Raw genomic sequence first — 72089 nt, 5'->3', positions numbered from 1 at the left:
ACATTTACAACCTTAGAACTTTAACATTTAACAAGTAAACCATCAACAATTTCAACCAAGGACCTGTAGCTGGGGATTCCATTCCCCACAATATTAGCCCAAAACACCTTGGAAACCGGGCTGAGCTGAGCCCTTAGAAATAGCCCCAGAGAGGCAGCCCCGCCTGCTCTCACTGCTCAGGAGCTGGCGCTTCTGTGCTCGTCTGTTTTAAATCAGAATGTGGTCAGTTGGTGACCACAGCACAGCATCAGATAAGTGACATCAAGAGAATCACCACAATTCTGTTCCCCCTCTCCCACCGTCCTTAGTTCCTGCGTTTGGCCATAGGAATGGGGTGGACCACAGCCACGTCCTGCTCGGTGCCTCCAGGCCGGCGTCAGAGCCAAAAGCCAGAGGTGGACCAGGGGAAGACACAGATGGGCAAGGATGATGCCCGGGGCCAGCTGCTGAATCAGCCCTGCCAGGGTCTCAGCAAGCCCCCCCTAGAGATCCTGTTACAGGTTCAGTCACAATACCACCCCCACAATCATTATCACAGACCAAAAGAGGCTTACCGTCCATTTCTCAGCCCTACAGATCCTGCGCCATGCTCAGGCATAAGAAACAGCCCCACCATCAATAGCCCAAGCCTACACTGACTTCAGCACACCAATCCCCCAGTGTCAATATCAGCCCTACAGCATCTCCCCCACTTGTGGCTTTTATCCTAGCCCCAGTGATTTCAGAGTCCCCTTTTTCCCAGTCCCAGTGATTTCTGCTCTTTCTCAACCCACAAGTTTTATTTCACTGCCAGCTCTGCTCTTCCAGCTCCAGCTGCACCTTTCTCCATCTCTGCCAGAGGAATCTTCCGCAGCTTCAAAGGGCAACATCTCTGTCTTGGCTCCAGCTCTGCAACAGTTCTGCCCTAGAGCCTCGAAACCCACTCCATGGTCAATATCCCAGTCCCCGAGTGATTTCACCTCCAGCCCTACAGTCCCCATCCCAGGTCCAGAGCCACTATGCCAGCCCACAGTTGTTTCAGCTTCCCTCACATAGTCCCTTTCTCAGCTCCACAGTTTCTTTCCTGTTCCCACTCACAATCCCAGCCCCACTTTCCATTCCCAGCCACACACATTGGTTTCCAACTCTACAGTGGCTCTCACACACCTGGGCAATGTGTTGGCATGGCTGGGATTTCAGGTGCAAGCAATCCTAAAGTCCCTTTTCAGCCCTAAACATCCCTTCCCATGCTCAGACACAAGACCCAGCCCCAACATCAATAGCTTAAGCCTACACTGACTTCAGCACACCAATCCCCAGTGTCAATATCAGCCCTACAGCATCTCCCCCACTTGTGGCTCCTATCCTAGCCCCAGTGATTTCAGAGTCCCCTTTTCCCCAGTCCCAACGATTTCTGCTCTTTCTCAACCCACAAACTTTACTGCACTGTCAGGTCTTCTGTTTCACTTCTGGATCAGTGTAGTCCCAGCCATGCCACGCAACACTGTTTCTGGTTCCCAGGGCAGGATCTTTGCTTTAGCTCTGTCTCTGTGTGGTTTCTCTCAGATCCTGAACCCATATTCCAGCCCCAGTCTGACAATCCTTACTCCACCAGCAGCTCTAGACTCCCTATCCCATCCCTTAGTGAGTTCAGCTCCAGCCACCCACTTCACATTCTGACTCCATATTCCCTATCCCACCCCAAAGTGGTTTCTCCTCAAACCCTACCAATATTTCTGTCTCCTCCAGCTCTGCTTCCTGAGCTCCAGCTCCTCAGCTTCTCACTGCCAGTAGCTAAAAGCTGCTCCTGCTTCTCACTGCAGACTGGGGCTGTTGATAAAGCCCAAATCAGTTATTGTCATCACTTCAGCATCTCTAGGAGTTGTCCCACCCGTCCTGATGGGATCCCAACTGTGGGGATACTTGAGGCCTGAAGCCCAACATGTACCTTTTCCCCCCCCAGGCATCAGCCCAGTACTCTCCCAAAGGCCCCCTCACTCACCTCCCCCAGGCAGCCCGTGTTTCAGCCCCAGCCCTACAGCCTTTACTAAGTTAACATCAGACACCTAGTAAAAAAACCTTACTAAAACACTGTAATTAAAGGAGCAAAATATTGAAGGAGTTTAATAAAGAAGAAAACCGTGATTATTGCAGATAAAAGCAAAATAAAATAGCAAAAATGGAAAAAGCCAGCTTTATTCCCAGCATTTCACATATTCCTTTCAATCCAGAAACCACAAAACGGCTGCTCCCCGGCCCCCATTAGCAGCAGCTGGTCCCCCTGCGGCGCTCCAGGAGCCCCACCGTCCGCCCAAGCCGCGCAGGGCTCGATGGAAAGAACTGGACACTGCCGGCCCCGGCAGACGCTGAAGCTGCTCCTGCGCCCACCGGCGCTCCCTGGATCGGCATCCGCGCGGGTCCCATCCTGGCGCTGCGGCGCTCATCGGATCACGCACCTGCGGCTCCCGCCGCCCCTCGCCGCCGCACCACCTAGCTAAGGTCCGCACACCCCAAGCGCACCTATTTAAGCCCAAGGGCCGGCCAGCCCCGCCAATCCCAGACCGCCCGTTCCCGCCGCGCTCTGTTCCGCGACCTCCCCCCGCAGTCCCGTTAAGCCCCGCTGCCCGCCGTCTCCCCGTTTCCTTGGCAGAGCTCCCCCCGCCCTTTCCAAGCCCCAACAGCACCTGCCGAGGCTGCGACAGCGGGGGCACGGCTTCGCCAGCTCCCAAAGCGGCGGTAGGATCAGCACCTCAGACAAACGCGGGAGCAGGGCCGCGACTGAGCGAACTGAGTTTGGCGGGGCGGCTCCTGGATTGAAAGGGCGGCTGTGATTGGACAGGGCGGAGAAAGGCGGGCCAGGAGTGGTGGGGCTTGGAACCTGCGGGGCTGCAGCCCATGGGAGCGCGGGGCGCTCAGCCGGGCGGAGCCAGGGCTGCTCCAAGGGTCTGTGGTCGCTCTGGGTCCCGCTCCTGAGATCCCCCTCCCCTTCAAAGACCCTCTATTGTGCCCATGTCCCAGTGAAAAGGGCTGCCCGGGAGGGGTTCCGGGTGACAAAGGCGGGCTCTGCGATAGCAGCCCAGACCAGGGAGCGGTGGTGACTTGGTGGGGAGAGGGTCGGCGGCGGGGAGGCGGTGGAGGAGCGGGGAGGGTGTGTAGAATCTGCTGCGGGCTCTGGGCGCCTCTTCCCCCGCAGCGGTTCCGCTTCTGAGGGGACTTGGACTGCCCCGACTGGGTGCTAGCCGAGGTCAGCTCTCTGGCCAAAATACTGAAATGCCCGTCCCCCGCCTGCTGCTGGCCCGCTGCCCCTCCTCCTTCTCCTCCGCAGTTCTTGGTGAAGCCGAAGCTGACCTTCGCCCCGGTGCTGCGGGACCTCCTGGGGGAGGCCATCAAGGTAAGTGTGGGTCTACTGCAGTGGAGGCCAAGTGTTTCAACACTACAAGGGCATAATCAACAACATTAATTAGTCTCGTGTTCTTCATGCAGGCCTCAGTGTTAAGAACGCTACTGGCCTCTACTAATACAAATAACATGCATAGTAAGTGTTATTGGTATTAATATTTAGGTAAGAATTATTAGTGTTAACACTGGTAGTGTGTTAGCTGGTGTTTATCATGATGCTCTGCTCCCCCACATTATGACAAGATTCTGAAGCTGACCTCAGATGCAAAGTTAGGTGAGCACTGCTGTCCTTATCACCATCCCCTGATGGAGCATTGCTCCAGGAATGAGCAGCAATGCATGTGGGAATACCTTGCCAGAGTGACAGAGTTCACCCTCCCTCCCTCCCATCTGCAGAATCAGGAATGTGAAGGTGACCATTGCTGTCCTTGGGTTTTATCCTCTCCAGTGCAGCCAAGCACAATGTAGGCAGTGAGTCTCTGTCAAGTGAGCTGCAGCAGCTGGGACTGCCCAGAGGTAAGGGAAGCCCTCGGGGTGGTACTGTGAACCAGAACTGGTGGGATGTTGCTGACAGTTTGCAGCCGTGCCTCCTTCACACAGAGATGTCTGTGAAGATATCAGAAATAATTTCTGTATAACTAGAAATTTCAGAAAAATACAGCTAAAAATCTCACTTCTGTCTCCTTTAAGTTTCCCCAGTTTTTCCCAGCTAAGAGCTGCACAGAAGTCAGGAAGGGGAAATGACATCAGGGAACAGCTGTAAATTCAAAGGCACAAAGAGAAGATGTACCAGCAAAGGGCAGGAAAGAGAAAAGTTTTCAGAAAGCATTTCTGTGGTTTAATTAATAATAATTTCTGATTGCCCAATGAGAAGAACAAGAACTCACAGCCATTCAGATGTGAGTGTCCCCTGCAGCGAGAGCTCAGCACACAGAGGCAAGTCCAGCATGTGAAAGAAGAAAAAAGGCATTTTCTTTTGCTTCAAAGGTATTTCAAATTCTTAAAGCTCAGCCAACATTTGCTTTTGATTTTGGGTGAGTGAATCATGAGCAGTGGGCACAAGTCATGCCATTCATTACGCTGAAAATCCGGGGTCATTTAGAGGGGACACAAGGACTGTTTGTGTAGAAAAATGTGAGGGGATGTCAAGGCGAGTGAGGTGGCGTTTTTGAGGGGATTGCTGAGGTAATTCAAGGGAGCCCAGCAGACAATTTGTCTGGGAAGTCTGAGGCCCCTGGGAAGCGCAGCCAGGGCTCTCCAGGGGTAGCAGGGAGGGCTCAGCACTCAGGGCTCTGTGTCCTCCTTCCTTGGCAGCAGCCATCAAGGAAGGGTGGAGAGGCTCCATGTGGGATGAGGCCAGAGAGAGTGAGCTGAGTAGCAGCCTCAGGCTGGAGAGGGACAGGAGAAAGGCAAAGGGACCTCCCTGGGGTCACCAGGGGAACAGAATAGACATTTGGATGACCAATGGAGGTGAGGAATGGATCTGAGTTCATCTACAGGGAAATAAAGAGGGGATCTTCTGGAGGGAAAAGCTGAGGTGATGAGTTCACTCACCTTGTCACAAGTTGTGTTTGCACAAAGTGGGACCACAGGTGAAGGTCAATCCAAAGCCAACCCTGCTTGACCTTTGAATTCCAGGATAGTCTGTTAGCACACCAAGCTAGGAACTTCTGGGAAAAATAAAGCAGCATTACCATTCTGGACCTCTGAATGATATTCACCCAGAACTTGCCTTTCAAGAATTAAAATGGAAGAGAAGGTATAAAAGAAATGTAATTCCAAGAGGGAAAATAGTCTGCAAAAAACAAGTTCACGTGGGCCTGTATGCTGATCCCTATTGCTGGTCCATGATAGCGTCTGACAGGTCAGATTTCAAACTGTTTGATTTAACAAGAAACTGGTTTGTTCCTTCTCGTGAATAGGATCATTGGCTTGGCATGGACCAAGGCGCTCAACATTTTCCATCTAGAAAAAGAGTTAGGGAATTTTTTGAAAACCTGATCCTAGGGATAAACAGCTTGGCTCGGTATTTCTGTGTAGAAATAGAAGAATGTCTCTTCTGATTTTTTCTCTCATCTTTCTTGCACAGCTGTTTTGGTATTCCTGACTTTCATTTACATTGGCAACGTGTGGCTTGGAGCTCAGGAGCTGGATCTGTTACTTACCCACATCAGATTGGTTTGCATGAGTGTAGGAGATGAACTACAGGATGGCTTGGGAACTCGGAAAGAAAGAGAAGAAACCCTTATGTCTCTCTGCAAAAAGATTTGGCTACATCAGGGCATTAACTCAGGGAACTAACACTTCATCTTTAACATTCTGTGCTCTGCCGTCATCGCTGTGAGCCCTGAAAGCCTCCTGAGCTGTTCTCATACAGACCTAACTTGTTTGGTCAAAAAATCTTATTTTTGTCTGGTGAAAAAAAATTTATTACTGTGTTCATACTCATGGGGAAGATTTTATTCAACATCTCTCAGTGGGACATTAAAGCTCCAATTTCCCTTTTCTTGAACAGCCTGAGAAACAATATTACTTTGTATCATTTTTATGACAGACCTTTTTTACTTTTTGTAGAACCAGAAAATCTGTGCATATGTGTGTCCCTAATATCCATTCTCTCGCCAATGCAAGATTGCAAAAAAAGCTGCAGAACTTCCTACAACAGGCTGTAAGTGCAAATAACAAGGAGCCAGAGGTTTAGTCACGATGATTTACTCTTTCTTAAAAGAACCTGATGGATTTCATGGTACCAAAACCAGTATGAATAGAAGACTGAACTCGGGCATCATGGTGGTCTTCTTGGGCTTAAAGAACTTTAATGGCTTTTAAAGACATCTATATCAGATCTGGTTTATTTTTATTACCCTTCTATTAGATTAAAAAAAACCAAAAACAAACAAACCCTGGTCCATCACTGCTGCTGTAATGTGTGACTAAAGCCCATCTTCCCTCTGTAATAAAAACAACATAAGAATTGTTCATTAAAATAAAAGGACTACCAGGAGTTCAATAAAATAACAGAAAATAGAACCGGATCTGAGAGGGCACAAGTCATGCACCCGTAGTCCACAAGAATGCCTTGATTAGTTTTAGCTGAGTTAATTAACCATACTTAAGTATCCATTGTTCAACGTGTAAAAAGGATCTACTGATAAGGCAGAGGTTCATAGGTCAAGATACGTCTGCCGGGAAGAGGAGTCTTCTTCATTCCAACGACCACCGGAGGGCAAAGTACGACCCCTATCAACAGGCAGTGCAAGCGCAGACACGATTGCAAAAGGGACACGTATACCAGAAACAAGGGGTATAAAACCCAAAGGACTGAGAGAGGAAAGTGCGTGCCGTTTGTGGAGTGCTAACTCCCGGCCGCCCAGTGCTGCTTTTGCTTGTTACCGCTTGCTTAATAAATTCCACTTGTTGATGTACAATTGGCTCTGAGTCAGTGTGTGTGACAAACACTTATAACACCTCCACTTGGAACAGTTGAGAGATGGAACTAAACCCCAAAGGATTTTTTGCTCACCGATTGTATGTGAGTTTTATTGGGAATTCTCTACAAAATCTGATCAATTGTTCTTGAATGTGGCCATGAGGGGAGTTGAACTTCAAACCTTCTGGGGGCTGCCCCTCCTTTTTTGCGCCAGCAGAGTCCCTTTTTGGGGGATGTACACGTGGAAAGAATTCCAATAAAGGGCCTTGCTGCTGTCCAGGGCAGTTGGGGTTGTTCTGTGCTGTGAGAGATTGAAGGCCTTTTTGGTTCGTTGTGATAGATAGATAGATAGCCTTGAAACCCGATGCAGTCTAGTTACTATGTAAACAGATAGGTAGGTGGTTACTGATTGTTTAAGCTTGACTCAATAACCAGACGTCTCAGTAATTCCCAGGGAAACAAAGAGTACTGCGAGGTCAGCAAAGACGACGGAAGACATGCGAGGTCAGCAAAGACGACGGAAGACATGCGAGGTCAGCAAAGACGACGGAAGACACCATAACAACCGGAAGAACGTGTGCAAGGCCTATCACGTACCCGGAGACCGGAGGACTTAAGAGAGACGAACTCTAGGAAGGAGTGTGGCAGTTTTTCGGAGCACGGACTCCCTGCCACCCAGCACTGACATTTGCCTTTGTCTTTTATAATTAATAAATTCTCTAAAATTGAACCGGAATATGGCCCCTTGTGCTCATTCATAACAATTTGGTGCCGTGACTCGGATCGAGACTGGGGGGGTGGGGGGGGGTTTCCCCTTGCGGGAAGGCGCGCCCCACCTTTGTTGGTGGTCCCGGGGAGACGGGAGCTCACTCTCTCGCCTCGACCGATGAACCTAAAACCCTAAAAGGCAAAGGGAAGAGGGCCCGGTAGACCCCTTAAAATTTGTGCACAAAGTCCGGACGAAGACGCAGGACGCGTAAGTATACGGGATCCGTTCGGGCGGGGTCGGGATCCCGGAGTACGGTGACTCGATGTGTGTGTGAGAGGGGAACTGGCAGCCGGATTCCCCAAGCGAGTGCGGACCCTTAGTAGTGCGGTTCCCACTGACCAGCGAGGGCTTGGGCCACGAAACAGGGGAAGCGAAAGCGATATTTTGTGTGTGAGTGAAGGTACTCTGGAAGAAATGGGGCAGGGGAAGAGTAAGGTTCCTGCAGAGATTAAACTTCCACCCGTACCAAGAGATAGTCCCTTAGGGTTTTTATTAGATAATTGGGAACATTTTCCAAATACGGAAGGAAAAGATAAGGCTAGGATGATACATTATTGTGTGGAGGTGTGGGGTGGAAAGGAAATTTCAAAAAAATGTGTTTTGGCCAATATTTGGGTCCTCTGAGGACTGGGTGAAACAAAAACTAAATATTTGGGTGAATACAAAGAAACCTTTTTGTATAGAGGAGAGTGAGTACACAAAGGTGTGGGTAGGACGCCCAGAAGTATTTATTTTTAAGCTAACTGAGAAATCCAAGAAAAATAAAGAAAAGAGAAAGGGAAGTCAGGCCGAGGAGACGATTATAGCCCCTCCCCCATATGTGCCTCCTCCCCAAGCGCAGGAAGCAGCGGGTCCTAATGCACCCCCAGGGGAGGAATCTGATTCAGACCAATCAGACTACACCGGGCCGACAACTCGGAGCAGGGCTCGGAAAGGGTTGTATCCTCTGAGGGAGATGCCAAGGGGGGGTCCACAGGCAGGAATAGGATTTATATCAGTACCCCTTAGTTCGGGAGATGTTAGAGACTTTAAAAAGGAGATGGGACACTTATTAGAGGATCCACTGGGAGTGGCCGAGAGAGTGGATCAATTTTTAGGCCCAAACATGTACACATGGGAAGAGTTACAGTCCATTCTAAACATTTTATTTACCGCAGAGGAAAAGAATATGATTAGGAGGGAGGGAATGCGTATTTGGGACATTACTTAAAAAAAAAAAAAAAGGAAGGAGAAAAGAAAATAGACCCTGAAAGGATCCAAGCAATTGTGTCACTACCAATACCAAAGAATAAGAGACAAATTCGTCAGATTTTGGGACTCACTGGATACTGTAGGCAGTGGATTGAAAATTACAGTAGCAAAGCCAGATTCCTGTATCAGAAATTAGCACAGGAAGGGCTGATGAAATGGAACCCAGAAGACGCGGACAAGTTCCAAGAATTAAAGGAAAATTTGATCCATGCCCCAGTCCTGAGCCTTCCGGATCTAAAAAGACCATTCTCTTTGTTTGTGAATATAGAAGAGGGGGTCGCATTCGGGGTGCTTACTCAGGATTGGGCGGGGAAAAAGAAGCCAGTTGCTTATTTGTCAAAAATTTTAGATCCGGTAAGCAGGGGGTGGCCCACATGTTTGCAAATTGTAGCAGGATGTGCTCTATTAGTGGAAGAAGCTAGAAAAATCACCTTTAACGGTAGTCTCAGAGTAATGTCTCCCCATAACATTCGGAGTGTACTGCAGCAGAAGGCAGACAAATAGATCTCTGACGCAAGGCTTTTAAAATATGAAGGAATTTTAATAGAGGCACCCAATTTTACCCTAGAGACTACCACATTACAAAACCCAGCTGCCTTTTTATACGGGGAACCGGAGTATGAGCCTTTAACCCACGACTGTATAGTTACCATAGAAGAACAAACAAAAATTAGGCCTGATCTGGAGGAGAAGGAATTAGAGGATGGCGAAAGGTTATTCGTAAATGGATCCTCTAGAGTAATAGAAGGAAAAAGAAGATCAGGATATGCAATCGTAGGAGGTCCAGACCTGCAAGTAATAGAAGCAGGCACTTTGGATAAGTCCTGGTCTGCACAAGCATGTGAGCTATATGCTATATTAAGAGCCTTAAAACTCCTCAAGGGAAAAGAGGGAACGATATACACTGATTCCAGATACGGATTTGGGGTAGTTCATACCTTTGGAAAATTATGGGAAGAAAGAGGTTTGATCAATTCGCAGGGAAAAGACCTAGAGCACCAAAAACTAATAATTGAAATACTACAAGCTTTAAGGGGACCTAAGAAGGTGGCTGTGGTTCATCTCAAAGGACACCAACGGAGCATAGACCTCAGAAGTAGAGGAAATAACGCTGCAGACCAAGAAGCAAAACGGGCAGCGATGAAGGAAATGGTCCTAAAAGAAAAAGGGGGGCAAGAGAACAAGAGAGTACACAATAAGGAAGAGACTAACCTAATTTTCACCAACAGAGAAAAAGAAAAGTTGAGGAAAATGGGAGTTAAAGAGGAGTCAGGAAAATGGGTATTAGAGGATGGACAGGAAGTGTTACCCAGGGCAGTGGCCCAACGAATATTATACAAACTACATCAGAAAACACATTGGGGAGCCCAAGGGTTAGTGGATCATTTTGCCACTAGGTTTATAAGTATCGGGCTCCACGATATGGCCAAGCATATTACTAAAGGATGCCCCATCTGTTTACGAGTGAACCGGAGTAACCTTAGGAAGCTACCTCATGGGGGAAGACCATTGGCAAAAAGACCCTTTGCAAATCTACAAATAGACTTTACTGAATTGCCAAAAGTAGGAAGGATCAAATACCTTTTAGTAATAGTAGATCACCTCACCCACTATGTGGAAGCCTTTCCAACGGCAAGGGAAACGGCACGGACGGTTGTAAAGACCCTGTTGGAGGAAATAGTCCCTAGATATGGGGTACCTGAAACCATTGACTCTGATAAAGGGCCCCACTTCACATCCAAAATAACACAAGAATTGGCAGATGCATTAGGAATAAAATGGGAACAGCATACCCCTTGGCATCCCCAAAGTTCAGGTAGAGTAGAGAGAATGAATGGAGAAATAAAGAAACAACTTACTAAACTAGTATTAGAAACTAAGTTATCATGGGTAAAATGCATCCCACTGGCCTTGTTAAATATCCGAACTCAACCACGAGCAGACGTGGGGCTTTCCCCATATGAAATGTTATATGGTATGCCATATAATTTACAAGGGGTACAGACTAACCCAAACCTTAGTGAACAATACATTAACAAGTACCTAGTAACCCTGATGAAGTTTAAGAAACAACTGTGGGAAAAAGGAATGTGGGCCCAGAAACCACCACTGGATCTTGCATTACACCAGGTGCAGCCTGGAGATTGGATATTGATCCGGAATTGGAAAGAAAATCCAATAACACCCAAGTGGGAAGGGCCTTACCTGGTGTTGCTCACAACAGATACAGCAGTACGAACCGCGGAAAGAGGGTGGACCCACACGAGCCGAATAAAAGGACCAGTGGACCCATCCAAGTTCGCTAAAGACTCTGGTTGGGAAGTAAAGGGCACAGCTGGGGATTTGAAGTTGACTCTAAAGAGAAAAACACAATCCTAAGGAATACTGGGATACCTAAACTTCAAGATATTGCCGAATGGACTCAGGAGACATTTGGGTGGGGGAAAACTGGGTGTTGCAAAAAGAATTAATCGGACACTCAGAGCCCCCTGGATACTGTAAATATTTAGAAGATTTTGCTCAACAACCCTATTATTGACCTATTAGACTAGAATATAAATCTCAATTGTGGAATGGAAAAGGGCACGTAGATCATAGGGACATAAGAGTAAAGTGTAGCTGGTTAGATTGTAACTGTTATCCGTTTGTGTGTTTTTCTTGTAAAATTTGTAAAGAACTGTGGTGGGTTCACTGCCAGAGAGGGAGGGCTCCTAGGAGTGTGTGTCAACCCTGTTGGGAAGAACAACGGGAGCTGACTACCTGGGTCTTGAACCAGAAGGTAGCAGCGCGGGAGTTGAAAGTAGGATCTGCGTCTTGGTGGCAGGTATATTCAAAGGGAGTAAACCCTGACCTTTATTGTTGCCATCCTAACGAGCCCTTTGTTCCATTTGTTGTGGACATCCTAGAGGTAAAGTGCCAAAAAAGAGAAAAGAAACTCAGGTGCGATATTCCACCATTAAAGGGAATAAATTGGAACTCCAAAAGGAGAAAGTGGGAAAGAAGAGCCTATCCTGCCCCTGAAGAACATCCTTGCTGCTGAGAAGATGGCTTACCCCGTGGCTCGTAGCAACCGAGTCGACGGGCGAGGCAGAGGGATGAGTTGTGGGGAAAGAGGGATCCGCCAGAATAAAAGAAGCATGAATACAGCACTCAAAACCTCAAAGGAACAGGGTTTGAGAGGAGGTAACAAAGGAAAAACAGTAGGAGCAAAGATAAAAAAGAAATATTTATTCTGGCAGTGAATATCACCTAGTTCTAAGGGGATGTATAATATGGATGAATGTAATGTTAACATATGGGGCAGAACCATCGCATGAACCCTTTAAGTGGTCCTTAGCAAAATGGGAGAGACCAGACCCACCGATTCAAACACAGATTACCTCAGGGGCTCCCAGTTTCAATATAACTCTAGAACCATTGTTGGACAGATGGGGTGCCAGGGGTGCTTGGTCAATACCAAGAGGAGTAATCTACATGTGCCCAGCATCGAATCCAGGAAAAGGATACTGTAATTATCCCGGAGAATTCTATTGTGGATATTGGGGTTGCGAAACTATTTCCCTGGGATGGAAAGTTGAGAATCCAGATAAATACTTAAAGGTAGAGAGGGGTCCACATGGATGTAAAAAACCCTGGACAGATCCATCAGGGGTAGTAACATATGCAGGAGATTGTAAATGGATTTACCTCAACATCACCCAACCCCAAGATCCTGCTTGGTTAACAGGGAAGTTCTGGGGAGTGAGGCTATGGGAACCCGGAAAAGGCAGAGGGGGGCATATTCTGATAAAGAAGGAATCCATCCCACATGACCCAATAGCCATAGGACCCAACCCAGTAATCGGAGAAAAAGGAGTAGGGTGGAACAATACAAATGAGATAACCAACGAAACTTCTAGAGAAGAGAATCAGCCTCTGAGCTGGCCCATAACCCAACCTACCCCGAAATATAATTCTCTCTGGAAAATAATGCAGGCCACGTTTGGGATCTTAAATAACACCTATCCGAATTTAACCAAGGGTTGTTGGTTGTGTTATATAGTAAATCCACCGTTCTATGAGGCTTTGGGATCTGCTGCAAAATCAAAATGTATTAATGGGACAAACCCTAGGGAATGCTTGTGGAAAAAGGGGAGGGACAATACTCCCGGAATATCAATGGCACAAGTAAGAGGAAAAGGCAGGTGCATAGGCAATGTACCCAGGGACAAGGACCACCTTTGTCAAGTAAAAATGTCCATAACTGAACCCCGAAAACCAGCCTCATGGATAATTCCAGCTGCAAATACTAAATGGGTTTGCAATACTCTGGGAGTTACCCCGTGTCTAGCGATTAACAACTTTAACAAGACACATGAGTATTGCATACAAGTTCTAATTATCCCCCGAATCTCATATCACCCAAAGGAGTATGTGTATGAACAGCATATCACCCCGGAACATCATTTAGTCAAGAGAGAGCCATTCACAGCCCTCACTGTAGCAATACTGTTAAGCATCGGGGGAGCTGGGGTTGGAACTGGAGTAGCATCCCTAGTAAATCAACAACAGGGGATGAAGGATCTAAGAATGTCAGTAGATGAAGATCTAAGTAGAATTGAAAAGGCTATCGATGGTTTAGTATAATCAGTAAGATCTCTGTCAGAAGTAGTATTACAAAACCGTAGGGGGTTAGACCTTCTATTCTTACAACAAGGAGGATTATGTGTGGCCCTACGGGAAGAGTGTTGTACATATGCGGATCAGACTGGTATAGTTATAGATACCATGGCTGAGCTTCAAAAACAACTGGAACAACGTAAGAGAGAAAGAGAAGCTCAACAAAGCTGGTATGAATCCTGGTTCAATCACTCCCCTTGGCTAACTACTCTTTTATCAACCATAGCGGGACCCCTAATTTTACTGATAACTGGGTTAACGTTTGGTCCTTGCATTTTTAACAAATTAATCAATATAGTAAAAGGAAGATTGGAAGCTGCCCACCTTATGCTGGTACGGGCAAAATATGAGCCCCTAAATAGCGTAAGAACTGAGGACCACCTAGAGCTCAGCCGAAGGGAACTCCAAAGATACAACGAACAAAAATAAGAAAATAGAAAAAGGGGGGATTGTGAGAGATTGAAGGCCTTTTTGGTTCGTTGTGATAGATAGATAGATAGCCTTGAAACCCGATGCAGTCTAGTTACTATGTAAACAGATAGGTAGGTGGTTACTGATTGTTTAAGCTTGACTCAATAACCAGACGTCTCAGTAATTCCCAGGGAAACAAAGAGTACTGCGAGGTCAGCAAAGACAACGGAAGACATGCGAGGTCAGCAAAGATGACGGAAGACACCATAACAACCGGAAGAACGTGTGCAAGGCCTATCACGTACCCGGAGAACGGAGGACTTAAGAGAGACGAACTCTAGGAAGGAGTGTGGCAGTTTTTCGGAGCACGGACTCCCTGCCACCCAGCACTGACATTTGCCTTTGTCTTTTATAATTAATAAATTCTCTAAAATTGAACCGGAATATGGCCCCTTGTGCTCATTCATAACATGTGCCTTCTTTGGCCGTGAGGAAAAAGGCTGGGGGGAATGGGGTGGAGACTCGGGGACTCCGATGTTGTTTGCATCCCAAGGTCCCTGGAGAGGCAGCCACGCTTCGGTGGAGGAGCACGTGAGTGGGGAATGGGGGCGTCATGCTGCGCGTCCTACCCCCGAGGGACCCACGGGTGCCAGAGCATTCACAGGGAAGAGTGGGTGTAGAATACATGAAAAATAGAGATATAAGAATATCTAAATGTAGTTTAAAATAAAGGTTTTATTGAGTTTGTTTTTTTGGTTAGGGTTTCTTTGGGACATTCATTTAAGAGTATTTTTGAAGGGAAGTACCTCGTTGCTTCTTGCTCCTCCTCCCCCGCCCCCCTCTGTCTTTCCCCAAAGCACCGAAGCCTGGGGCTGAGCTCGGGTGCTGCCTTGTGGACAGAGCGCGGTACTGCAGGCATTCCTCGAGGCAGTACTGCTGATGGGTGATGGCGGGGCGGAGAGACGGTGACGACGACGAGGTGTGGGGAAGGTCCGCGGCTGCTGAGCGTGGGAAGGGAGAGAGGGGCAGTGATTGTAAAGAGAGAGAGCAGGGGTGAAGGAGAGTTTGGGGTGGAAAGGGACGCTAGGGTTGAGAAGGATGCCAGCGGTGGGGCCGCCCGGCGGGGCTGGTTTCGGCGGAGAGGCGGAAGCTCAGTCGCAGCGTAGCACGGCTGGGGGCAGGGCGCTGGCGAGCAGGGTCGAAATAAAGCTACTCCGCCGCCTGTGTCCCTCTCAAGACGGCCGCAGCGACAGCGTGCTGTGACCCTGTCGGAGCCAGGTGGGTCTTATCCCACGCTCAAGATGGCGGCGGTGGCAGGAACCCAGGGGAGAGTGAAGCATGTCTGTCAATGCCCAACGGCACTCGCGCGGCCGCCGCCCGGCTCACCCCACCACCCGCTTCCTAGCACCGGCAATGGCGGCGGAATAATATGCCGGGAGCACGGGATCGGTCAGCACCGGGTTCAGGTAACAGACTTAGAAAGACGCCATTGTGAGAGGCGGGGGGCCCGCTGGGTGCCACAACAAAGATGGCGGGCGACCGCAAGTGGCTTCGGCCACAACACAGAGGGCAGTGAGGAAGGGCGGAAGTCTCTCGATACCACTCCTATGATGGCAGCCTGGCCATTAGTGGACCGACCTTCCAAAGATGGCGGAAGAAAGGGCGGGAAAGCAAGTGCCCTGGTCCGTTTCTTTCAACTGCCTGCCTTCGACCCCGACCCCCCACCCGGGCGCGATTTTCCGCAGCGTTTCCAGGCGTGCGGACGAGGCCTGTGGACTCAGCGGCGCCTCTCTCTGCCGGGGTCCTGCCGCGTCCCGTCCCGGCTGGCCTCGTCCTGCTTCGCTTCCTCTCCGCGCTCGCTCCCCGCTCCCCTCTGGCCTGGGGAATGCATTGAGGAAGAAAGAACAGTCGGCAGAAATCCCTGAGCCATCGCCCTACCCGCAGCCGGGAGCAGCCAGCAGCAGGAGGCAGCGGCTCTCTCTGCGAGAAAGGTGAGAGATGCGGAAGGATTGGGGGTGGGACGGGGCTGAGGGCTCGGTTTGCCAGGCATAGCTTCCCAGAGAGAATTCCAGCTCCCTGCTTTCAGCTCTCCCTCAGTGCTACTTGGAGTCCGGGCTGAGACAGCTGGGAGCGGTCCCGGGGGGCTGCTGCTGCTGCCCAAAGGACAACTGGCAGCAGCCTGGCGTCCTGTGCGTGAGGGAGCAGCTGCAGCGCTGACAGCCGAGTGCAATATTGGATCGGATATGTAGCAAAGGTGCTGTTTCAAGCTGGGAGCGGTGGGTTCCCTGGCTGGGAAAATCCTTGATGTAGCGAAACTGAGCAGCTGCTGAGGGTTCTGAGCCTGGTGTCCCTGTGATTCTTGATACAATATTTAAATAGTTACTATAGAGTTGAGACAGTATCAAGTGGATTTTTGTTAGAGTGGCAGAAACAGTGTTTTGCCTGGAAGTGTGTTGGGATAAGCAGTCCTCATTTGTATCAGAACGAATTTGTCTTCCTTCCTTTCCCTTTTCTTCTTTCTAGACTGCGGAGCACTGGGGAGAATATTAGGCATAAAGAAATGAAATGCACGAGGGAAGCTCCACATTTAGGCACATGCACCTTCTGAAGAGATGAATTTGACTCATTTATTGTAGAAGTTAGCAGAAAATGTGGAACTCAAACTGATTCTAAAATGCAGGGGTTCTGTATTTTGTTATTGCTGTTCATTATTGTCCAAAATATTTGAGATGATACAGTTTTTTGTTGAATTATTTTGAACTTTTTGTTTAGGTTATTACTAAACTCAGGATTTTAATACCACTATATATATTGATGTCCAACACTGCTTGTGATGCAGGGAATACAACAAAATTGTTCACTATGAACATTTCAAGGTAGGATTTACATTTCATTCAGTGTTTTAGGGTTTTTGTTGATCATTTGTACAATGGCTGATTTGAGAGTTTCACACAACTTTTAAGATCTTAAGTGCAGATGATTTTGTTTTCTATGATTTCCTGGTCTAATATTAGAATGGTAGTGAATAAATGAAATGCGGCTCCCATGCTGCTACTTCCAGTGATAATTACAGTGATAGGCATATTGCTGATGAAAGCTGAAAAGTTTGAATTTGTGGCATTGTGTAATTTGAGTAATAGCGAACGGAGGAAAGATAACAAAATTTAAAAATCAAGCATTCTCCTTTGCTTCTCCCTTGTTCTCTCAGCCTGATGAATCAGTGGGGCTGATCTATCATAGAATAGGAGAAAGTGCACTGTCAGGGTAAAAGAGGATGAGATGTACTGGTATAAGTAATTGATGAGTATGACAGCCTCAGAATCTTTAAAAAAAACTATTAATTGCTACCTGAATTGCTTCATGCCTACAGAGCTGATGGCTTCTTCCTGAGTGCTCTTCTACTTTATGACCTCTCTTTTTTTCTCACATGTGCATCAAATCACTTGTGCATCACACCCTTGCAGTGACAGTGACCTGCTTGTGCTAGTAAGCTGGAATGAATACTTCTATGAGGACAAGTCACAGATAGATTTCTTGGAAACACGTGTCACTAGAAAAATACAGAAGTCTTTCTGATGTAACTTTTAAACCTGTTTGCTTTCAAGCCCATCTTCACAGAATGTGACTCTTATACCCGTCCAGAGAAAATATTTCAATGAAACAAAGAGTTTGGAGTAAATGGAACAATTGTGTGCATCTGAATTTAGCACCATTTTCATGGAAGTCCAGTCAAGGTATATTTGAATAAGGAAGAGCATACTGTGTCCAGGTAAGTTTTTAACAAAATCATTTGATGTACTCGTAACAAGCCTGTCATATTGCAAAAGTTAGAAAATCATAGCAGAGCTGTCTTTTTATTTTGCCCACTGGTGTTTCTGATAGATCTAGAAATGTAAATAGAAAGCCTGTTACATGATTGGGTGTTTTTTTGGGTTTTCACACTTTCTTTTTCATTCTTTCCATAAAGATATCTTTCAGGAGCTATGATTGCCTTTCTTACTGGCCTCAGCAAGCATTTTCTATGTATCAAAAATTTTAAGTGTTGCTACTTGGTGTACAGGGTCTTCAAGTCACCTGTGTCTATAGTGACAATACCAGTGACACAGTATAGGCTGTGGAGTGTACAGAGACTCAAAACATTTATGAATATTTGATTTGCATCGATATATGTTCACTAGACACGGCTTTGTGCATATTTGAAATATACTGCTTTTCTAGTGCTCTCAGTCACAGGAGTTTTGCCAAACCACAAAGTGACTAGTGTCAATGTTACTGCTGTAGTGGACTGCTTTTGTGGTATTTCAATAGCAGTATTCAACATTCATAAAAGATAGATTTTTTGGAACAAGGCTGAATTTAGGTTATGTTACAGAGCAGGGACTCTTTTCTCTGATGCAGCAGGCCTACTGGAAGTCATAGCAGTGTCTTTGGCACCTTTTGCTAAGCAAAATGTGTCTCTTTGAAAAGGGATTTGGTTAAAAAGGAGAGGCTAAAAAGCTTTAATCCAGAAAAGAGCACCCTGAAACATGAGTAGGAGGAAAATCCTTTTTGTCTGGTGTAACTATACCATGTTTTTTTCACAAGTGGGACTTTATGCAAGTCCTGTGCAGAATCACGAGTGAGTGCTTGTAGATAGGATGGATACAGTCAGCTCTTAAGAGTGTGCAACAGTTCCCACTATACAAGTCTGTTTTCTTCAGTTTGTAGTATTACCAAATGTTATGAGTTTGGGCTGGAATTATCTGTGGTAAATATCTGCCTCAGCCTGATTTTTTTTTTTCATTTACTTTTTCATTTAGATTAATAATTCAGTAATATTTTACTCATACCAGAAAGTGTGGATAATCTTTCATTTGAAAACCTGTAGCCATGACATATCTGATATTTGGTGGTTAATGTTTTGTAGTGTTTGCCTTTCTGTTAGTGCTGAGTCCCCATAAAAGGCCTGGCCAGAATTAATCAGGGGACAAAGATTTCCTAAGTGTAAAATTTATAAATGCAGTGCACTACTCACCAAATCTTTCTTTCCAAACAAGACAGTCATGTTCCTTTCTTCCCAAAGGAACATCCAGAGAATGTATAGAAGGTGTAGTCCAGTGCTGCTATAAGATTTTATACCCAGTTATGTGAGTGTAGACCCAGACCCTAGGAGTCTTAGCAAAAGTAATTATATAATTTTGAAACAGGAAGATTACTAAAGACAGGAAGATAGCTGTATAGATTAAAATTGAAGCCAGTTTTAAGCCTTTAAGTAGGAGAAAAATGAAAACAAAGTGATAGGCCTGCCATTTCCGAAAAGGGAAATGGAGCAAGAGTGACACAGCTGTGGGTGGGTAACAGAACAGAGAACAAGACTCATTGCATTTCCCAAGTCAGGGGGATTTGGGATTGTTTGATTTGTTGTGAGCCTCTAGGGTTCAGAGGAAAAGTCCCACAGAACTATCTCAAGAAGAAACCTATAACCATGACCATCAAACCAAATCCCAAATACTGCTGAAGAGCAGCAAGGAAACTGAGAAAGTGACAAACAAGTGTTTCCATCTAGTCCATATGCCCCATGCAGAATGAGTTAGCTTTAAGAACTTGCTTATAAAGTCTGTTCCTTGTAGGTCACATAAGCCTGAAAGAGAAATACTGTGAGCCACAAAGATGACAAGGGTGGAGAGCTGGGAAAAAAACAAAGTTTAACTTTACCTGCCCTGTGGGGTCAGAGCCTGTGGCACTGAGATCCTTGAATTCCACTTTACAGAGGTATTCCACATAGACACACTTTTCTGAGAAAATGGGTCAAAACCAGCAGAGCTGAAGAAGTGTGTCATGCACTAGCCTCGCCTTCAGCTTTTTGCCTCTAGCTGTGTCAAGTCCATGACCATGGCCAGTAACTTCTTCTAGGTGGTCCCTTCTAGCCATTGATGAGAAAGAGCACTGCACAGTTTCATTACTGGAATTACAGATGTCCAAAATCTATGTGAAAACTTTCATTTTGTCAAGTATTTCGTATCTCCCTCACTGTCTGTGAGACCTTGAATCTGCCTGTGAGGCTGCACTTCCAGAAGACCCCCAGAAGGGAGACATTGTCTCCTTCTAGAAAAAGCAAGGATGCTTTTTCTGGGACATAAATAAATCAAACTGTGCTTTGGAAATAAGCAGATGCTATGGATAGGTTTCTTTCCATTTTATTTTGTCCTGTATCACTGAGCCACATGAAGTTGCATCCAGTGTTCAGAATTTTCACAGAAGCCATAACATTGTTTGCGTTGAATAAAAACATCTTTTTTTTGTTTGTTTGTTTTTGTTTGGTTGGTTTTTGTTTTTGTGTTTGTTTGTTTCTTTTCATGCCTTGGCATTCCAAGCATTTTTCTTATGACCAGGAGAATGACCATGTCAATGACTAGATACAGCAAGAGGCAGAGACAAATCTGTTACAGTCTGCTATGGGAGGTTTTGACATTCCCTGTGCCCCAGACATTTCTTGTGTTCTTTCCCTTATTTCCCTTACAGCCGCTCTCTCATCAGCAGTACATCTGAAGAATACATGCAAAAGTAAGTTTTCCACCTAATACAGCCGATAGTTTAATTATTAGTTAAAAGAAGATTCTGCACAGCCCCATCCTGGTTTTATTAAGTATTTGAGAAATTATAAGCATACTAAGAGGTACCACCTAGTCATGCAGGTTAATATGTGAGCCTGTGTAGGCAGTAGATTTTCTAAGCAGTATAAACTCTGTTTTTAAAAAAGTAGTTTTTTACAAGTTTCTTGGAAAAAAAAAAAAGACAGTGTGGTGTGTAAATTGGCCACCAGAGCAAAGAGGACATTTTCCTTTTGCACTGAGAAGCAGCACAGTAAGCAGTTCACAAAACTAGACTGGGGTTGCTATTAGTTCTTTGTGGTAGTGCAACTGCATGACTGAAAGCCACAAAGAATCCTGTAGCAGAAGGCTACACTGTGGAAATGGGTCTGATGGGGGTGGATAGGGGGGTGGTTTCACCTGCATATGCAGAAGGCATCAACCTGAGACCATGGGAGTTGGTATGTTAATGGAGTTACTCCATAATAGGTCATTTTTCTGGTTCTTCTTCTCAGCTGGTTCAGGACCGGTCGCTTTTAAGGGCATCTCCTAGTTCACGTTCATGATTGGAGCTTTGCCCCTGGATTCCGCTATATATTGTTACATTTGCTACACGCCTGGGTCTTTGGATGTTGCCCCTTGTACCATGCAGTTCTCTACATTTGTTGTTTCATCAATTAAAGTTCTTTATTTTTCAGGCAACTCCATCGTTCCCATCCCTCTATTTTCATCACGGACCTCCCAGGTTGGATACATTGCCCTGAATATATTTTTTAAATTACATGAAGATCAGGTCTGCAGAGTCAAAGTGGTCTTGTGGCAGCAAAAAGGAGCTTGGTTATTATAAATTGGAGTGCTGATCATGTATCTAAGCAGATAACTCTCTACCACTGAGAAAAGTCAGGTGATTCTTTGAGTATTTTAGAGATGGGGAGGAAAGAACAGAAACCTAGGATATCCCATTAGGCCTGCCAATAATTGCCAGAAAAGGCAGGAGCAAATTACAGTAATAGAGGGATCTTTCCAGCACAGCTTCTCACTTAGGCAAGTATCCAGTGGACAAATAGGCCTGACAAGTGCTCCAAGCTCCCCTGGGCTATGCAATTTTGCTTCTGATTATTCTGAATTTTCCAGGGATAGACAGTATGCACTAGAACAGGCTTATGGAAGAAGATTGGTACCAGGTCCCAAGCCTGAGGAGAATGTGCCAGGTGTCCGTGTCTCCATTCCTTGTGTTCTTTTGAAGTACCTGGGAGGCCTTCAGTTTTCAGGACATTGGCACAGAACTCCACTCTTGCTAATGCCTGAGCACCACTTCACTGCAAAAACATCAACAGCACAAATATACAGTAAGAAACTGTATATTGTTACCATTTTGTAGAAAGACTGGGGAGAGGCTGTGTAACTTTCACATTTTCAGTGCTAAAGAAAATGTTTTTTCCACTAGCTCAGAATAAGAAAACTTATATGAAACGCAGACAAGAAGAAGCTCCTACCTCATTTGAGCTTTGCTGTGGGGTTTATCAGCGACAAATCAGCCCCATAACAGAGACAAGGCAAAGAAGGTACAGGAATCCCAGGTCTGCAAAATGACAGGGTGGAAGCTCCACAGCTTCAAGGACCTAGTAACCCACCAGAATAATGGGATCTCATGGCACAGAAGTGAAGAGAGAGCCATGACTCTAGTTGCTGAAGATGTACTGCACAACAGGAATCTGGCTCAAGTCAGGCTGCATGGAAGACTCATGTGAGACAGAGACAAGATCAGGCCTGAATATTAAGTGCAAAAGCTGCTTGTGCATTGTGTGAGAGGAGCACAAGTGCGATGGGCAAGTCAGACTGTTCTTTGGAACTGCTCTTCCAAAGATAAACATGCTCCAAGACAATTTGATAAGGCAGAATGAGCTGAACAGACATCCAACATATCTTATGAACTAAATATTAAACTTCTGAAAACTGAATACTAAATAAATATCACCGAGGACACGGAGTATACACACGTTTTTTTCTGCAAGTCCTTGAAAAATAGTTCTAGGGACTGCATCCCTTTGTAATGTATTTTTGGTTCAGTGCTGAAAAAATGGCAAGATTTTCTGAATATGATACTTAAAAGGAAAGGGTTCACCACTCCTCAATGAGTTCTGCTCAGAGCACCATTGCATGGGAGCCATAAAATCTCAATTCAGACACATAATTCTCAGGGCTAATGGAAACTTTTGTTCTAATCTTATCAGTGATATAGATACTTTTTATCTTTAGAACGCAACTACCATCCTTTATTGCAATTATCAGTGAAGATTTTAGCTACCATTAAAAAGGGTTTTTACAGTGCCCATCTTGACAGTATAGCCATAAGGCTATGAGGTGTCTATCAAGGTTTGCAGACATCCACATATCTGCTTTCATCTGGATTTCTCTTAGTAATGAGATTGCAAACACAGTAACACTACTGGAGTCAGATTTAGCTCCTGTTTACAGCAGAGTAAAAGTCTGAATTTCAGCTACAGGAATATCTGCTACAAAAGGAAGCTAATAACAAGTCTGAGGGGTTTTTTTGTTTGGTTGGGGTTTTTTTGTTTTGTTTTGTTTTTTTTAAGTACAAATTGCTATTTGTGGGATCATAAAATGGGCTGTGTGTCACTCATAGCTACCTCTGAGCAGGATATCCTTTGTCCAGAGGACTGCATTCAAAGTGCACATAATGCTAAGTCTTCATATAGACTTTGTCAGCATCCAGACTTTTATTCACAATCAAATTTGGATTTTGCTTCAGTTGGATTATTCTTTGGCTAATGATCAGCCTGGGGAGAATCCTACTTATCTCTGTGCAAAAGGATTTAAAAATCTACAAGTTCTAGCCTGCCAACAGTGCAAAATAATCTGGGTGGGATGATCTCAGAGATTTGGAAATGTCCAATGTCAGATCTGCAGGATAAGCTTGCAAATGCTCACAATGCACCTGGTGTAACAATACAAAAATAATAATGCCTGCCTAACCTTTTCTTACTGTTATCTGTCTATCAGCAGGCTTGTTGGCCCTCGCTTATTTTTACTGCATCTAGTATTTAAACTCATGCATATGAACTTTTTCTTATTAAGTAATTTGCTTAATATCTTTATATCAGGAGTTTATCTTATATTGAATCAAAAAGAGTTTATTCATTTAATGTGTTGCCTGATAATGTCATCTAAACACAATATATTAAGAGACAGGGCAAACACAACCAACCCTCTAAACCTGTGAGTCTCAGCCCATTACACCAGCAAAAGTATTGAATTATGAAGCTCCTTCCTATATGTACCTTGTCACAATAAAAACTGCCTGTGTTCTGGCACATTTATGTACACTGAATTGAGAGGCAACTACACAGTCAATGTTTTATTTGAAAACAATTATTTCAGTTTCAGCTATCAAGTACATCAGGGGCAATGTTCCTGTTGTGGTTATTGTTCCTCAGTTCTGCTTGTATCAGGTCTTATGCCATGGGGTTGAAGCATGGATTCTTACAGTGCTTAAATTCTTTAGTCTTAATGTGAAAAAAAATTCTCATTAAATTATACTTTTCACCTTTTTTATTTTCAAATGTACAGAAGAATAAACTTACTTAAAAAAGATGAACCTTCACAGGAGTCTAAATGGAGGTGAACGTCAATATGGATTAAAACAAAAAGTAATAAAACTTTTCAATTTAAACATTTTAAGACAAACCTGCATATAATGATGACCAATTATTATGCCATTCCTATTCAAGCAATTACATTAGGTAAAAATCATACAGTGGTACATTCTTTCTCCTAAAGCTTCACAAAAACTAGACCTTCAAAAGTATTTTAACACAACTCCACTTTTACCAAATTCTAGTCCTTTGAACAAATAAAATCATGGGCTCTGGGCTGAATAAAGTATTTCATTCCAATGTATATTTGAAACAGGACAGAATCATCTGGTATGATGACGAGGTGGTGATGAAAGGGCAACTTTTTAATCTGCTGAGGTCACCCACAAATCAAATGTGTGTTATGCCAACTGCCTGGTCTTATGCACTGAACAGTGAGGAAAATAAGGATTATCAGACATGTTTTGAAACAGCTGTGAAAGAGACATTTTGGACCATAGTGAATTCTAGCAATACCCAAGGGCTAAAGCAGAGGAAAAGAGTCAGTTTTCTCCTCTAGAAGGAACAAAAGACCCATCTCTCATATCCTGCTGCTACAATAGCTGAAAAGTAAGGTGGAATGTAAATAGATACAATGGGAGAACTCTGCAATATAGATGAGATGTTACATTTAAAGTAATTTCTGGTCTTACAGTATTTCTGGTGAAACAGGAGCTTTTAACACATTTCTCAGCGAATATATCAAGCAAGGAGAAAAGGCAGCTGGCAAATTTACAGATTCCTTCTCACAGATTGTATGGCTGGTCAATTTCATCAGGTTAAAAGTCCAACAAATTTTAGTTATTTCAGCTGCCTGGACCAGGTATTTTTAAGACAGTTGCATGATTTGAGTTCCAGATAATTTTTTTTTACACAAGACTGTAAAAAAAAATCTTTTCACAAATCTGTGAAAAGATTCAATGCATCTGTAGGGTACAGAACTCCATGTTGCAAGTGTTCCCCAGTGATTTTTGTTCTGTTTGTTCTGATCCTTCTGGTCTTAAGTTTAGATCTTTGATTCTCACAGAAATCAAATACTAATATGTGCCAAAAAGCCGCTGTGATTTCAAGGCATTAACTATATATGCCATTTAATATACAGTCATTCTGTCTTCTAGATGGTATTACTGAATGAAGTGTTGGCAAGGAAAAGTTGGGAAGCTAGAGCTGGTCTAGGTAATGAAGTAAATGTATGTATCTCAACCTACCCTGAAAACAAGCAGAATATTGAATCACTGAAGATTTAATTCTCTGTTCAGATATTATTTGGATCATGATAATATGTTGAAAAGGTGATCTGGGGAGAAAACAAAGCTGCCATACTCTTGCTGCATATTCACTGAAAGCCATGCAAAATCCATTAGTAAGCTACTATAGGTATTTATAACTTATCAGGGTAAACAGTTCTTTTTTGCCATGTTCAAGTTGTAAGTTCCCATTATAATCAAAGGGCACAGGGTTCAAAAACGCAGCCCAAACTGGGAAGCTTAAAATGCTCTGCTCAGTACCACAATTTTGTCTCATCAAAATTAATGTTGCAGCATTTCTTGGATTTTAGTGCTGTGTCATTCTACTTTCAGCATTTTTATCTCAAAGGGTAGCTACAGCAGTTTCTAAAGAAACAGCAGAGCAGCATGAGGAAGCACTCCTCCGGATTACAATTTCTGAGCTCCTGACTCACTGGCTTTTTTTTTCTCAGTATTTGGACAAGCTTACCAAGTGCTAGGATATTGCAAATGTCAAATGTCATCACTCATATTCACCAGTACCTAGTTTAAAAATTATGGCCTGATTCAAACATAAAATCCCCAATTTTTTGTCACTACCAGCGTTGTGCCATTGTGTTCTTTTCTGAACAAAAGAACTGAAGAGTTGTCAGTATTGCCAAGTTCTCAAATTAATTGTGTCTTGGTTTGAAAGACAGGTGTTTGTTAAGGAAAGCAGAAGCCTCCCTTTGAACTGAAAAATGTGATCCTTTCTTCCTACAGATTATTATGATTTTGAAATTAAGGGAGCTCTCAGGCAAAGATATGGGGATAGGAATAACAGTTCTTTACTAGTATACCTAACAAGACAAACAAGAACATCAACAGCTATGAAATTACCCACAAACAGAACAGTAACTCAGTCCCAGTCCTTTCTGGCTTCAGGCACCTTTTCCTTTGAGCTGCAGTTACCAGCGCTGGGGGTGGGCAGGTCCCACAGAGCTGCAGGAGGGCTGGGGGTGATGGCAGCGCTGTCCCTCCACTCACGGTGTCGGTCCTGGTGCTCAGCAGAGTGCTGGGTGGTGGCAGGTTAAGGCAAGAAAAACAGCAGTGCAGGGTCCGACAGCAGTGAGGATGGCTCACGGTGCTGGGATGGCAGGGATGGGGTTGAGGCGGCGATCGTCCTTCTTTTCCAAACTTCACGGGGGAAATGGGCCGAGCCAGAGCCTTCTGTTTCCTCTTCTGGCTGTTTGAATCTCGTGGGGTTTCCCTCTTCTCTCCCCTCCCCCTTGCCACCAGGGCCCAGTCAACAGGTATCTTAGCATGACAATGGGGAAAATTCCACAGCAGGAAAAGGGAAAGAACCTACCCAAAACAAAGTGATATTTGGAGTTCTGCCCCAGATGGAGCCATATGGTTCTGGGATCTCATGTTGTAGCCATTGTTGTTACAGATCAAAACCAACCAAGGAAATGGATTTCTTTGGCAATGATATGAATGGTGGACTGAGAAATATGAGTAGCAAGCTGAGAAATTATTTTTTGATTTTCAGGAATATCCAGGCTCTCTTTCTCAGGCCATATAAATGACATATACCACTAGTGCCAGATAGGCCTCGTCTGTTCTGCTGTAGCTGGCAGGGCTGATTTCTTGTTATACATTAGTATCAGAAAAAAATGAACTGTAGGTTAGCAAGTCTGCTTACATGTGAGAAGCCCATGGGTTCTCACTTATGCATCCCAATCATAGCACAGGCATTGTGTGTATGGAATACATGTAGCCTTGGGATTGGAGCTTCTCTGAGACAAAAGAAATGTTTACAGTTAATTTATAAGAGGAAAATGTGACAGAATGAGCCAGTAGGAAAACTGGAAGAGAGATCCTTACCTCTGGACTAATCCTGAACCCCTCACATCAAGTTTACCTTTCTCAAGTTTTAAGAACAGCACCATGAAATCAGGAAATTCAATCCTGCCCATTAAAATAATGGAGACTGTTAGGAAAAATCAAGGCTTGATGAACAAACTGACCTTTCTGGAGTTATACCAGAGATTCTTTTGGATTTACACGTCTTAATTAAGTCAACTTTAACTAAACTACTTTATGCTTAACACAGCTGTGATGGACTAGTCTCAACTCATATAGCAAATTAAGGTAGGAAAAGGAAGTGATTTTACATTAGCACATAAATGAGCTGTGTACATCCTTATCACCAGATACTGTTGACATAAGAAAGAAAGCAAGCCTGTATGAAACATAAATCATGAATTATGATTAACATGAGAAATTAGAACAATTCAGGCACAGTACTGAAATAGATACTAAGCTTTATGTACTGTCATTTAAACCAATACTTAACTTCCGAAGATTAGAAAGTGTCTTGCACCTGTGAATGATCTGATGCTGAACTTGAATTTCTTCAATAGAAATAGAAATATCTATCCTACTAGAGTCATCTGCTCTCACCCTTACTGCAAAATAAGAAAGACATAACTGTCCAAACCTGCAAAATCAGGCAGAAGAATCTCCTGCTTCAGTTTACACAAGTAGCATCTGTTGCAGAAAATGAAATGAATACCTCTATACCCTACAAACATTTCCATCCACCAGTCTCTTTCCACTAACTTCCATTGGCTTATGTCAGAAAAAAAATTCCCCACAGATTTCTCATGTTTTCTTAGTCTGGGTACTTGAAATAACAGAGGATAGATCACATTCAGCCTTAGTATTCTATGTGCAGCCACAGTGGGGATAATAGACACAGTCCAACATTCAGAGCAGTGCCAAGGTTAGTCCCAAACTAGCTGAGCTCGCAGACTTCCAGGCCGCATCACTGGAGTGCTGCAAAGTGTTTTCAAATGCAAAACTTCCTCCTTCATATCCTTAGCTTACCTATTGTGGGAAATTGCTAGGGAGCATCTCCATTGGGAAAAAAATAGCTTCACTCTTTGTTGTCAAGTGAAGGTAACCTGTTCATTTCTCAAGTCAAGTATCTAAGGAATCAGAGAAGTGAAACATCTTCCTGCTCTTCAAGCAGAACCTTAAAAATCCCTCATTTCTTTGCAACCACTTGGCCACAGAAAAGAGGGGCAGACTCCAGTGCTTTGCACATCCAGAAGTGAGGGGATTTAGGCTTCATCCGGACATTCCTGCCCCTCTCCTCTCATGAAAGATATGTCAGTTCATCCGGTTCTCTGAGCCACTTCCTCCTCACTTTCCAGTCATCTGCTCACAGAGCGCTTTTGTGAGTAAGCCGTCTTCCTTGCACAGTCTGGGGCTGTGCTCGGGGGAGCCTTGCTGCGAGGCAGGCTAGAACATAACCACAGTGTGTCACAAAATAAAGCTTTGGGGCATTGTGAGCTGTTCAGGAGACTGAGTGGATGAACATCATGCATTTTAAGGCTCTTAATGCTGATTTCAAGAGAGCCACAACATTTTACCTCAGCAGGAACTGTGTGCCTTTGTTGTGTGCCAGTGACCAGGAACTGTCTCTAAGTAAGCTGACAGGCCATGGCATTACCCTGGGTGGACTCTTTCATCCCCACCAGCTAGCACAGATGCGCATAAGTTACTGTGCCCTGGCTGTGTGCAGTGCTGTGCTGACTTCACTGCACAGCTTCTCTGTCTGAAGCCAGCTCAAAGCCAGCCCAGGGAATTCTGCGCTCTCAGCATCTGCACAGCATGGACATGGCCTGCAGAAGCTGTTAGGACAGGACTCCCAAAAGTGATGGGAAGCAGAATTTCAGACTAGGCTGCGGGGGGGCCTTTAGTACTTTCATCATCTACACTCAACCCCAGTACTTAGACAAAGGCGTAATATTTTGTGTACCTACACATGTGTATAAAGGGTTCACAACAGCTGTGAATTCAAAGTCAGGTCCCCCAGTTACAGGCTTGTAATTTAATGTAAGCTTCCCTGAACAGAAGAGGACTCTGGGAATGTGGGCTTCACCTCAGCCTTACCTACCTGCCAGTAGGAGTTGTGTAAAAGGAAATTTATTCTCATAAGGACTTTCAGGTGTGTGGGTGGTTCTAGGAATAAGCAACACCCAACCACAGAACAACCAGGAAGAGGCTTTATAACCATACTGTGCCACTTTGCTGCCACAAAGATTATAAATTATATCTCCATAGCTGGCCTGCTGCATTATGCCATTCTACTAGGGGACTTGGCATGTGGTGGGGTCCATGAGCTAGGAAATGACCACTGCATACTGGCCTTCATGGCATGGTGAACACAAAAGATTACAGTCTGCAATTGCAAACATTCAGGCAATCAAATCTGAGGCAGACCTGTCAATCATGTTCCAGGTATACTGGATGAACTCTGTTGGAGTCAAGAAATGGAATAGCTGGAGGAACATCAAAGTGCATCAGCTAAGTAGATAGAGAAGTTTTACACCTGCCTCCACAAAAAAAATGATGCTATGGATACTTTCATCTTCCCTTTCACATACCTCCATATGCCAGAATTAAAGTATCTGTTACAGAATATGCAAATAAAACTTCTGAAATTATTTTTCTACCATCATAACAAGTTCTAGGTTCCAAGACCAGTCATCAAAAGGCAGGAAATTCACTGACAAGTGTGATAGACACTGCAATCTCTGAAATAATTAAATTTGTTTTATTGCCCTATACATTGAACAAGGCCATTGCATACTGCAATCCAGGCTTTATTTTACCTTCTTGCCAAATTTCCAGACAAAACCATTGTTGGGGTGAGCACTTTGTGACCAAAAGAGATTTGACAGTACATAGAGAATCATGATACTTTCCCAGAACCATTTCCAGTTTCAGAGATCTGCTAACTTATTGCAGGCTATTGAGCTATATAAATCTTTAGGATTCTCAGCTGACACAGAAAAAGACAACGGGGAGAATTCTCACATGGAGAAAGTCATGGTATCTTCATGAGAAGGCAACAAAACTGGGCCAGCTTAAGTTTGTACCAGATGGGGTTCCAGTACTCTGATACTCATGTCATCATTGGAAACTTAAGTTCCTGGAACAAATTTAATTTCTGCCTGCACTTAGTTAAAAGTTAAAAATCAGCTTTGCAGTTCCTACACTTCTTGTTGAATTAGATATTAACATGGAATCTGGTGTCAACAAGGACTTTAAGCTGAGTAAAACCACTTCAAACAGAGCAGATCACAGAGACTGCTAAATAATATCTGATGACATTTATGATAATTAACATAAAATAGCACTGCAATAACCCACACTGAAAACCACAGGCAGAGCCTAGATCTGTGCTCTTAGAACTCAGAAGACAGGGAAAGTTCAGTCTCCAGCAAGGCTGTGAGGATTCTTCATAGTACCTTAAACAGAACATACTTGAGTTTCTCTGCTGCTGTGTGGAAACAGGTACTTACTCAAAGTGTATCTTTAATTCCACTTGTTGGCAATATCTTCATCCTCAGCTGTGTCTCAGGCTTCAGCTACCCCTGTCTCTCCTACTTTGTTTATTTCCTTTACATTAAATGCACACTGTGTTTCTGAGGAATGCAGCCAGTAAATCCTGACAACTTTCATTATTCTACATGCATTATTTCTTTGTCTAAGTCATCCTCTGTCCCACTCTGTCCTTTCTCGGGATCAGATGTGGCAATCTGGTAAAGTTCCCCCTGACTGGAAAAGAGGAAACATACACCCTCCCATCTTTTATAAAGGAAAATAATGAAGACACAAGGACACTACAGGCTCAGTCTCATCTTCTGTGCCTGGCAAGTTCATGGAGCAGATCCCCCTGGAAATTATACCAAGGCACATGGAAAGTAAGAAGGTGATTTGAGACAGCCAGAGTGGCATCACTGGCAGATTTGAGGGCCTTCCATGATGGGTGAGGGAAGAGTATCTGATGACATCTACCTGGGCTTGCACAAACAAAGCACATGACACTGTCCCACACAACATCCTTGTCTCTAAAGTGGAGAGGCCCAGACCACACCACAGTGGACAAGGGTTTGGCTGGATGGTCACACTCAGCACAGTCTCAATGTCCCAGTGGTCACCCACAATGAGTGCCATTCCTCAGGGGCTGGGGCAGTTTAACATTTTTGTTGGCTACATGGACAGTGGGACTGAGCACACCCTCAGTGAGTTTGCCAACGACACCCAGATTTGAGGTGTAGTCAACACACTCAGAGGGACATGGACAGACCTGAGAGCTGAGCCTGCACAAACCTCACAAAGTTCAACAAGGCCAAGCACAAGGTCCTGCACCTGGGCCAGGGCAATCCCAAGCACCAACACAGGCTGGGTGGAGAATAAATCAATAGTTAGGCCTGAGGAGAAAGACTTGGGGGTGCTGGTGGATGAGAAGTAACATCCCCTTGCAGCCCAGAAAGTCTAACACATCCTTTTGCACACAGCCAGGATGTGCTTGGCTTTCTGGGCTGCAACCAAAGCAGCGTGGCCAGCAGGGCAAGCAAGGTGATTCTCACCCTCTGCCCTGCTCTGGTGAGACCTCACCTGTGTCCAGATCTGGAGCCCACAACATAAGAAAGACTTGAACCTGATGCAGAGAACCCAGAGGAGGGCCATAAAAATCATCAGAGGGCTGGAACACCTATAGCATAATGGCAGAGTGAGAGAGCTGGGGTTATCCCATCTGGAGAAGAGAAGGCTCCAGAAAGGTTTTAGAGCAGCCTTCATAATGGCAACCTGCTAGAGAGCTGGAGAGGGACCTTACAAGGTCATGTAGTAACAGGACAAAGGGGAATGGCTTTAAATTGAAAGAGGGTAGGTTTAGGTTAGATATAAGGAAGAGATTTTTTTCTGTGAGGGTTGCGAGACACTGGAACAGGTTTGCCCAGAGAAGCTGTGGATGCCCCATCCCTTGAAGTATTCCAGGGCCGGGTTGGATGGGGCTTTGAGCAACTTGATCTAGGGAAAGCTGTCCCTACCTATGACAGGAGGGTTGGAAATAGATGATCTTTAAGGTCCTTTTCAACCCAAACAGTTCTAGGTTCCTATGAATTCTATGTCATGGGATCCTGGATCTCCATATCAAACTTGGAGAAAGGTCTGAGTGATTACTCATCACTTCTTGTGGCAAACTTCTGGTTTTTGTCATGACCTGCTACAGACTTCTCATATCTCACTTCCTGCTGCCCTCAACCATAAAGTTGCTTCCAAAGTATCTTAATGACATGTTAAATGATTCTTCCTTAAAGTATCCAGCTGTCTAATTTTCTGTAGTAAATTAGTAGCTGTACTAATTTCTATAGTAAAGATCTTCCATGATGACAACTTAAAGCTGGACTTTTCTTATTTAGAAGAGTGTTTGCTCTCTTCCAAAATCTCCTCCAACCCACTGTTGTATTAAAAAAAAAAAAAAGATGCAATCTTGTATCCAGAACACTACAAGTCTGCACATTTTCTACATCTTAATATCCTCTTGTCTTTGCATTGTATTTGAGCACCACTTCTTTTACATTTGAGGCCTGACACTGCTTATGTTTTGCCTATTTGTCTCTCCAGTCTTCTTATCTTTTCTTAAATAAATAGATCTTCCTCTTCTCCATGTCCTTGTCTAAAATAAAGCAATGATATTTATTCACATGCATTACTAATTCTACAGTCAATAGTAAATAGAAAATAAGCCAGTGTTACTGTGAATAGCACATTGAAAGTCTCAGAACAGTCAAGAGGAGTGTCAAAATCCTATACTGAGTTCTAAGATTCAAGTGGATAAAAATATACAGAACACCTACCCAGAAAAAGTGCTAGTCAATGAGATGTTCCTGGGACCACGATCATCCATCTGAATTTTTGTTTTGCATGATTTTCTTTGTATGATCATTATCAGTCTCTCTCTTACTTATTTGCATAAGACTTTAATTCACACTCCTCTGTTCCACTGGACATCAATGCAGGCCATTTTGGAACACTAGTTTGATCAAACAAAATTACCAGAACATCAGACTGCAGTCATCAGAACGGTTTACATAAAGTGCGCAGTCCTGGTGCCTGAACAGTTAATTTCCTGCCAACTTTGATCTGTTTTCTGTCTTTTCCTCTTATGTATCTGTCCTCACTGCTAACTACTATGACTTTTAATAGCTATTCTGACTTTTTAGTAGCTTTTGATAGCTGAGGCCTTGTCTCAAGCACTGACACACAGAATTAAGCTGTGGCTTAGGAAAGGAGAGGGAACCCAGAGTCTGAAATTTTTGTATTGGTGAGGAAGTGGAGAAACTGATACAATATTATTTTAAAACAACCCCCACAAGAGTATTCTGAAAAAAACCTCAACCCCCAAACATATTTTTAGTGAAAGATGTGGGCGACATTCCATTTCTGGTGACAAATATTTAACATGGACCTTTCATTCTGTAACAGCTTCACCTTTCTCCTCTGAACAAGGGCAAATCACTTCTTCATTCTGATTGCAAGACTGTTAAGTATTACCTGTCCTTATCCACAATAAATGTGAAACAACTTTTTTAAAAGCATAAACAAAGAAAAGAGGAAAGCAGTTTAAGACAAAGCTAAATGAGAATCATCACTTCTCTTTAAAATACTGTTTTAACCTTATATTTTTGAAGCAGCTTTTCCTCAAAGGCACCCCAGTTTCTTATTCAAAGACAGTTTTTTCCTGTGGAAATTTTCAGAAGAATTACTATGTTGCCAGTAGCAGAGTGAGCCACAGGATTTTGCAGCTCTTAATTCACCCCTTACAGGACTACCATAATACACACAAGTGCTTTACCCAAAATCCTTCTCGTCTACACAAAACTCCTGTCTGTCCTATATGTGTATATATATCCACACAGCTCAGCATTATCCCCCGGTACCGACATTTATGCTGCTTTATGCATCCTATTTCTTTACTCTCATCACAGCCATGGGTTTTCTCCTCTCTTCTCCATGATGTAGCTCCATCTTTGTTAGAATAAAGTCATGGCAGTTGGTGAAAAAAATTGCAAAAGGAAGGCTTATTAAACTTTGAAAACAAGTCTCCATGCACCGAGAGTACTTCACTCCTTTACAGCTTCTATAAAATTCGTGGTATCACCTGGTGAAATTTCAGTATGCAGCTTCACCGCTGCTCAGTGGAAAGCCCATCCTCTGGGATAACGCATTTAAGCAGTAGTGGGGGGGACTTCACCTGGTAAAAGGAGTGAGAATGTGTGAAAGAAACAGACCTTCAGACACCGAGGTTGGAGAAAGAGGGGCAGGAGGTGCTCCAGGTGCAGGAGCAGAGATTCCCCTGCAGCCCATGTTGCAGACCACGATGAGGCAGCTGTGGCCCTGCATCCCATGGGGGTCCACAGTGGTGCAGAGATTCACCTGCAGCCCATGGAGCAGCCCCACACTGGAGCAGGTGGATGTCTGACAGGAGGCTGTGAGCCCATGGGAAGCCTGCACTAGATTAAGGGCAGATAATAGTGGAATTTTTTTGTTTTTGTCTTCCAGGTGAAAATGTAATTTCAGTTGTGTGAAAAAAAACCAAACCAAAACCAAAAACCAAAACCAAAACAAAACAAAAAATAATCCTAAACAAACAAACAAACAAACAAAAGCCCCAAACCAAACAAAAAAGCTCAATATTTTGGCTTTTGTACAGATTTCTGCCCCCTTCAACTTCGATCAGTTTCTAAACAAAAGCATCATTTAAATGTGAAGTATCAGTGTTTCATTGTGGAAACGTTTACCTTTCAGCCCTCCAGAATGAGACATTCTGCAGTTTCTCTGGAAACTGTGCCATATTTTTTTTCAGGTTCTGAAAAAAATGAGGTTTGGTTTTGTAATATTCTAGCTGGCAGGGGTGGGGATGGAGTAAGGGTACACCCAGAATTTATTTAGGAGTTCACAATGCTTGAACTTAATACTTCACATGAAGCTGTGTATATATATGAGAAGTGTAGAATTCCTTGTGCTAAGTAGGTACTTAAGAGAGAAATAACTGAAAATGTCACTTACTGAGAAGATTTAAGACCCCCTTTTTTTTTTTGAGGAAGACATGCGGAAGAATTTTTGTGGAGGTTGTGCCAAAGATGTGATAAAGAAGTAGCAGAAATAAAAATAATGAGAAACATGAAGAGTGTCTCTCTAGTTTCCCAAAATTAAGATTTCCTTTTTGATATTAAACTCACCATTGAATAATCTCCTCTGCTTTAACTCTCACTGAACTCTGCTGCAGGGTTTATCTTCACTCATCAGCCTCCTGAGGAGAGCCAATGAACGGAAGGCAGAATTGCTTAGCCTGTTTCCTCAGTGTTTGCCTGGGTTCTCTGCACAGGAAGCTCTGAAAAGTGCTCTGAAAAGTCAGAAAGAGGAACCTCTCCAGCTTTGAGGAGCCAGTCAATCAGGAGCATGCACAGCTAAAGAAGAGGCATGGGAAATGGGGAAACACCCACACTGACTGCTGAGGATGTACTGGCAGGCAAGAAATGTTCCTCATGACCACAGTTAAGTTGATGGAGGGATGGACGGAGTGATGGAGCTGCCCATGAAAGCAGGAACCAACATGAAGGTTGCTGGGAAGACTGTATATGTTTTTGTGCTGCTTTCCATCACCATGGTCATGACATTAGCAGGTGAGTCTAACTGGGACCTATTGGCCATTGGGAAGTAAGAATGGGAAATCTGCATAAAAGCTATAAGTAATTCTGTGGCTTTTATTAAGTGTTAAAAATATCAAGCACAATTAAGGTGTTTTCCCAATACCTACTCCTGCTCCTCTTTTCTTAGTTGTCACAAGGCTGCAAGGTATTTTCCCTGTGACTTCCATGTAGGCAACTATGTAGAGACCCATAGCTAGCTACAAGTTGTCACAAATACCCTTTTTACTGAGACCTCCAAATCCACATCATCTGAGAAACTGAGCTTTTTGACACACTAAAAATATACGTGGGAAAGTGTTTGGGAACTTGAAGCTTTAAGACATGTACTTTCCACTGAAGAGAGGCTGCAGGCACTTCAAAATAGGGCAGGGATCTCTTGTGTCTTTTGGAGGAGAAGTGGAAGGTCTCTTATGTGCTGATAGAGGAGAGCAGCTTCTGAAATTTCGTTCTAAGGGGCATGGCAGTATCAAGATGGGAAAGGCTTTTATACCAAGGGTGATGGCAGTCCAAATTTTCTGTCTTTTAGTGTAATTGACTTTGTTTTAATGCAGTTTAGGTACAGCAGTTAATGTTTCCCACTTACTGCTCATTTGCATGTTTAAAGCTTGTGCCCTTCCAGACACCATACAGCAATCCAGGAATTTGATAATTGAACTAAGGATTTGAAGAGCAGTTCCAGAAACTTTAACTGTTTCTGTATAGGAGGAAGAAGGCAGATAGGTCCATGAGATCCAAATTAAACTTTGGACATCTCTGAATAATATGTAACGTGCATGCTTTCATTCCTGTTATGGACTGATAGAACTAAACTATGTGGATATATGAGTTACTTCATTCCACTTAGTCAGAAAATAAAAATATCTCCTTTGTGATATTTTAAAGCAAAGCAGGTGTAGTCATTTTTGTCAGTGATGGAACACCCATCTACAGTGTGTTTGGTGTGATAATGAGGGATTCTAAATAGTTACCTCAGTGCTATCCACTGAAAAAAAATTAAATACTTATGAACATTTTTGAACATTGGATCACTAACCTCACAACAAGTGCACTGGTGGTAAAATATCTGGTCCTATTCTCTAGGTAAAGAACTATTTCAAAAGAATACTGAGGAACCTGCTCAAGTTCATGCAGATTGATTATGATAGCATCAGAGACAGTCTACATTTTTGAAGACAGTTGCTCAAAAAGCAAAGGAGTGTGGATACATCACAGAATGTTGAAGAAAGTAGGGAGAAAAAGGGGAATCCTACTGGCAAAAATGATTTTTAAAAAATCACTTTTCTGGAAGTGTTAAAAAGAAATTCCAGTGCCAAAAATGGGGTGTTTTCACAGTAAGGTATTTGGATTTTAACTTCTTGGTGTGTTGGCTAACCAATTATATTGCCCTTCATAGAATGTTGAAAAAGATGTTCAATTAAAATATAATTCCATGCCTGAAACCTCTCCCCCCAGCCTGCTGCAAATAAAAAGCAGCCTACATTTGATGAGAATTTTAGCTCCCAAGTTTAGCTCCCAATAAAAAGCAGCCTACATTTTAGCTAGCACTGTTCCTAAACTTGTTTCCTTAGAGTATTAAGGTGGCTGTTATAAGCAAGATCTAGCAGCAAGGGTTTTTTCCTTCAGAGATTACGGGTTAAAGGTGTCAAACTGATCCAGTGTGCATATTCTGCCCAGATAATTTTAGTTCAGTGTTGCATGAAGCTCAGAAAAAACTATGTCCCAGCCTCTGAAGACTAGAGTAAGATACTCTAAAAGAAATGAAGTAATGGAAAACTTGTTGTATGTAACCAGACTATCTCCATTAACATTTTCCTTAGCATTTCCTTAGCTTGTTGTTTTGTGTGACTGGGTTAGTTTTTACCACAGCAGATGGGACAGCTCAGATAAAAGGCTGAAGTTGCTTCCTAATTGTCATAGCTAGATCTGCCTTCAGTTACAGTTGGACAATAAACTACTGAAGCTGCTGGGGCATGATCTCTACTAAAAATCCTTTTCTTTTGACAACCGTCAGTAACAGCAGTGAAAAAAACTCAAAATACTTTTGGTAATGCTCTGAAGATTTCTTTAGTTTAACTAAGCACACATGACACCTCAAGGGGTTGTATATACTCCAAGGGAGAGTGATAAGGACAGGCAAGCTCTTCCATGGGAAGTCCATGCAATAAAATCACTTTTTATTGAAATAACATTTGCAGCATTTGACTGGTTAAGTCCTGCCTCTGTAGTTTATCCTGTGGCAATGGATATGACCAAGTGCTTCACAGGAAGCTGCAAGAAATCCATTAAGAGTAATGAGATGCAATCCCCTATGGTTGATCAGTTTTATCAATAGTGAAAACTGACCTCAGTGACATTGTGCTGGAATAATATACTATGAGTTGAATAAAAGTAAAGCTGATTTACAGAGCAGCCTAGCTACAGCTCAAGTTTGCCCGCATACATAACTTCTTTGAACACTACTGCTTTCATTTAGTTTCTTTCCTTAGTAAAACCAGTACCTTCTTTTTCACTAGTGTACTAGTGTTTTGTTGCCTTTTGGTTCTCTCTGCCTTAGTATGTTTCACTGCTCTTGTCTCTGTTGTCCTCTATTCTAGTTTATGGTGGAATCTTCCTCCAGATACAAAAAATTATAGCCTAAAAAAACCTATTATGATAAACTTACATTCGTCTCTGTTTCACTATTTGCTGCTCCTTTGGGGTTGTGTGCTGGAATAACTTCTTTTATCCTAAAAACATCTGAATCCAAGCAGCCTGTTTTTCTCTTCCAAATTATTTTAAAAAAAATCTGTACCATTAAATAAAGCAAAAGCCTTCTTAGAATGCATCTAAATTGCCCTAGCACAATCTTCCAAGCACATCTTTATGATACCAACATTTTACTTTGCTGTGGTCCAAATGCAGAGTGTGTTCATGTCTGAACTTGTCTCCTTTCAAAACCATGGAAAGAAGGAAGTTCTGTCTTCCAAACTGACCACACACTTAATGACTTACAAGCAGAATTACTTTAACTGATATATTTCGTAGTTAGAGGTGCAATCATTCATAAGAAAAAAAGTATAGAGGATTTTCATATGCTGCCTTTTCTTGGTGTTGAATAAGACAATGCTTGGATGAAAACTGCCAGGCTAAGGGTAAGCACTAAACAAGGTATGACTGAGATTTCAACCATGTAAAAGTGGGTCAAAAGCATGTTTTCACAGCAGTTCCTTATCTGCTCTCTGCAAAGTATGAAAAAGAAGGTACACAACCTACAGTTTGCAGACAATGATCTATTTTTGTTCAGAATAGTAGGAAAATGCTGCTTAAGCTTAAGTGAAGAGTACTTGTTTATTTTTCTTCTGACGTGGCCAAGAGTAAAAGGCCAAATTCAGCACACAGGAAAAAAAAATTAAAACAATCTGTATCTGTTTCTATACTGGGAACTGGAAACATTTTGTCACACATGGTGTCACAGTGTTACTCTGAAAGCAATACTACCCAAAGCATTTTGACATCCAGTACAAATCCCTTTTACCCTCATCCAGTCCAGCTCATATTCTACAAGGAGGAAGATCTACTTACTTTGCACAGTTCAAAAGCAGCAAAGTTCAACGTTTACAGTCAGACTGGTATACTGTGTGACAGCTTATTAAGTTCAGTGATGATTTATTAACAGCTGAGGATTTGGCCAACAGAGTTTGTTTTCAAAACTGGGGGACTCCAACACATTGTTTAAACACCAGCTAATTTCTTCATCTAAGAAGTGTAGCCATCCTTTTTTTTTCTACACAGTCACATTATATTGAGACATAACCTATTCACATGAGCATAAATCACTGAATCATTGGATCAAGTTGCAGGCATTGTATTAGAAAACATCCTTCATAAATAATTTGAGCACCAAAACAAGTACCCATTTTACTGAAAGGCTGGTTTTAATACTGATTAAGGCACGGCTCTTTATTCTACTTTCCCATAAAAATTTGTTGTACTACCTGTTTTTATTATTATGACATTCTTTGCTGCTGAATTTCAGCGCACATCTAACAATCTACTCATCAAGGTCAACTGGTTCTTCTCATGTGACATATCAATTCTTTACACTAGTAACACTGTGATATTCCTGCTTTCAACAAATTTCCTCACACACTCCTGAGACAGCCAATGCTATTAGCAAAAATCTTGAATGGAATTATGGCAAAAATCATCGGTTGAGAAACATTATCGGCAAGTTACTTTCAATCTGGCACCTCCATTTAACTGCCTGTTCTTTCTCTCCTTAACCCAATTCTTTATCCATCATGTAGTTGTCCCTTTATTCTTTCAACTTATTTTTTTTCAGGAGGACACTGTATCAAACACATCTCTACCTAAAGTGAGATTTAGCATCTTTTCATTGCCTTCAATAGCTGTATTGAAAGACTGCTTGAAAAGATACTGGAGAAAGCTTAAGAGAATTGAAAGATCATAGAAAAATTACACACTAGGAACTGGCAACTGCAAAAATATGTTCCACCTTGTGTGGGAAGACTGAAACCTTGAGATCACTATTGACTGCTATCAGTGTCTTCAGCCCTCTGCAACATATAAAGTCATGTTGAATCTTAAAAAATCCAGCCATGCTATGAGCACTTCATATTGTAAAACCAAGGACAATGTGCATGAGATTACTACTTCAGCTTGCATAAACAGCAAGAAAGAATGACAGTTTTGGTGGCAAGAAAAGTACTGCAAGTGGCATGGCAGTGATAACAGAAAAGAAATATGTTAAAAGAAGAACCAAGTAGCAATTTGAGTATGAGGAAGAAAGGAATTTCTGAAGATAAGGAAAGAGCCTAACTAGAATGAAATAAGAATAGGACATCTTTTCAAGGAATAATGATAATTATGGATAAAACATTTTGAGTGTGAAACTAGCAACAAAGGTATAAGTCGTTTAATGTGTCCTTTTAAAGATACATCTGTGCTGAAAAAGCTGTGATCTAGGTTTCAAGAAACAGAATCATATGAGCTTAGGTCAGCTATCTGATGCATTTCTATAATGAAAATTAAAGTATTAACTAAATTAAATATTTAATTTAATTTAAAAATAATATTAATTAAATTTTAAAGAAAATTAAAGTACTATCAAGCTACTTCCTTCTCACCTGAAACATGGGGGTGGTTTTTAGCCTACACTCCATCCTGTGCTGTTGTGGCTGTTTTCAAAGTCACAAAGCTACGGTACAGAAGAATCTGTCAGTACATTAGCAATTCCTACCCAAGGTACAAAGCACTTCTATTTGTATTCCATTTCATTCCAGACAAGCCTGCTGGGTGTCACAGGAACTCTGTGGCAGTAGAAAGGGAAAACAGATGCAGAACACAGACTTGTATCTGAACTCTTCCAAGCGTTCAGTGCTGCCTTTTTGATTAGGACTTGCTCTGACTCATCATTCATTCCAAGATACAGTTAGTCATTGACTGTGGTACGACCATTGTTTCCATTCATTATATCTCTAAGTTTAATAGCTGCAGGGGGTGTGGGGGGAAGATGCATCAAAATGCTCTGGCAAATTGTTACTGTAATAAATAAAGAATCTATAGAATGTCTGAGAAATATGTCCAAGAAAAATAAACCAGTCTTTTTATAGTGCAAAATTCTTTAGAAGTTAAATTTTGCAAAAGGCTGTCATGGAAATTGGGACAATAAAAATTCTACTGTGGTTTAAAACCTGCTATGAAGATAAACAGACTGGAAATCTTTTGTGTTTGTAAATAACCAGAAGCACTTTCAGCCTGCAAAGCTGTCTCTGATTATGCAATGATTCCCCTCAAAAGTTTAGTGTCTTCATAATCAAATGTTCCTGTTTTTAAAACCTTTCTTCTTTTAGTGTGAGAAAGTCTCTGAGAAACAGGAGGAATGTTGGCATAAGTGATGCTGCAAAGAAGCTGGTTCAACAAGTTACTCATGAGAGCTGTAAAACACACTGCATAAATTACACTGAAAAAAACAGAGCAAAGTCCTTCCCCCAGTCTTTTCAAATTACAGTAGTCTTACCGTGACAACAATAACCAGAACATTTTTGAAACACAAATGTGTACTCCTCAATTGAGTTTGTTTTTCCTGAGAGAGGATATGCCCATTTTCAAATATAAAAGTGGAGTCTGTCAGTGCATTGGAATGTACACTCAATGCACTGCAATAGAGCTTGAGAACCTTCTCAGACATGGCTTCAAGTCTTCTGCAACAGTCAAGGAGAGACAATGAGAGATGGCATAATTAGATAGATTTCAGAGGCTGGAGTCAAATTAGAGGACCTCAGTCTAAAGGCCTGCTACTGTCAGACGAGTCTCCAACGTGAAACTGGATCACAATGGATTTGAATTCACAACCAAAATAAAATGGTTCAGTCTGGTGCTGTACAGAACTCCCAGAACCTGACTCATCTGTTTTCTACATCAGTGTGACAGAATGTACTCCTGGTTCCTGAGCTATGCTCTTTCTGGCTAACAGAAAAATGATTGCTGTTTTCCAGAGTCAGCTCAATTGTGAAGAGCATGACTGAAAAGGAGATGTTATTTACAATAAATATGTGACCCTTCATTTAATCTCTCTTGTGTGCAATGAAATGAAACAGTGTTGACATTTAATTACCATCCTGTGTTAGCACCGCACCAAGGTGAGCTCCGTAGCTCATACCTCTTCAAATCACTTGTTCTCTGCAGGCCCACAGAGGCTGAGGCCTTTGCTGCACTAATTATTGCCTTTTTCAGCGACAGCAAGCTGTCAGTTCAGCTCAGCTTCAAAATGAGATTTCACCTTGAGAGATGCAACTGTGCAACATGCTAGTTTGTTTCTGAACATTTGAGTAGATAAATGCTGATGTGGATGCCATTTATTTGCCTTAATGCACTGGCCATAAACCACTTAGTTATCACAAAGGAAACAGCAGCAAATGAGTTTTAGCCACTTGGCAGCATGGAAAGACTGTTTCAGAAAACAGTGGTGTGGTGAGGGGTCTGAATTAACACACTCATAGCACTGAACCTTTTCTGTTTAACAGAATGGAATACTGTGCAGGTTTTTGGCAGGGATAGAGTTAATTTTCTTCATAGTTGTTACTGTGGAGCTGGATTTGTGCTGGAAACTGTGTTGGCATCACAGGGATGTTTTAAGTAGTACTTACACAGAGCTTTCAATGTGTTTCCTGATTCTCACACCACCAGTGAGTGGACTGTGGGTCCAAAAGAGCTGGGAGGGAACACAGCCAGGACAGCTGACCCCAACTGGCCATAGGTCGATTCCAGACCATGTGGCATCATGCTCAGCACATAAAAGTTGGGAAAGAACAAAGAAGGGATGCTTGGAGCTATGATGTTAGGCTTCCCAACTCACCATTACGCATGATACAATCCTGCTTTCCTGGAAATGGCTGAACACCTACCTGCCCTTGGGATATTTTGTTTTTCTTGTATGCATAGCTTGTGCTTTACCTATTAACCTGATTTTTCTCACCTTTCTGATTCTCTCCCCATCCCACTGTAGGGGGAGTCTGCAAGAGTGAGCCAGCGGCTGTGTGGGGCTTTGTTACCAGCTGGGATTAAACCACAAGAAATACTTCTGTTTGTTTAATTCTCCTGCAGAATAGACATGCACCCTCTAGGTTTAGGGAAATTCCCAGAGGAAAGGGGGAGACTGTGTCTTCCCTCAGAGTTGCTGAGTACATATGCATGAGCACAGGCTAGGACAGGCAGCATTAGGAGGACAAAGAAAGCAGACTAGGAGACTTTCACAAAAGGCTTGATTGTAGCAGACCCACAAGAAGTCATGGAAGTGAGGGGAAAAGAACTCAGATGTGATCACATAAAAATCGTGCAACCTGACAGGTCAGCAAAGGCTTGTGGAGTAGAAAAGAGGACTGAGGGAAAGATCCTGTTCTTTAAAGGCAGAGGGAACAGAGGAGATTTGGTTTTATGTCTTTTATTTTCATGAGTAAAACCAGCAATTCTGCATCCCCTGCAGGACTCTCACTTTCTGGCATATTGATCCATGTTCTAATAAAATATACTTTTAAGTATTAGTTGGCTTTTGCTATGCTCATTAGAAAGAGAAAGCAGACTATGTCTGGCTTCAGTCCAACATGAGGTCCTAGCAACCTCTTCAAACTGGAGGAAATGCTAAGGCTGACCAGGAAGAATAGGATAGGGATGAGGATAATTTCTATTTTAAGAATTTCATTTGTGCTTGGGTATCCCAGAGCTATTTACATATTAACTTTTGGGAATATACATTTTGGATTGCTTGTGAATAAAGCTAACTCTGTGATAAAAACCAGCAAGTTTTGACATTTCCTGAGATGATATTTTAGCTTGAAATAGAAAGTTCATCAGAAATTTCTATGAAAATAGATGACATTATTCTTCAAGGTTTGGAGGCTCCCCATCAAGTACTAACCAGGCCCAGTACTATTTAGTTTGTGAGTTGCTCCAAAGTCACTTCAGAAACACAAATTAACCAAATCCTTTATGATTTTTGGTGGACACATTCTTTTGTAAAATAAATCCAAATATCATGTTTCTAGCAATGTGCCAAGAAAAAAAGCAAATCAAGAAAGAAAATTCACAATTAATATTTACACTAATGCTGCTTACCTGCACTCTAGCAATAAAAGAGGGCAGTAAAGTGAAGACAGTTTAAACTTTTACAGTAGTAAGACCTCTTTGCAAAAGCAGGAAGCAGTGTGGATAGCATAAGCGAGAGGATTTTTTACTAATTAATGTGCCATCTGGGGAAAATTTTTGTCTTACCAAAAATTTGTGAATTAATAACAAGATACAGGGGATTTCATAAGCCTTCTACAAATTTTCTGTAAACCTAAAATTGTATTCAAACTTGATTCAGTAGATTTTAAGCTTTCTGATGTGGTTTCTTATTTGAAGTGTATGGTACCTGATTCATTCAGAGGAGAACGTGACAGAAAGGCATAGCAAAAAGCACCACTTTCACTGCCTCTTTCTTTACAGCCTTGAAGCATGAAAACCCATTATGTTGAGGAACTTTTACATTGCAATGAGCCGCTTAGGAGATGATGAGTTGAAAGACAAGTAAAACAGTGCTGCTTTAATATATGAATGAGAGTGTATGCAGTTGAATGTGCACAACACTGTCATTCTTGCTCAATATTTGCAAACATTATCCAAAAATCCTGCCCATCTGCAACAGGCAGGCTATTTGAGCGCTTACGTTTGCTTAGTCATTTTCAGCTGAGGTCAGCCATACTATGCAGTACTTGAGCTCTGAGGCTCTCAGAAACATTAAACTAGGAGAGGAAACACTTTGTTGTTCACTTCTCAGAGACAGTCATTGAACTCATCCAGAAACTATCACAAGGCAAAAAGCTTCTTTCAGTTCCACTCCTGGTAAAATAATCTGAGTTTAAAACACACACCTAGTATTTTCTTGGAGTGCCATTAAGGAGGAAAATACTTCTCATTTAGAAACGCCTCCAGAGTAATAATGCATCACAGAATACTCTTAAATTGCTGAAGTGTCTTCACTCAAAGGATATTTAAGGCTCAAAATGAAAAGGCAAAAACTTTTAAAGGAATATATAAGAAGTTAAAATGCAGTGAACTCTGTTGATTTTGCAAGTCAGAAATAATTTCCCATGAAAACAGTGAAACAAAACCAAAAGTAGTTGATCTGGAATGGTTCATTCACCTAGATTCAAGAAGATAATGAGATTTCAGACAAAATTATTAAGGTAAAACCAAGGTAATGTAGTTTTCTCAAAGAGGCTAATAGTAATGGTTTGACTAATTCCTGAAAGTTGATTCTTATTAAGATCACTTCTCACAATGTTGTGAATGTTCAAGAACTGGGCTTCACAATGTGCTGGACAGCAGAAATAACACAATTCCAGATGTGGGTAAGGGGTAGCGAAACCTAAAAAAGTAAGGTCTTGTACTGTGGAGGAAGACTGACAAGGGTTTGACTGATCATGCAGAAATTGCATCTTCTAATTCTTTGCATATTTTAGATGAACTTTCATTTGTTGCTTTAGTGTATTTGCCTATGAGGTTTGGGGAGGGGGTTAATATTTTTGGAATAACTTGTGAAAAACTTATTTGTCAGTACCAATCAGATTGGTTAACTTTATCTGTCTGTCCAGATTAATGCAGGTTTTGAAAGTAGTACTCTGATTTTCTCCTCACACACAGCTTTCAGTCTGCCACTAAAACCATTAGTCAGCCAAAGGAAAGAGCAACTCATGTTCCACCAGTGACACAGAGAACTGAGAGATCAATGGTTTCCTGTCCCAAGGTTTAATAGTCACCTAAAAGAGGAAATGAGTGAAGTTGTAAATGAGGTTTGTTTGGACTACAGCTATGGGTATTATTTCTATAAACCCTTTAATTGCAAAGCTGAATTCACATACACTGTGAAATCTAGGGATTGTTTGCTTTTAAGGCAACACTAACACACATATAAGAAATCCCTGAGGCATGAGGCAAAATCCTTTCCTCCTACACAGAGTTCCACCAGGGTTATGCGTGCCTGTGTAATGCCTGAGACATGTAGACAAGGCCTTTGCACACAGTGTTGGGTTTCATTTAAATGCAGAAGTAAAAGTTGTTTACTTTGATGTCAGCTGCAGTTACAGAGAAAAGTCACTATCATGTGGCCAGATACAGTAGTCATATTTCTGTGTTTTAAGCCCTGTGAGCAACCCACTGGAGGATTTGTGAATCCAAGCACAGTTTTGGATGTGGAACTGCTAAAGACAATGGGCAGGATTAGAGTCCTCCTCCAGTATCCAGTCTTATCCACTAAGATGATCCTCAGTGGGAAATTCGTATTGCAAGCACTGACTGTGATAATCCACATTATGTTGGGTCCATAATCCGCAGCTGTAATAAGAGATGACAGACAATGTGCAGATAAACACAGACATGGCTTCACACTTGTTTGTAGTACTGCAGACATTTTCTTGTGAAGTTTAGAGCACAGTTCCTGCGCTACTTCTCATATATTCTCTTTTTTTCTCCTCAGGGAACAACATAGTGATGACTGTAGGTAACAGTTCAATTCTCACCTGCCCTTTTAAAGGACAAATAAGTATGCTAACATGGACAATAACCCCCAAGGTTGGATGCCCTTGTGCCTTGGTATACAGGATTGATACAAACATGACACACAGAACAAACTGCAGTGACAACATAAACTGGACATTCAGAGCAGGTCTGGCTCCTGCCCTTGCAATACGGCAAGTGGAAATAGCCCAGGAGGGAAATTACAGCTGTGAAGCAGCATCAACAGATGGGAATTTCCACATGATGTACAGTCTGACTGTGCTGGGTAAGGAGTGTGCAAAAGTGGAGCTTTTTTTTTTTAATTAAAGAGGATAGGGTTAGATTAGAAACCAGGAAGATATTCAGTATTGTGAGGGTAGTGAGGCACTAGAACAGATTTTCCAGAGAAGCTGTAGATGTCCCAGTGTTAAAGGCCAGATTGGGTGAGACTTGAAGCAACCATATCTTGTGGAAGGTGTCCCTTTGCATGGCAGGGTGGTTGGAATTAAAGGATCTTTAAAGTCCTTTCCAATCTGTGATTCTATTATTCTTGCTGGCATAAACTCATGCGTTTAATTGGGAGTATCTCTGTGTCTCCTTTCTCCTTATTTCCTATAAGTCTTCTCCCTTCTGTTGTTCCCTTTTTCCACTGTCTAGCTAGAGATGACAGGTGTGAAGCAATTTCCCACATCCTCACAGAGGATGTGAATGGCTGTGATAAGGCTCAACTGGATGGGGAAGAGTCGTGCCAAAGGGAGAAAGAGATCTGTTATTGGTCTCTTGTGCTTTGGGCGCATGTTACTGCAGTGGGATGGGATGGGATGGGATGGGATGGGATGGGATGGGATGGGATGGGATGGGATGGGATGGGATGGGATGGGATGGGACTTCCACATTTGCTTCTCCTCATTTCACTGTGTTCGTTTTGGCTGGAGAGCAAGAACAGCCCAACCCAGCTGTGCCAAACTAACTCCATACATGTCCCCTTGCTGGTGCTTTGCAGCCCCCCCAAGGCTGAGCCTGTACTGTGATGAGCAGGGCAGCCCCGTGTGCAAGGCAGTGGCCGGAAAGCCTCCAGCTCAGCTCTCGTGGGTCCCTGAGAGCAGCTCCACTGCAGAGGAGAAGCATCAGGACAACGGGACAGTGACTGTTCTCAGCAAGTTCACAGCGTGTAGCACCAATGTAACCAGTGTAACCACATGCATGGTGTCCCACCCAGCTGGGAACTGGAGCCAGTCCATAGCCTGCTGTCCCTCAAGTGAGCTTCCCTTTGTGTGTTTGGTGTTCAGAGCCCTATTCAGCTTTGTCAGGTCTTGTTCCTTCTAGGAAGGGAAGTCTCTAAAAGATACAGAAACCTTCAGTGAAGTCCTATAAAAACATGAGTATCATCCCAAACTGCCTTTGCCCAGGAGCATCACCAACTTGTTTGTGTTCCGGACACTATTTCCTAATGCTTTCTTCCCTAAGAGGGATATATATATATATATATGTGTGTGTGTGTGTGTGTGTGTGTGTGTGTGTGTGTGTGTGTGAGATAGCATTATTTCGGTAGTGGAAATGCTTTTGGAAACAGAGAGAAAGCACTTAGGATTTTTGTGTTCAAATAATCACTTGGAATGAGAATATTAGTTGTTTGTTTGTTTGTTTTTTAATGCAAGTTTTAATGTCATGGTAAGAGAGATGGAGAGCCAAGTCTTGAGTGGCTAGCAGAAAAAGATACATTCCTTCATTCCAAGTTGTGAATGTCTGACACTGTATGACCCTTGGGTTCTGGTCCTTGGCTTTTTTGTTGCTTTTGAGAATACATAAAATTACTGAGAAGCACAGAGTCCTTGAGAGGAACTTGGGTGTGGCTTAGTGAAAATATATTATGAGTGAACACTGTGAGATTTGTGGAATCTCCTTTTGCCTCTGACACAGACTCCATTTGCGTTTCTCAGTGAAGTTTCATTACTGTCTCTTCTGCTGAAGGACATTCTATTTGTTTTGCAAGCATGCTGAAAATGCATGTATGTGCTAAAGCAAGTTTAATCTTCTGCTGAAATAATGCAGAAACTGAGAAGAAGATATAACTGAGACTGTTTCTTTATGTTTAGAGAAAACCAGCTTTTTCCTGCATGCCGGCATTATTACTTGTGTTCTGATCATTATCACCTTGTTGGCTGCCATTTACTGTTTCAAGCTCCACAGTGATAGGTATGTATGTATGCCAAAGTGCTAAGGAAAAACTGTCTAGTACTAGAAGATATTTTAAAGTTCTCTTTGTGTCTTGAAATAATTGGATTCTGTCAGTCTGTGGTGCTGAATAACCAAATTAACTACATCAAATATTTCTGTGCTGCAGACACTGTGCACTGCATTGAACACATCTTCACAGAATGGTGCCCCTGAGTAAAATATAAAAGGGAAGAAGTTGGCCAAGGACCCTGATTGCATTGCCTTCTAAAAGGGAACATTTCATTCTAATAAGAATCTGTGAGAGTAAACCTTCTTCAGGCACTGTGATAGTCTGCCAGTATCTCTTTTGGTTAGATCAGGGCATTATTCTGCTGCCTAGTATGTTCCACTAAATGCCAGAGGATTGAGCAATGCCAACCTGCCATATGAACAAAAGGGGCAGCAGATTGTATGTGTATTTATTAAAAATTTCCTTAAGTGTAGCTGGGCTCTAGTCCCTTTAGCACTTCATATGAAGAAAAAAAGTTCTGAGGAAAAACTACAGAAATCATTTGTGCGGTCGAAGTCTGAATTAGCACCTGTACTGAAAACTTCAGCTAGGTTTCTCATTCGCCTGTTTCAAACTGTTTTTCTCTCAGGCCTCTTCCCTCAGAGGTGAAGAATTAGTTCAACAGAATTTCACTAACTGCAAAATTCATATCCTTCCAGGGGGCTTTGATTCTAATTTACTTCTATTTTATGAATAAGCTGCCACAAACATAAGAAAAGTAGGGTGCTATAATTTCAGGATCAATAGTCAAGGAGAGAGACACATGAGAAGATTTTACCCTTGACAAGAAAAAGAAACATTTCATAAGCTTTTGATCAGAGAAACCAAGCTGTGATTCAACCAAACATGTTTTAATACCTATTTTCTTTTTCACAGACCATGCCACAAAACCAAGCCCTCTGAAATTGCTCCTATACATTCCCAACAGGTAAGGACAATGATGCAAATTAGACCATCACCTAATCATGGTGTTCCTGGTAGCCCTAGAATCATGATCAGTGAAGGGAAAACATCAGATTTTTACTCTCAGCTTTTAGCAGGTACTACCGTGTCTGATATATTCACTCTTAGCTCTTTATAGAACAAAACAAAGCTTATCTTCACCATAACTTTGACTTGGAGCAAACACTAGGAGTGTGTTCCAACAGCAAACACTCAGGTACTGCCATCCTTTAATTTTAACAAGGAGCGAGTCCCACCACATTCCCCTTGTTATATCAGATACTCTGACCACAACTTCTCTCCAAAAAAAATAATCAGGAGGGGAGAAAATAGCATGGGCTGGGAGATATTAAGAAAACTATTAGTGAACAGGAAGATTAAGCAATGACATTAACAGACACCAAGAGAAAAAGAATATCCCTTTTGGTGAATGATAATGTGTGAGTTTTGAAGGCCATTCTTAATCTTGCGTGGTCATTCCACAATCAAAGAAACAATCATACTCAAGACAATGGAGGGAGAGCTGAGCTGTAAACTGGATGATATTATTGGATTCCCTGTGTTGTTAGAAGCTTCCTGTGTTGCTGAGCAATTCACTTGTAAGCTCTATCTCTGTTCTCTGCTGCCAAATCCAAGTAACAGGATCTTTACACAGAGAAAATGTATTACAATTATATTCCCTCTGTGCACCCACAGTATACACTAGATTAAAATTCTGTCATCAACTTTAAAAGATGTTTCAGTTCCTGAAGAAGACTTAGTAAATTCTAGTTATTAGTATTCCTTGCTGCTCTGCTGCCCTCCCTCCCAGTTGTTTCTGACAGACACAGCTGCATTAATGTAAAATAATGGTTAAAGCACCAGCACTCCTGCTGTCATGTCATGGGACTTTTATTAGCATGTCTGTAGACTGAAACTGCAGACTTGTGAGGAAGGAGTCATGGTCAAGACTATAGCATATTATCTGCTTATTCTAGAGAATTAGACCCTAATAAATTTTTTTTTTAGGCCAACGAAAGTAGAATAGAAGGGAAGATAAAGGAGGCAAGTGCAACAGTACCTCAGCTGCTTTTTTTTTTTTTTTTTTTTTAGTTGAAGAGGAGTAAATATGAGAGCGCTATTTCCCAGGTATTTTCTTAAGTCCAGATGAAAGATTTGCAGAGTCTTGCCAAGCTAAACTCCTCCTTGTATTCACAATTTTTTGTTTTGTTTTGCTAGGATGACACAATGGAAGTGGAACCTTATACTACTTATGTGCAGAAGGAAAATGTAATCTACAACTCAGTGTCTGATCTGACAGTAGGGCAGAATCTTCCACAAGACCTGTGCCCAGAAACATGAATGATTCTACAACACAAGAAGAGGAAAGAGATACTTTATAGAAGACTGGTTATAGAAAGAAACTTCTCAGAGAATTTCTTCAGATTTTGGGGCAGCATAGATCACTAGGTCTGTTCAAACACCTCTGCTTGCTAATAAGTCCATAGTTCTTTTTTTTCCTGTTCTGATTTCTTCCTTGGGAAAATGTGTTATTCCTTGGGAGGATGTTACTGACCACATACAATAGTTTTTCCTGGAAAAAAATCCTGTGACCAGTCTTCCCTTTGCTGTTCTTCCCTTGGAGATCCTAGTCTTGTCAATCACTTGTAGTTGTTACTTTCATGCACTTGACACTATGATGCACACATTTGGGAGACCAGAGGAGTGTTCTGTCTGAACTAAAACAAAAAACTCTTCTACCAACAGCAACTTTTTTCTAATACATATGTTAGTAACACATGACCTGGGTACTGATCATCACTGGATACCTCAAATAGCAAAAGATAATGGTAGGGAAGACTTAGTTCAGAAAATGGAAATAGGAGATAAATTTAGAAGGTCATCCACTAGGAGTGAGACTGCACTATCCAGTATTTAGAGATGACATTATGGGACTCCCTCCAGAAGAATCTGGACAAGGTTGCTAAGTGGGCCAATGGCAATCTCATGAGATTTAACAAGACCAAGCGCAAGGTGCTGTACCCGGGTTTGCACATCTCCTGGTATCAACAAAGGCTGAGGCATGAACAGATTGAGAGCAGCCCTGGCTGAGAAGGTCTTGGAGTGGCTGACAGACTGGCCATGGCCTAGCAAAGTGTACTTGCATCCCAGAAAACCAAACATGTCCTGGGCTCCATACAAAGCAGCATGGCCAGCAGGGGAAGGAGGAGATTCTGCTCTTCTACTCTGCTTTTGTGAGAGCCCACCTGCAGTGCTGCCCCCAGCTCTGGGGTCCCCAGCACAATCAGGACATTGACCCATTGAAGTGAGTCCAGAGGAGGCCATAAAGATGATTAGAGAAATGGAACACCTCTTCTATGAGGAAAGGCTGAGAGAGTTGGGATTATTCAGCCTGGAAAAGAGAAGGCTTAGGGGTGACTGCATTGTGGCCTTCCTGTACCTGAAGAGAACCTGCAAGAAGGATGGAGAGGAACTTTTACAAAAGCATCTAGTGACAGAGCAGTGGGGAATGGATTAGCACTGTAAGAGAGTAGGTTTAGATTAGATGTTAGGAGGGAATTCTTTACTTTGAGGGTGATGAGACACTAGCACAAGGCTGCACAGAGAAGCTGTGGATGCCCCATCCCTGGACAGTGCTCAAGAACAGGTTGGATAGAGCTTTGAGCGACCTGGTGTAGTGAAAGGTGACTCTGCCAGTGCCGGGGGGGTGAACCTTGATGATCTTTAAAGTCTTTTCCAACCCAAACCACTCCACTCCATGATTTTGTGATTTCCACTAAATATGTTCATTCTGTGTTTCAGATCACTGGTAAGATTCTATGAAGTTATGGCATTCCTGTCTTTCTTAAGAGTATAAGCATTAAGATACTGTAAAATACTTATGTTACTCAAAACCCATAGGCTACTTTTGCCAAAAAACAAGCATAAAAATATCAAAAAACCCCAAACAAGTACACATCTGTCTTCTATGTATGTGCAATAATGTATAAAAAGGATAAAATGCTAGCTAATTGTAGTCATATTTAACTACCCCAACTGAAGGTTTTTTTCATTTGTATGTCTAGATATTTTACTGATATTCTTTTCAATGTACTTGCAACTTCCCTTTTTGTATGTAAATTAGCTTATGTATATTATTGTGTCTCATTTTGAAGTGACTTATTCTCACCTTCATAAAATATCCCTTGGGAATAAATTGTCTTCTATATAGTAGCAGTTCCCAATTTTTTTTTTTTGATTGATGCATTTCTAGCTAAAGTATGAACTGACTTTACAGTAAGAATAAAGAACTATGTTTATAAACCTCTGTTGACTGCATCTTATTTCAGTATTTTAAAAAACTGACTGGATACTTGGTCTGATTGCAGCATCAGAAGAGCTGGATCTTTCCCTTAGATTTAGAATGGTCTTTTGACACACATTGTTAGAGCTTTTTTTTTTTTCCAGCTAAGATCCCAAGGGCTATGACACAGTGCTTGGAAAACAGACTTCTAACCTGAGTGCAGTTCCTAAATGTATTACTCATGTAAACTGATACAGCTGGTTATTTACTCTCATTCTAGCAGCTGTGAAACAGTCACTCTTGTCCAGATGCTATCTGCATACAAGTATTGCTTTTCTCCATTTCTGCATGCCATTTTAGAGTGGAAGGGATCAAAGCTGAGTATCAAGCAACTACAAACAACTTTTAAAGGAACTTCAGTTTCCAGTGACTGACCAAAGAAGAGAGCCAGTCAACATAGGCATAATCTTCTGAAATTCCTCACTTAAAATAGGTGTTATACTGACCAGTGATCTTTACAACTCAAAAATAGTGTGCCATCACTTCTTAAGACTTTATTTTCTGTGGACTGGATAGAGTTTTATATTGTTCAGTGTTCATAAATGGGGTCCATCAGATCTTGAAGACAGATTGTTGCCAGTTTATAAGCAATATATCTTACATTTACAGAAGTGTATCATCTGCTAACCTACAGTTTAGCTGTAGGGTTTTATGATCCCTCACAAGCCTAGCACACTGGACTAAATCACATAAGTTCCAGACGTGGACATTGCCAAATTGCTAATTGGTTGATTTTTTTTTTTTTGTCCTTTACTTTGTTCCACATTCAGACCTGCTATGGGCAGAAAATCAGAATTTTAGTTTGTGACTGTGATAAATAAAATTGATTTAAGAGTATTATGTATACACAAATGCAGGTATGCTCTTGGTCCCCAGCAGTACAGAATTCTAAAGCAGAGAGTCCCTTCATGCACTCCTCTTTCTCCCTCAGGGTGCTTGCTACTCCTCTCTGCCCATGCTGCTGTTGTGGTGCAGATATCCTCCACACAAAAGTGCTGTGTTGGCTGTTTCTTAGCAGTCAGGCCAGCTTGCCCTCTAAACTCCCCAGCATGTTGCAAAGTCACAGGAAGAAAGTAATCAGCTTTTCAGCTCATCCTGTACAGAAAGTTTTTGGCTTTAACCACATTTACCAATGCTGTCTCTCGTGCCGCAAAATTTAATTTTGGTAAATTTGTATCTTGCACTTCTACTGCTATACTTTATCTTCACACACATGTTTCAGTCTTCTGACAGTTTATAACTGCCATTCCTGCTCTAAATAAGCAGTTAATAAGCAGACTTATCTTATGACTGTAGAGATTCCTGAGCTCACATGCACAGCACGTCAGCAGATTCTCTGCTGCTGTGCATCCATGGAGTAGCGGCTCACCTATTCTTTAGGATGGCAGTGGAGTACTAAAAAATGGATCCATCACAAATCCTGAGGCTGAACATAGCTTTTGTATGTGCATCCATTTCTGGGTGTCTCTAACTGGAAATTATTTCACTGGAACAAGGTCAAGCCCTTCATCACTGTGACAACACCACCTAAGATTTGGTTATATTGTGAATATCAGCAGAAAGGCCATTATATCCACACCTTACCTGCTTCAAACATCTTTCCTAATAACAGAGTCCAGTAAAAGTGGTGTTTCAGGCAATACCCAGTCTCTGCATCCCAACAACTTGCAGGATTTCCAATTACATTCTCCTGCTAGTATGACCTACTCATATTTGATGGTTTACTAATTACAGCCTAGTTGGTAATCCTGCTGTCCATCATAACCCTTCTGGTTCAGTGTACGACTGTTGAAGTACTGTTCAGCTTACCTTCAGTAATGAATTAAATTAACGTGAGAATCTTCTATGTTTATCCTACTGGCTACAGACATTTAAGTTTTCCTCTTAGAGCTGGGAGACCTTCATGTGAGCATTCTCCCTCTAGATGTAGCAGGGGTTTCTTCATACAAATCTAAAGAATAAGTGTACTTATACAAATCTGGAGAATTAGTGTATTGGCAAGGGAATCCTAAATAATTTTTGTCAAAACCCCCAATTTACTAAAATAAAATTTTAAAAAAATCTAAACTCTCTAGCAGAATAAAAACTGATTCATATTTAGTTGGTAGGGAAAGAAATGTACAGTGCATTTAGTCATAACTAGAATGAAAGATACATTTGCACAGAAGTTACACAGTCAGATCAAAACCTATTCACAGAAAATACTAAGTGAAGAATATTCACTACTAAATATGTTTAATAATGAATATGTAAGAAAGGCTTCCACAACCTAACCTTTCATCCCTTGCATTCACCACTGAGAAATCTTTTCACTCTGATGGACTAGAGATAACAGCTATTTTTGACTATGTGTTAAGTTTTAAAATAATTCACCTCATGCTTTTTGTCATTTACCTCAGATAGCACTGTCCTCTGTCAGGAAATTGAATAAACATCCAGAAAGGTGCCCCATAATTTTTATTCAATATTCAATTCAATACCTCTTCAATGACATCTGCTCAGTAACAATTATGTTCTTAAGGGTGTGGGCATACTGGAATGATTGCTAATTACATAAAAGCAGTCTTGTAATTTCCTTTCGGACCCCATCACCTGCCTCTGTCAACACTGGCCTTCAATATGTGCGTAAAACATTAAGCATTACAAGGCAGATTATATCTTGAAGTTCTGAGTTTGCAAAGCATCGTGAACACTTGAACTAGGGATCCACCATCTTTTGAAAATACAAATTGGAAATGAAATCTGGAAACTAAACTAGACAGGAAGGTTGTTTCCTAAGTATTATGAATTATACTAGCCAATTCACTCCAGGAGATACTGCTTGCATAAAAGCTTCCTTGCTCATGAGTAAGCATCAATTTGTCCTTTAAAAAAATCTGAGAATCACACCTGTTTTTGTCCACAGTATCACAGGTACTATGTGCAAAGTGCTAATGTAGTAGTTTTCCAGCCTGAGTCATCAAACTCACAACACTGCATTTTGCTCTGCCAATTCTCCTTTGTTTTTGTAAGAGCATATTCTTATTATACCATGTACCAGTCCTGCTGGTCTTCACATTTATTCAGTGAACTCCAGTAGTTATTATGTAGGTGTTACCATTACCTTTACCAATCAGCAGCTGCAAAACATTGGTACACAAAGAAGATCAAAGTGAGGAGATGCACACAGTGAGGTCTATTCTGATAGCATCGACACTCTTGTTGCAGAGTAGTTGAGACTGACTTGTAAAATGACTGTAGCAGGATAAGTATTGAGAAGTTATTTTGATGGCTTATTTTAACTTCAGTTATCTTAATCTTTAGCCTCCCGCAGCTGTTCAGGAAGGCAGAAAGTGATATGTCACTGTAGTAAATTGTGTGAGAGAGAGGAAAAAGGGACTTCACAATTTTGCTGCCCAAAGTTATAAATTTGTTTATACTTTATGAAAGATTCTAAGGCTTTTCATTTTACCTCAAAGCCTATCAGACTCATATTTTATTGTAGCTTCGTATTTTCAGTATACACTGAAGTATATCAGTGCACTTCCTCCTGAGTATAAGAAATATTCTGGCCATTTCCAAATGAAAACAGATTCAGGAACATAATATGACCACTAGATGGCAGTTTTACCTCACCCTGTGAAAAACACTGCCACAGAGACGCATTAGTTCTCTGCATACTTTCTTATTAGATTTGGGATAGTGACAAATGTTCCTACATTTCCTACATTTTCCTACATAGAGCTTCATTTGTGGCAGAATTCTCTGACAAAAGGAAAAAAAAGTAATTTTCTTGTGCAAAATAACATTGAGAAATAAGGCAATTCAAAGCAAAAACAACAAAAATAACTATACACTAAGAAACTAATTCAAAAATTATTGGAGACTTCCCTATGATAGTGTCTTGGTTTGAAAGACAGGTGTTTGCCAAGGAAAGCAGAAGCTTCCCCTTGGACTGAAAAAAAATTGTGATTCTTCCAATTATTATAATTTTGGAATTAAGAGAGCTCTCAGGCAAAGATATGGGGGTAGGAATAACAGTTCTTTACTAGTACATCTAACACGACAAACAAGAACAACAACAGCTATGAAATTACCCACAAACAGAACACTAACTCAGTCCCAGTGTTTTTTGGCTGCAGGCACCTTTTCCCTGAGCTGCAGTTCCCGGTGCTGGGGGCGGGCGGGTCCCGCAGAGCTGCAGGAGGGCTGGGGGTGATGGCAGCACTGTCCCAGGAGGAGAGAGAGATGGAGAGAGAGCCCTCCGCTCACGGTGTCGGTCCCGATGCTCAGCAGAATGCTGGATAGTGGTAGTTCACAGCGAGAAGACAGCCGGACAGGGTCTGATAGTGGTTTCCCGACGCTGGGATGGCAGGGATGGGACACCAGCGGCGATCGTCCTTCTCGTCCGAACTCCGTGGGGAAAATGGGCCGAGGCCCAGCCTTCTGCTTCCTCTTCTGGCTGTTTGAATCTCGCGGGCTTTCCCTCTTCCCTCCTGTCCCCTCCCCCTTGTCACCAGGGCCCAGTCAACAGGTATCTTAGCATGACAATGGGGAAAATTCCACAGAGGGAAAAAAAAAGAAAGAACTAACCCTCAACATTATCCACCCCGAATTTTCCCCTACCATCATGCCAAATCAAATTAAAAATCTTCAAATTATAGACATCCATACAGTTACAGATACAGGCACAGTATTGTAGGTAGTTCACCCTAAAACAAGGTCTCCTTGGGGTATGCATCTGGTCTTTCCATCCCTTTGCATGATCCACCAGGTACACCCTGGCCCTTGAGCAAAAACCACCCCCCGAATTGGATTGTCTTTGCTGGAGGCAGAGTTCACCCAAACAGTTTTTCCTAGCATACCTCTCATATGCACCACTGGAACCTTGTCCCCATCTGGTGTTCTCAAGGGCTCAGACTGGGCAGGGCCTGCTCGATTAGCGGAACCTCGGGTGTTCACTAACCATGTGGCCTTTGGTAGATTCATCTCCCAGTTCTTGAAAGTCCCCCCACCCAGTGCCTTCAAGGTGGTTTTAAGCAGCCCATTGCACTGTTCCACTTTCCCAGCCGCTGGTGCGTGATAAGGAATGTGGTACACCCACTCGATGCCGTGTTCTCTGGCCCAGGTGTTTATGAGGCTGTTCTTGAAATGAGTCCCATTGTCTGACTCAATTCTCTCAGGGGTACCATGTCTCCAAAGGACTTGTTTTTCCAGGCCCAGGATGGTGTTGTGGGCAGTGGCATGAGGCACAGGGTAGGTCTCCAACCATCCAGTGGTGGCTTCCACCATGGTCAGCACGTAGCGCTTGCCTTGGCGTGTCTGAGGCAGTGTGATGTAGTCAATCTGCCAGGCCTCCCCATACTTATATTTGGACCACCACCCCCCATACCAGAGGGGCTTCACTCGCTTGGCTTGCTTGATGGCAGCACACGTCTCACAGTCATGGATAACCTGGGAAATACTGTCCATGGTGAGATCCACCCCTCGGTCTCGTGCCCACTTATAGGTAGCATCTCTGCCTTGGTGACCTGAGGCATCGTGGGCCCATCGAGCCAGAAACAACTCTCCCTTGTGTTGCCAGTCTAAGTCTATCTGTGACACCTCTATCCTTGCAGCCTGATCTACTTGCTCATTGTGTTGGTGCTCCTTATTAGCTCGACTCTTGGGGACATGGGCATCTACATGACGGACCTTTACGGGTAGCTTCTCTACCCAACTGGCAATGTCTTTCCACTCATCAGCAGCCCAGATTGGTTTTCCCCTACGTTGCCAGTTAGCTTTTTTCCATCGTTCCAGCCAGCCCCACAGAGCATTGGCTACCATCCATGAATCAGTGTAAAGGTAAAGCTTTGACCACTTCTCTCTTTCAGCAATGTCCAGGGCCAGCTGAACGGCTTTGAGTTCAGCAAGTTGATTTGATCCACCTTCTCCTTCAGTAGCTTGTGCAACCTGTCGTGTGGGGCTCCATACGGCTGCTTTCCACTTCCGGTTCATCCCCATGGTCACACAGAAAGAACCACAGGTCAGCTCGTGGGGTGTATCCTCTCTCCCTAGCTGGGGGACGTTGGGCTCTAACTCTGGGATCTGTGACTCGCACTGGTGCTGCATTGACCTTCTTCATCTCCTCCCTCATCTCTCTCATCTCCTCTTTGAGTTCCCTAATCACAGCAGAGACCTGAGCCTGCATTGGGCCGTTCATTATACTCTCAAAATTCCTGAGCCTATTGGCAACAGAACCCACTGTCTCGTGGTTGGTGTCAGCATTAATGGCTGCAATGAATGTGGTGTATTGAGATGGCCCCAGGTGTGCCAGATTCCACAACATCTGCCCTGTGCACCTGACCTTGTTGGGGTCATTGTCATGTTGTCCACCCCTCCCAAAGAGTACCTCCAGTACTGCTACTTCTCTCAGCTGTTGGATCCCCTCCTCAGCGGTCTTCCAGTGCATTCTATGGTGGTGCTCCTGCATTCTCTCTCTATGGACAAACCTCTCTCTTACACTCATTAAAAGCCGCTCCCAGAGGGAAAGGGGGCCTGGTTCCCTTACGAATATGTGATCCACACCTGAGTCCTGGGTCAGGGGTCCCAAATTCCTTGCCTCAGTACCATCCAGCTGCACACCTGTACCCATAAGGTCCCAGACCCGCAGTAACCACGTTGTAAAAGCCTCACAGCCCCTTCATACAACATCTTTACGAAGATTATGGAGACTCTCGTATGACAGGGACTCTGTGACGATCTCAACCTCTGGCTCCCCTGCTGGTTGTGAGGGCCCTGCTTTCTGGTCCTTATTATCCAGGTGCTTTGTTTTCACCTTAGACTTTCTAGTTTCCACAGGGGCAACTACTGCTGGCTGTGAGTTCCCTTGCAGTTCAACTGGAACCTGGTGAGATGTAACATCTGTGGGTTCCACTGCTGCACCATCAGGTTCTCCCTCTTTAAGGCAGGGGGAGAGTTTCTCAAGAGCTGGGGAAAGGTACTCCTTCAGCATTTGGCCTATCTCCTTCACTAGAAACCCCACCCACTCTGGATGGTTCCTTTCTGAGGTGAGCTCTGGGGCAGAATCAGGCTCAGGGGCAACATCCTTAGCCTCTGGGGCAGAATCCTTAGTCTCTGGGGCAGGGGCAGGGTCAGGCTCTGGGGCAGAGCCAGGCTCTGGGGCAGGGCCAGGCTCTGGGGCAGGATCCCTATTCCTTGGGGGACATATCAGGGTTGTCATCCAAGTCAATCTCCCCTCATCTCGGAATGTTAAATAGAACAGGTTTACAAGGCCTATTAGCAATGTCAGCCACTGTATGACATCATTACTGCTTAGAAGAGATTTGAACCCCTCAAAAGCTGGTGGAGCAGACCCAAAAAACTATGTAAGGGGTTGGGACAAAATTTTCCCTGGTGTCATATCCTCACAGTATGTACCATTATTAAAGTAGCCCCAAAAACATACAGTTAGAGTGTGATAGCTCCGAATCCATGTGCCCACCTTCCAGAGGAAGTTAAAAATCCATGAATTTCTCCCGTTATCAGCCCACAAAAGGAACTGGATAATAGTTACAGCAGCCTGAGTTATAGGACCCATGTTCAAGTAAGGGATTGCAAATGGGAGAGATAAAGCTGTGGCCACATGGAGCCCAAACCACGGTAAGCTGGACAACATGATGCCACCTAACACAAAACTGAGGCGAACTCAAGAACTGTTATACCTTTTTCACCCTTTTCTCTCAATGCCCTCAGGCCCCACGTTGGGTGGCCAAAATCTGTCTTGGTTTGAAAGACAGGTGTTTCCCAAGGAAAGCAGAAGCTTCCCCTTGGACTGAAAAAAAATTGTGATTCTTCCAATTATTATAATTTTGGAATTAAGAGAGCTCTCAGGCAAAGATATGGGGGTAGGAATAACAGTTCTTTACTAGTATATTTAACACGACAAACAAGAACAACAACAGCTATGAAATTACCCACAAACAGAACAGTAACTCAGTCCCAGTGTTTTTTGGCTGCAGGCACCTTTTCCCTGAGCTGCAGTTCCCGGCGCTGGGGGCGAGTGGGTCCCGCAGAGCCACAGGAGGGCTGGGGGTGATGGCAGCACTGTCCCAGGAGGAGAGAGAGATGGAGAGAGAGCCCTCCGCTCACGGTGTCGGTCCCGATGCTCAGCAGAATGCTGGATAGTGGTAGTTCACAGCGAGAAGACAGCCGGACAGGGTCTGATAGTGGTTTCCCGACGCTGGGATGGCAGGGACAGAGAGGCAGGAGGCAGCGATCGTCCTTCTTGTCCGAACTCCGCAGGGTAAATGGGCCGAGGCCCAGCCTTCCGCTTCCTCTTCTGGCTGTTTGAATCTCGCGGGGCTTGCTTCTTCCCTCCCGTCCCCTCCCCCTTGTCACCAGGGCCCAGTCAACAGGTATCTTAGCATGACAATGGGGAAAATTCCACAGAGGGAAAAAGGGAGAGAACTAACCCTCAACAGATATACACAACACTTAAATACTTGGTGGTAAGTAGGTTATGAGGGTACAGAGAAGAAAATAGGGAAACATCAACGGGATCTCTAGGGATGGCACTGTGAAAGGCAAATGAGGGAGTGATTAATGAGAATTCAAAGAACTGCAGATAGGAACAGGAGTTGCCTTCTCTTTTCAGCACTCCAACTTCACAGTGGAAAGGCTCATTCTCCTTTTTACGTATCAAAATCTGGGGTCCACAGAGAGGCTAATTTCTCACTGCAGATCCCACTGTCTCCATACCTCCTTGGCTACCGTTTCAAGGCACGAAGTAGGTGTGTGTGAGGATCCAGCAGGGAGCCAGCAAAGGGCAGGGATGTCTGGACTAGATAATCCTCTTGCTGGTAGGTCCAAATCCATAGATTTGCAGTAGAACCATTAGGAGACATTCTATCCCTTCAGTAAAATTCATCTGCTCAGTGCCACAGATCCCTTACCTCAGTATGAGTAACAGCAGAGCAGACCATCTGGTCCATTGTTTACTCTACTCAGAAAATTGGTCCTTATAGTCTAGAAAAAAAAACAACAGCTTCTGAAGACAGCTTTGTCCAAATTTCCTACTCCTTTCCCTTGTACATCCCTCAGCTGTAAACCAGAGTTGCACAGTTCTTGACAAGGTGGGATCTTTTAGGGCATCCATTGACACCACATGAGAGCTGTTATCAAGCTTAATCTCCATCTTTCACTTTGGGGAGAAGAAAAGGAAATGGATGAGAGTTCACTGTATACCAACCCAACAGGTAACTCTGATCAAAACCCAATGTGAAGCTGAATGGAAAAAGCACACAGTCATCACTTTCATCTTCCACGAAGGGCTAAGCAGGGAAGAACCATTTAAACAAGGAGAGTTAATTAAATATATGGCCTATGTATTACCTGTCTGCTATGAGGGGCCTTTCAGTCTTAACGCAGTCCTATGAAAGTGGCCAAGAATTTCTGATCAGGGGGAAACACACGCACCCCTCACAGCACTTTGATTCTTCCCGTGCGCCCTTATAGTTCTCTTACAGTGAGAACTAGGGACCAAATACTATTAAAAGTTTGCATCCCATCATCACAGTCACACACCTTAATTCCCTTCACATTTCTAGTGAGTGATCACTTCATATCCTCAGCTCAACCCACCCCTCTCAGCACTCAGACCTCTCAATACTGAAGTGCTAATAAAAACACTGAATGCTGCCAACAAAAGGCTCCTGTATCATCACATTAGAGACACACTGCAGGTGTTTGATGACATGCGCACTTGCCTATATAACGTGAAAAGCTGTTTTTCCAAAAAGAAAACAGATGTCTGGGCATGGACTTGCGTGATCCATCATGCTCCTTGGCATGCTGTTTTAGGAGAGTGAAGTGGGTGTGTGTGAGGTCCCAGCAAAGAACAGGGACATCTGGGCTAGCTAATCCGCTTGAGAGGTAGGACCAGCATAGATCTGCAGGAGAAACTTAGGGGAGTTTGTATGGATGTGGTTTAGAGATGAATGACTGTAGTACCATGCTTTTAGAAGGGTTTACTACTGGCTGGATGCAGTGCAGCTGCCTCTTTCCAGCTCCAGAACCTCCATTTAAGGAGAGCAGCTCAGCATGTTACAAATCTGCTATCAAGGTGAAATCTGATTTAGAGAATATCCAAACCAAGACACTGCTGTGAATATAGGAACTGCCACTCCCACAGCAGAGCATCATGGGAGGTGACTGTATCGGTTTGAAAGGTGTCTGTTAGGGAAAAACAGGGCTCTCCCTTGAAATGGAGAAAGTAAACCCCTTTTCTTTGAATTGGCATAATTTTGAAATTAAGGGACTCTCAGGCAAAGATATGAGGATAGGAATAACAGTTCTTTACTAGTCGATATAACAAGGCAAACAAAACCACAACAACTGTGAATTAACACCAACCAGAACAGGAACCTAGTAACACTCCTCTCGGCTGCAGGCACTTTTAATTTTGGTGCGGTTCCCATCACAGCTGGCAGTGAGCGCTGGCAGGCTCCCGGTGGACAGGGCAGATGAGATGATCCCGCACTACTGCAGCGGCGCGGGGGTAATGGCGGCTGTGTCCATGATGGGAAGGGATGGAGGGGAGGCAGGATGCTTGGAAAACAGCAAGCTGAAGTGAGAGGGCATCCTAGCAGGGCCGGGGTGTGGGGTCCAACAGCAGAAGAAGAGGCAGCTCCTGGTGTGGGGATGGCGGTGGTAGCAGCGACCCTCGTCCTCCGAAGCCAAGAGCGAGAGACAGCAACTGCTCCCCCTCTGCTTTTACCTGCCTCCAATCTCACAGTGTCCCCCTCCTTCCAAGAGAAACTCCCAAAAAATCCGGGGAGGTTCCCTTTCCCCCCCATCTCAAGAACCTAGTCCTCAATGCTTCTTGCATGTCAATGGGAAAAATTCCACGAGCAAAGAGGAATAGAAAACTCAAACCCCAACAGTGGCAAAAAAGTGATTATTTAAAAAAACCCCATAATTTCCTTTACCTTGTTAATCCAATAAGGCTCATACAAGTAAACAATCATGGCTCTCTGGTTTTAGTATCAGTATTTCAAGAGTAGTCCAGAATTGTAGCAGATGAATAATACTGCCTTGCCTGTCAATAAATACTTCCTAGCCATAGATCTTGAAGCACTTCACCATTACTTCTAAATGTAGCTTCATTAATCTGCTTTGAATCATCATCAGTATTGTAAAATTAAAGTCAAAATATCATCAATATTTTCAATAGACAAGAATATAAAGGGAAAGGATTCAGTGATTTGCCTGCAGTCACCAAGATCCACATTTTGCTTACTCAAAAATCAGGACAGATCTACCGCAAGAGTAAATAAAAAATAAAAATAGTAATTAGCATGATTTAAACTTTATTCAGAAAAATATTTTATATGTAATACTTCAATAATCAAAAGTCAATTTCTTAATTTCTAAAAGACCTGCTTTTCCCTCAGGTAAAAGGATAATGATACGGATCTATTTTGTGAAGTGCATTGTCTTCTACTTACAACAGATATCGTGTAAAAACCAAGTATTACTTTAATCATCAAAGCACACCTCTGAGGCTGAACATAGAAAGCTGAGAAAACTGCAAATTTATTTAAGTCACAGAATAGAAAGTGAAAACTGTATCATCAAAATGAAACTGGCAAATCAAGTTTAGATGGGCAAACTGTCCTTCAGTCCCTAATATTTGCACCATGTCATAGAAGTGGGTAAAATATCCTTAGAGAGAGTAATATTGAGCCTTTAAGGGAGAGTTTTAATGTCTTTTGGTGTTTAAGATGTCACTTAGCAGCAAATAAACCACTGTCTTTTGTCTATGTGTTAGGCAATGTTTTTCACAGGACACTGGTTTTTGTTTGCTTGTTTGTTTTCCCATGGTCTCCTCACTCCATATTGACCAGTGCCCAGCTGTGGTTTAGCTGCACAAGCTGAGGTGCCCCCTCCCTGGAGTGGAAAGGTGACACAAAACTCAGCTGCTAACCCTCCCAGGGCTCAAAACCTACAAACACTGCCACGTGTATGTGGGGGTGAGAGAGTGGATTTCAAAAGAGCTAGGAAAAACCCTGCAAAACTGATGCACAGTACTGAGACTTGGTTGTTCATCTACTTTCACTTACGATTTCAGGCTCTATTGCTCCTGCCAAAAGTAAATTATTTTTTCATTTTTCTATCTGTAAGCATACAACAGGACACAGAAAATCACTTAGATGGCCACATGACAGTGAAAGAGAGATTTAGGGAACTAAAATACAGTAGGACAACCTTGAAGGATTTTAGGTATTAGTCCAGGAAGATATATGCTCTCCTTGGTTTACTTCTCACATACCATCAGAAAAAGTAAAAGTAATTCTAGGAATGAAAAAGTTACTTTTTGGGGGAGGTAAAGAGGAGAGAAAATTTGTAAAAATTTCCATGGTAATTTTTCATCTTATAACCAGATTCCATGCAGCTTATTCATCCCATAAAGAGGGCAAATTTCATACAGTCACAAAATCACATACAGTCTAACAGATGATCACTTCAATACTTTTAATGAAGGAGGAATGTATTTCCCATGCCCTGGCTAAATATTAAAAGAAAAGTATTAGGGCTGGAAGTGGACACCAAAACTTTTTTTTGATGCCAGGTCTTTTTTCAGACTTTCATCCAAAACAAACTTAACTTGGCAGCTGACAGAGGGCTGTGAAACTGTAAAAAGCCACTGTCTGGTTCTTACCTCTGTAGGACAGTGGACCAGATTTAATCCTTGCAAATTGCAGCTGTTTTGATTAAATCTTTTTTATGAACTAGACACCTTTCTTTTTCCCCCCCTGCTTTTCTGTTTTTGTGTTGTCTGGACCCTCAGGGGCCAGGTGACAATTCTTTTCCAAGAACTTTTGAAACTATTCTCTTACCTGTTTTTTAGCCACATAAAGAAAAAGTAAGAGATGGGGTTTGCTGGGAAGAAGAAGATGGAAATCTCTTCTACTGAAAAAAGACTGAATGAATGGTATAAGGAATGATGAGGCCTTCCCTTTATGCTTCTAGTTCAAACCTGATGTGACTGATGATTCCTCATTGCTGTGTTTATTGTTGTAATGTCTAGGGACTAATCAAGATGGACAAAGATTTAGTAATTGCGATATAAACAAGGAGCTGTAGACAGTCCTTGACCTGTTAACAGACACACCAACATGACAGAACACGATATTATCAGTGATGCTGGAAAGCATGTGCAATTGTGGCAGCATGTTTCATATTTTAATGCCCAATCACACCTTCCTGGATCAAAGAGAAAATTTTCCAAAAGGGTGTGAGATACGCAAATGCATAGAGGAAGCTCACCTTAAATTACTGACTCTGTGATCTAGTGAAGAAATAAGCACATCACTGAGAGTTTCCATTTCCCTTGCAACTTCCTGTAGAAAAAAAATGCTGGATTTTGTGCCATTGAAGTTAAAAGTGCATTTTTCATTTAAAAGCTCAAAGCAAAAATAACAAAATACATTGTTAAGATGACTTATTGGGCAGGCATCAAGGCAGTTAAGTCAAAGGCATGTAAGCCTTGCTGTATCCCTATTGAGGACTGGGGAAAGTGAACAACAGATGAAATTAAAAGAATGAAAGATGGGACAGAAATTATCTACAGATACACAATAATTTGGAATCAGATTGGTAGGATAGAATTCTGGGTCTGTCCCATCATCTTGAACAAGACTGATCAATACACTGTGTATTTCAGAAACCTAATAATTGCAGGTACACTGAGACAGAGCAGAATTCATATGTAAATTTAAATAGAATGAATCCTGCACTAATAATCCCCTGATCTTTGAGTGCATAAAATTCTCTATTTGAAACTGTGTTGCATGCTGCAGTACTGGCAGGGATTTAGCATAAGGAAGACTGTGCAGGAGTTATGTATATGACGATAACTAGTGAATTTCAGTTCCAGGGAGATTTATGGCACTTTTTTCTGGCATCAGATTCCAAAATTTTAATGCCCTATGAAGCAAAATTTTAGTCACTATAGTCTGCTAGGTGTTAAAAGACAATGCTGTAATGCATGTATTAATTGTACTCCCCTTTGATCTGCTAATGTGTCAGTAATGTGAGAATTTGATCTCATGAGACAATTGTAGGGCAGATAAGCTAAAACCTAAAATAAGTAAATAATGTTCTTTGGGAAATAATGTCTGGCAGTTTACTAAGGAAATTCAAAAGTATAAATATTTACAGTAGGAGCTACACAGATTTCTCATATTATAAGTGATTCCAGTTTGGAATACATGCTCGTTTGCTTAAGTTTATTTGATTTGCTTTTGAAATCTGATCCACACTCTACATATAAACTTTACTATTTGCTCATCCTTTTTGTCCCAATGCCTGGTCTATTATTTTTCTAGAGCTTGTCTTTTGTTGGAAATTTCATGTGCTTTTAAGTTTAACCCAAGGATTGCCTTGATAAAAAGCTCTGAATAAAAAACCAGAATCCTAAATTGGTATTCACAAAACAGATTTGTGCTGTATGTATACTGTATGTATTTATAGATATATGTATGTAACTCTATTATTATTTAATGTTGTTTATGCATTACTAGTATATTTAGAGATTCTAGTGAAAACCATGGATAATTTACTATCCGAATAGTCAAAATAGGTACAGTGTGGAAGAAAATAACTTCAAGTCTTCATGACACATGTATATTTTCAATCTATTTTACTTCATGCCTTTCACTCATCTCAACTCAAAACTCTCAAATTAAACAGTGAGCTTTATACCCATCATTTAAAAAAAAGAAATAAAGCAAACATCTTGTAGTAAGCAGGGCCCAAAGAATGAAGCCATTGTCAGCACAGAGTGATACATCTGCATTAGGAGCATGCAACAGCCCTGCCACCCATGCAAGAAGAATCACACTTTAAATAAGCTGTGAGGGTCTACTAAGGCTGGGCAGATCTCAGAATATGCAGAGATTCCCAACAGCTTTTAAATGTGCAGATGTTGTCTAGGCCTTCTGTAAAGAAGCCTCAGAAGACACTCAGAAGTGTCACTTCAAGGTGTCTACTCAGTGCCTTAAGGCATAGGTGTAGGTACATTCCAGGGTCACAGCTGTGTCAGTCTCCTATACTTGATACAGCTACCCCAGAGATGTATGGACTGCTCTGCCTTGAAAGTTCAGCCCTCAGAGATTTGAATGAGGCCTAGATCTGAAGGCCAAACACCATTAATATAGCAACATTTAAACTAGGCATCAAGAAATCAGGACTGTATCCTTGGTCCTGGCCTCTTTTATTTGAACTAATATAACTGTTTTATTGGACAGATCCCTAGATCATCGCCAAAGGATTGAAATAAGGTCTTGTTATCCACTGAAGCCTCAGAGACCTAGGAATATGAGGAAAAATTGTGATTCTCTTACAGATAGGGGACGACTTTGCTTTCAACAATCCATCACTGTTCAGGCTGGGCAAATTCTGCTCCACAGGGACTATCTAAAAGAATGGATTGCAGAGGCAAGCACAACCAGGCAACAGAATCCCAAGGATTTAGTCTTGTGGGGCATAATGATCAGCAGTCAAGTAGCTCCAAGGTATGAATTTTAGATTTGGAGCAAAGATCCAACAGCCCTTATCCAGCTTTGCTGGGAAGAGGAATGTGTATGATTATGTATGATAATATGTATGATAATGTATGATAATACCACTTTGTGGTGCACTGCATATGAGTGAAGCAGCTCCCACTATATCAGGTTTTCATGTGTTACTGCAGCCAGAAGGCATTTTGACCACAGTGGCAGCAGCCACAGTCCTACTCAGAAATAACATTCTCAGCCACTGTCTCTAGTGAACCTCATCCAGCTGGCTGAACAGCCTCTGGTTTGAGAGCATTCACAGCAGTTCAGAGTGTGGACACAGGACATAGCACATTGCTCCCATCATATTTCTGACTTTTTGCTTTGTACCTGCAGAAGTAATTAATGGGCTGTTCACAGCAGCAGTGGTTAAGAAACTACCTCTGCAACAAGCTTAGGAATGACCCCTCTCCTGTGCAAGAGAAAACTTCTGTACAGTCATACCACTGACTAATTATAAAGCTAAGTAAAGCCAACAGAAACCTTCATCTGACAGGAAAATGGAAACAAATGGAGAGTCAGGAACATGCAACACATGAAATGATGTCCATGAATGATGAAAACCAGGAAATTATGAAACCATGAACAATGTTTTTGAGAGGAAGAGAGATGTCTATGTGTTAAAATGTCTCTTGGAAGCCAAATCAGAACAACAGGCTCCAAATTCTCTATCTGGACTGAGTCAATTCCAATACAGACTTTTCATTATTGGTCATGCCTTTGGTGTTTTCAATACACAGAGTCTAAAAGGGGGAACAAGCTAGTTGCCTCTGTTCACCAGGATTCTAAAACTGTTGTTTCGTTTTTTCCCTTTTGCCAGTTTTATCCAGTGCTGGTAGTTGGCCAAAGACTAGAGGAACCCAAGAACAGAGAAACTGTAAAGGATGGTTTAAAACTCCCCTTAGCCCTGTGTACAAGACAGACCCCTTTAGGCTTCTGCCAGGTACAGACCAGGCAATCTGGAGACCTTGGGCCAAACTGTACAATGCAGGTCTGTGGTGGTTTAAGACAGGAGGCACATGAATACTGTGAGGTTCAAAGGATTGGTTGCAGGGAGAAAAAAGCACACAGTGCACAAAGCAGTGTCTTTCTGTGAGCTCTAGACCCACAAGTTACTGCCTTGTCTCAAGCTGTAACCTGGAGGCATAATCAGCTCTGATCTGTTTGTTTTCATCTCCTCCTGGGAGCCATTATACGATATTAACAAAATAAATCCATTCTAAATAACAGATTGTGTAAGCTTACAACAGCATGGTTGTTCCTGGCATACCTCAGGGACATTACACAGTCCACCACCACCATGAATGAATGAATGAATGGGCCTTAGCTGTACTGCAGTAGGGTAATTTGTTTTAATAATGTCTGAATATACACTGACGTAATATTTGTGCAATCCCTAATAGAGTTCTGGGGTAGAAACTCACATATTAAGAGAATGGTGTTCATTTACATTTAAAGAGCAGCTGCAGACAGAAAAGAGGCTTTAAAAATGACACTGGGATGATCATATTTACTCTCCCTGTGGTTTCTCCAGGAGGGTCATATTTACTCTCTCCCTGTGGTTTCAGTTCAAGCTTGCCTGCTGCACAAGTCAGAAGTTTTCCTTTTAAATGACAGTTACAGAAACTTCAGTGGATTTGAAAGACATCTACTTTTTATCCCCACATGCGCAGTGAAGAGTCTGCAACTGTACTTAACTGAAAAGCTGGCAGCAAGGAGATACTCAAAATCTCAGCATCTTTTAGTCCTTTCTAAGAGTCAATCTTTCTCCTCTTAGAAAAGAAAGTTTGGTTGATGGTAAGTGAAATCCACACATTGACTTGAAGCACCACAGGAAAAGCATTGTTTTCAAGTTGGGGCTGGGTTTTTTTTACTGTTTCCTAAAGTTAATACCTTCTCCCATTAAAAAAGGGCGGGATACTTGAGAAGTGAAGACCAAGGTCTTCAAGAAAGTCTTCGTGGGGAAAATTGGATAGAGACATATTGGTATCTTAAATAAAGTCAAGAATCAAACTGCATGTCTATCACTTTTGATTCTTCGCAAGTATCCCAATTGGTATCTCTTGCTCAGTCCAATATAAAAGTGTTTTGAAGGCATTTCCTATGCGACTTGTTTCTGCAGAGATTCTACATGTTTCTTTTTAATTTGTGGTAGGTCCTTGGAATGTTTAGTTTTTACTCCAAGAATAACTGTTTTTCAAAAAAAGGATGAAATATCATTTGCAACATGCAAAAGTAAATGGCCAGAGGCCAAGATTTGAAGTTACAAATTCTGCTAATAGCCAACTATTCACACTTGTTTGATAAAGGCTAACCTGTATTTAATTCTGGCAGGACATCTTATTTGACCACACAAATTAAAAATTCAAAATCAAATTAAAAATAAAATAATAGCTGCTGATTTTTCTGCAGTATATTTATATTTTTTGGAAGGAGCACTGATGACTTCTTTTTGTTCTCTTGGCTACTTGCTTGCTAGAGTACTTGTTTCTCAGTGTAGAGATTCACCACATTTTTTGTTGGAGCAGGTTGTTGCATCATGAAGGTGGGTCTGCTGCTCTTAGATTGCTGCTTCAGCACCAGTGGAGCTTGTGAGAGTGCTGCAAAAGCACAATGCTGAAGATAAGGTTGAGATGGAATTTCCAGGCTCAGCATGGCAATCAGTTACGGCTGTCTCTCTCTTTCCAAACAACAATATCCCTTCTGGGCAGCAGTTGGTCATGTTTGGCTGTGACTCAGAAGCAAATATTTCCCAGCTTTGGAAAGTTTGAATATAATCATTTGGCTGCCTTGCAGTTATCTCAAGTGAATAAAAATGTTTTTCATCTGTTAGAAACTACAATCAGCTTAAGGTAGGTGAAGAATCATTCCAACACTCCACAAACCCGTGTGATCCTCCCTTCAGCATTTTGTTTTGTCAGATTCAGGTTGTAGAATCCATAGAAACTGCTTAACAAAGTGAATAAAACTCAAATACCTGATACGGATGTGGAACTCAGTTTCTTTAAGGGTGACAGCCCTGTATTTCATCTGTACCTGACACACTCTGGCAAAGCCACC

At 42.5% G+C, this 72089-nt stretch overlaps 1 protein-coding gene and 1 long non-coding RNA gene across 4 annotated transcripts; both read left to right on the top strand.

The window, feature by feature from the left end:
* Positions 1-7115: 7115 nt before the first annotated feature.
* LOC134055993 (uncharacterized) lies at positions 7116-7544 on the top strand. The gene is made up of 2 exons (XR_009934118.1): positions 7116-7283; positions 7342-7544. It is a non-coding gene; the product is annotated as an uncharacterized LOC134055993 (long non-coding RNA).
* A 28026-nt stretch (positions 7545-35570) lies between these two features.
* LOC134058261 (cell surface glycoprotein CD200 receptor 1-A-like) lies at positions 35571-53660 on the top strand. Of its 3 annotated transcripts, XM_062515489.1 has the most exons (7): positions 35571-35878; positions 46920-47225; positions 47943-48197; positions 49036-49135; positions 50043-50094; positions 51201-51236; positions 51327-53660. In XM_062515489.1, exons 1-7 carry the CDS (start codon positions 35767-35769, stop codon positions 51447-51449), a joined length of 984 nt encoding a protein of 327 aa, XP_062371473.1. In that variant the 5' UTR covers positions 35571-35766; the 3' UTR covers positions 51450-53660. The 3 variants fall into 3 exon arrangements, with proteins under 3 accessions (XP_062371473.1, XP_062371474.1, XP_062371475.1); XM_062515490.1 differs by lacking the exon at positions 51201-51236; XM_062515491.1 differs by having other exon boundaries at positions 51117-51465.
* Positions 53661-72089: the final 18429 nt, after the last annotated feature.

This window comes from Cinclus cinclus, chromosome 2 (assembly GCF_963662255.1).
Source record: "Cinclus cinclus chromosome 2, bCinCin1.1, whole genome shotgun sequence".
NCBI classification, from domain to species: Eukaryota; Metazoa; Chordata; class Aves; order Passeriformes; family Cinclidae; genus Cinclus; species Cinclus cinclus.
The sequence above is the reverse complement of the archived record's forward strand: the minus strand, read 5'-3'. Positions and strand labels throughout refer to the sequence as shown.

Bases quoted from the DNA above. Each gene is read 5' to 3' on its own strand.
- LOC134058261 (XM_062515489.1), top strand. From the start codon at position 35,767: ATGGACGGAGTGATGGAGCTGCCCATGAAAGCAGGAACCAACATGAAG. The intron at 35,879-46,919 runs GTGAGTCTAACT...TTTTCTCCTCAG, and splicing joins CATGGTCATGACATTAGCAG to GGAACAACATAGTGATGACT. The intron at 48,198-49,035 runs GTGAGCTTCCCT...CTTTATGTTTAG, and splicing joins CATAGCCTGCTGTCCCTCAA to AGAAAACCAGCTTTTTCCTG.